The 72089-nt window shown below is 32.3% G+C and overlaps 5 protein-coding genes across 5 annotated transcripts; 2 read left to right on the top strand and 3 right to left on the bottom strand.

Annotated features, from left to right (window-relative positions):
- Positions 1-21687: 21687 nt before the first annotated feature.
- Positions 21688-31882, top strand: LOC130945385 (probable indole-3-pyruvate monooxygenase YUCCA10). The gene is made up of 5 exons (XM_057874108.1): positions 21688-21769; positions 29429-30006; positions 30978-31211; positions 31554-31679; positions 31871-31882. Exons 1-5 carry the CDS (start codon positions 21688-21690, stop codon positions 31880-31882), a joined length of 1032 nt encoding a protein of 343 aa, XP_057730091.1.
- A 1636-nt stretch (positions 31883-33518) lies between these two features.
- On the bottom strand, positions 33519-34475 carry LOC130945384 (uncharacterized). The gene has a single exon (XM_057874107.1). The coding sequence runs from the start codon at positions 34473-34475 to the stop codon at positions 33519-33521; it is 957 nt and encodes a 318-aa protein (XP_057730090.1).
- A 7530-nt stretch (positions 34476-42005) lies between these two features.
- On the top strand, positions 42006-44913 carry LOC130945383 (wall-associated receptor kinase 2-like). Its single transcript, XM_057874106.1, has 3 exons — positions 42006-42906; positions 43155-43340; positions 43745-44913. The coding sequence occupies exons 1-3, from the start codon at positions 42006-42008 to the stop codon at positions 44911-44913; spliced, it is 2256 nt and encodes a 751-aa protein (XP_057730089.1).
- Positions 44914-48656: 3743 nt separating this feature from the next.
- On the bottom strand, positions 48657-51447 carry LOC130945381 (putative wall-associated receptor kinase-like 16). The gene is made up of 2 exons (XM_057874105.1): positions 51276-51447; positions 48657-49921 (listed from the first exon to the last, which is right to left on the bottom strand). The coding sequence occupies exons 1-2, from the start codon at positions 51445-51447 to the stop codon at positions 48657-48659; spliced, it is 1437 nt and encodes a 478-aa protein (XP_057730088.1).
- A 12356-nt stretch (positions 51448-63803) lies between these two features.
- Positions 63804-65026, bottom strand: LOC130943353 (uncharacterized). The gene has a single exon (XM_057871194.1). The coding sequence runs from the start codon at positions 64983-64985 to the stop codon at positions 63972-63974; it is 1014 nt and encodes a 337-aa protein (XP_057727177.1). The 5' UTR covers positions 64986-65026; the 3' UTR covers positions 63804-63971.
- Between the last annotated feature and the right edge of the window lie 7063 nt (positions 65027-72089).

Raw genomic sequence — 72089 nt, 5'->3', positions numbered from 1 at the left:
GCCTTGCATTTGTCAAGTTTAGAAGGGGACGAAATTTCCTTCGAATATGTCTCCCCATCAACAAGAAATACTACCCTCGAATGCACAGAAGGGGTTGCCCCCTTGACTTTGTCACCTTGAGACACCTTTGGTAACTGGCGCCCATTTCTTCTACTTCCCCTTGATTCCTTCTGGCTTGGCAACAGAAATAAGGGTGACGACCTCGAGGGGGTCCACGATGGCCCCACTTTGGATTGCGCCTATACTGAGCATTCCTGTTGTGAAATTTCTGATAATTTCGAATCCACTGCACTCCCAGGGCTTGTGAACGACTCAAAGACGCAGCAACATTTCTTTGAGCGCCTCCAGACCTTTGCCCTTCTAATCTTCGAATTAGATGCTTCTGTCGAGCTTGCTCTTCTTTATGATCCAATTCCTTTTTCATTCTCTCCTTCTCAAAAATTGTTGTAGCTTCAGCATCGAAAATTGCATTACATCGAGGATACAGAGATACATCCCGATCCTTCCATTTTTGCCGCATCAAGAATTCTAGCAATCCATCTCCTACACCAGGGTAGACTGATCGAACATTAGATTGGAAGTCTCCTAAAGCCATATCAAAGTCATATGACATCCCAACCATATTCACGTCGAAATATGGTTTAGCAAAACTGGCTCCACTATCAAAGGGATCAGAATCAACTTTAATTTCTTTCTTTGCATTATCAAATTTCAACCGACCCTCCATGATTGCCTCTTGTATCAGGTCTCTGAAATGGATACAATTGATAGTCGAATGGCAAGTTGCTTGATGAAACTTACAACAAGGTTTCCCTTTTAAATCTTTTACCAAAAGCAAGATTCTACCTTCAGGTAAAATTAATTATTTATCTCTAAGCAACACATCCAATATTTGATCCGATTTTGAAATATAAAAACTGTATTTCTTTCCACTTATAGTTTTAATTACTCGATTTATCACTACTTAAGATTTTTCTGAGTAAAGAACAAACATAAGGTGGTCCTTTTTTAAGTTCAGCCAAATCGACTTCTGTTTCTAAATCATATTCTTCACCTGTAAAATCCATTGCTACAGAAGAAAATTTTTCTTTTCGAGCAAAAGATTTACTTTTCAACTTTCTCTCGTCACTCATATACTTCTCTTTTTCTTTCTTAAGAATTTCAACATGATGTAGTCTTTCAACCAAATGTGCCAAATCAGGTATGTGAACATTAAGCAACTTCCGACGCATATAAAATCCTAGCCCCACAATTGCTATTTTCACTACTTCACTTTCAGGAAGAGATACATAGCATCAACTTCTAGCATTTTTGAAACGTATCATATAATCATCAATAGTTTAACCATCTTCATGTTTCAAAGTCACTAAGTCAGTAACTGCCATGTTTAGTTCTCCCTGATAAAATTGGGCATGAAAAGTATTTTCTAACTGTGCCCATGTTGTTATCGAATTTGATCTAAGATTCGAAAACCATGTAAATGCATTCCTCATTAACAAAGAAGGAAAAAAAATTATTTTCAAATTTTTGTCATTAGCCAAGTTTTCAATCTCAACCAAATGTTGAGCAACATGCTCAGTAGTTGATTCCCTAACTTATCCAGCAAACTTTGTGATTATCTTAGAATTTTTTATTTCTCTTGGCACTTCAGCCATTTGAACAGTAGGAGGAAAAACTGACACAAAATGGGCTTGATTCATGAATCCTATGTTGAACCCAACCCTATTGAGGACATCTTCCACCATTCTCGTGACCTGATAACGTTCACCAACTTGATTAGAACATAATTGAGCTAGTACATCATCAGCATTTCGCCCCACGAGGAATTAACTGAAAACTTTCCTGCACTTAAGAGCATCATTTTCAATTTGAAACAAATTTTCAAAACTCTCATAATTTCCTCTTACATTTTGCCTTTCACCTTCATCATAATTGAAAATTTGAGCGATTCACTCTACTTGTCTTGCAAGACGATCAAACTTTCTCTTGTGATCTGCTATGATGGAATTCATGATTTTGGTCATTTGTTCGGTCAACAAATTAACCAAATAATAATGACTTTCTTCTACATGTTGTCAAAATGCTGCCACTAAATTAGAAGCATTTGATGTAAAACACACATTGAAATCTCGAGAATACTTGGGATATTGTTGTGGCATTTGAACATTATTCACTCCACCCACACCTCCAAATCGAACCAGAGGGGCAAAGCCACTTATTGGTGGCGTATAACCTGGAGGAATGCCATAAGAAGGCCAGTCAACTGTTACTTGGGGTTGCATTGGTATTGGATTACCACGTGGGTGAGTATTATGCCCACTATTTCCTATCTGGACATTGGTAACTACCACACTTTCACTTACTACCAACCTTTCGAACATGAACTAACGTCCAAAAATTGTGCAACAACTGGTGTATTATCATTTGTGGATGAACCACCATTAGCATTTGAAACCTCATCTGCCACGTGTACACTCCTTCCACCTCTCAATCGCATACACTATGACCACACAAAAATCATTTGACACATTTAATTTTAAAAATGTTCCACTGGGCGTGCCAATTTGTTCTCTTAATTTTTAGCAAATCGAAAGTGGTTTGATATCTAATGGTTTTGGAGCAAAACCTACTCCTCTTTGCGAGTACCAGTTTTTCAAAGTGCATCAAAGACCATTCAATCAGACAAAAACTTAAGAAAATTTGAAAACAGTAAATAAGACTTTGAAAATAAATTGACTGAATTTAAAATTATTTGCGTTGAAATTAAATAAAGCAATAAAATATTTTCGATTAGATCAAAGGACTTTTAAAATTGAAATTAAAGCACTAAAACATAAAATTGAACAAGGAAAATAAATGTTGCATGAATGATAAATTTGCAAGGGAAGTAAAGTTTGCAAAAAATGTAAATGAAAAGTAAAAACAAGTAGAAAGAACCCTACAAAAAATTGACTCGAAACAGACTCAAAAATTTGCTGGGATGTGAGTGTGCGTGAGTAATTTCTGAAGCAAAGTTCCAACCCCTGTGCCTTCGAGTCTTCTTCCATTTATAAAAGTCTTCAACCAATCAAATTGAAGTGTAACTTTCACATTCAGTAATCCAAAAGTAACCGTTCCAGCTTCTTTTATGGACAAAATGTAACATTCAAAAGAAACCCTCAAATTTTGGGACCTTCGATTTGGTCCGTCAATCAGCTTGTTTACTGGTCATGACAAAGTCTTGCTCGTTCTTCCTTGCCAAAGGATTCTCTTTCGATGTTGCCTTTTCTTTGAAGACATACGCTTACTGACTCTTAGAATGCTTCCCTTTTTGAAACAAATTATTTTCAACTAACAATTATAACTTCACGTGGTGTTAACTGCACCTGAATTTCCACCTTAAAATAATTGTATAGTTAACACAACATGAGTCATATCGAGAGGTATAGCTATAACGATAAATGTTAAGTTGTATTAGTGTAGCTTGTTTACTCTCATTCATAATGGTGTATAAATACCTCACATTGTCTTTTTATTAATAACAATGTATAATCACACTTTCTATATTACTATCAAATACAATTCACTCTCTTTTCTCCTGTATCATTCTTTCTTTGTCTTTCTTAGCATACAAGAAACTGGGCATTACCAAGCTCAGTTCATGACTCTTCATCACTTTTTTTATTAAGTTCACATGGTATTAAATCCTTTTAATCATCTATGGCTATCACACTTCCTTCTATCAATTTCAAAAATTTTTTAGCTCCAATCTTAAATAAATTCGATGACAAAAACTTTGTAACTTAGCAACAACATGCTTTTTTGCTATCAAAGGTCAGAATCTTAAAAAACATATACAAAAAGATAAAATACTTTCTTAATTTGATTTTAATGCAACCAAAACAAGTTACACTACTAATAAAGCTTAGCCTTTATCCTTATAGCTATATCTCTCAATACAAACCGACAATGTAAGAAAATTCTTATCACACATTTTTAAGTATATTTTTACAGAAAAATGGTATTAATCATAGACTTTTCTACCTTCATGTTAATGTTGCACGTGTAAAAAGTAATGTATGAAATTAGTCCCATGATGAGAGGATATTTTATACGCTTTTTGGCATCATTTTCATATAGATTTCATTATGTTTTGTTTAAGTTTTTTTATGTTTTCATAGGTTTTAGTGCAAAATTCACATTTTTGGATTATACTTTGAGTTTTTGTGTTTTATGCTGATTTCATAATTTTTCTGGCTGAAATTGAGGAGCTTAAACAGAAGTCTGATTCAGAGACAGAGAAAGGACTGCAGATGCTGTCAGGATCTGACCTCCATGTACTCAAAGGAGTTTTTCTGGAGATACAGAAGTCCAAATGGCGCGCTCTCAACGGCTATGGAAATATAACATTCAGGGCTTTCCAAAAATATATAATAATTTATACTTTGCTTTGGAAATAAAGGCCTAAAACTGGCGTTCAACGCCAGCCACCAGCCCTATTCCTAGCGTCTAGCGCCCACAGAGGAACAACTGGCGTCCAATGCCCAAAAGGGGGTCCCTAGCCAGTGTTCAACACCCCTAAGGGGTACTAGCTCATGGAAGACACTCAAGCTCAGCCCAAAAACTCACTAAGTAGGCTCCATAAATTGATTTTCGCACTACAATACTAGTTTATCTTATTTCTGTAATTCTTAGTTAGCAGATTATATATATATATAAGAGTTTACCCTTGTTAGAGGACTCTTGCCCACTTTTCAATCTTTGCCCATTCGAACCTTTCACTTTTATTTTCTATACAATATGAGTCACCAACCTCCTAAAGTTAAGGTTAGGAGTTCTGCTGAGTTTCATGGATCAATAATATTACTGTTTTCATTCAATATGTCTGATTCTATTCTCTTATGTAACCTCGTTCTTTATCTTATGAATTGAGGGTGACCCGTGACAATCACCCTTGTTCTACATGGGTTCCATGCAATTCCTGACCCGAATAGCATTGAACTAAAGCTAGATATTACATTGCGGATTCCGATAGAGCATCTGAGCAACTTTGGATATGTGACATGAAATTCTGTTGACTATGGGTGCGTGAGCTCTCTGTTGCGCTAAGGCTAGAGTCAAAGAAGCATCACTTTCTAATCCGGAAGATCTACCTTGTCTGTGGTACCTTGAGTAGGATCGTGAAGGGAAGTGGACTGCTTAGAGCTTCATCTTCTGCTACAGTGAGAAACCTAGAGGTAGCTTGATGAGAGGACATGAGTCATCTCAACGTGGTAGATTGCTGCAGTAGAGGATGTTAACTTGATGAGAAGACATGAGTTAATCACTTACGGCTGCCATTGAAGGAATTAGAAGGTTATTGAAAAAGACAGTAAGAAAAGTTAATCCGGAAAGACAAAGCATCTCCGAAGCCTCAACCATTCTATCACTATTGAATCATCATCTATCTAGTAATGTTTTATTTATTTATTTGTTTTATGCGTTTTTCCTGTGACAAAACAATATTTTCTATCTGCCTAACTAAGATCTGCAAGGTGTCCACTGCTTGCTCAAACCAACAATCTCTGTGGGATCGACTCTCACTCACCTGAGGTATTACTTGGATGACCTGGTATACTTGTCGGTCTATCTGTGCAAATTATGCGGAGTCAGTTTCATGCACCATCCCACATTGAAGAAAGCAGGAAGAGTGAGGAGTTTATAAGATGAGAAACCCATTAACTTATTACTTTAAGGTTTTGAGTTGGATATGATGCTTTTTCATTTTATGTTCTCTCACTTGATTCCTCCATGAAATTTCCTTAATTGTAGGGGTGGAAGTGGGGCGGGTAGGGGCGAGTTTTTGCCCTACCCGACCCTGCCCCGCCGTCCTGTTATGCGTATACTACCCGCCCCATCAGTACCCGCAGGTAGTAAATTACAAAACCCAAACCCGCCCCTGCGGGTACCCACCCCACTCCTATAAAAATTAAATATTTTAATTTTTATCTATTCATATTTAAATTAAGACAAAAATTTAAAATTCATGGACAATTTGAAATACAAACATAAAATTTATACAATGTCATTAGCTAAAATAACTTGAAATTAAAAAAAATATTGTTAGATCACTATAAATTTAACACCATAATAAAGAAATTATAATATTAGATATAAAAGGAGCTTCAACCCTTAATCTTGATCACTTTCAACATCTTCATCATCAGTAAATGTTTGCAAATCAAGATTTAAACCTGAAAATCAAAAGAGATAACAATTAACAAATTAATTGATACTATGTAAAAAATTAACATAAATGAAGATTAATCAATATATCACCTTTACTTCCCAAAGGTGCCCACAACCAACTTTGGCCACACATCAAAGCTTCAATTATGTCTTGTTTGAGCTTTACACGATGAGGAGAAATTACACGACCACTTGTACTAAAAGCAGATTCAGATGCAACAGTGGACACCGGAATAGCATATATATCCTTAGCTATTTTTGCAAGAACTTTAAATTTCATGTGATTGTTCTTCCACCATTTCAAAACATTAAAGTTAGGATCATTTGGAGGATGAATTTCCTCCTCAAGATAATGATCTAACTCAACATTCACATATGAACTCCTTGTCATTTTTCTTCTTTTAAGATACACCATATAATCATCACCCCCAAATAAACTTGTATTTCCACTTTCATTACTTTCTTTTGTACCAACACCAACACCAACACCAGCACCGACATGTGACACATCAAAACTCATTTTTTGAGTGTATTCATTAACCAACTCATTACACAACTGATGAATTCTATCAACTTGCTTGGAGCATTCTGTTGGATCTGGATACATTTTTTCAAATTGAAACTCAACCCCAACCATCTTGTACTTAGGGTCTAAAACAGCAGCAACACCCATAATACCATGAATTTCATCCCAATACTTTTCAAATTTCTTCTTTATGTTAGATGTCATATTAGCAATTAACAGATTAGTAGAAATTTCCCATTCATCCAATGACACTTTTATTTTACAAACCAGAGTAAAATAAAGATTAGCAGTAGGAAATTTAGACCCAGAAAATAGTTGAGTAACATCATAAAACAACTTCAATCTATCACATATTTCCTTCGCAAGTTCCCACTCCTCATTACTTGGCACCGTTTTATATTGGGGTTCCTTCTTCCTTAACCTAGGAAAGACAGATTTATACAACAAAGCAGTTTCTAACATCAAATAAGTTGAGTTCCATCTAGTTGGGCAATCAAGAACTAATTTTCTAGTAAATGAGATCGCTGTTTTAGCACACTGACGATTGGATTTTTGATGGTATAGAATTTCACAAATGAATTCTCGTTGCAAGTATAGTTTCTAAACCAACAATAATCCTTTCATACAAAAGATTGTTTGTCACAAGTAACAAACCCCTAAATTTATAAACCGAAGTATTCAAACCTCGGGTCGTTCTCCCTAGGAATTACAATAAAGTGTCTTGTTATTGGTTTGAGTTGTTTTGGGGTTTTGGATAAGAGGCATGAAAGTAAATGGAAAGAAAGTAAACTAATAACTATAAAAGGCTCTTGGCAAGGTATGAAAATTAGAAGTTATATCCTAGTTATCCTTCTCAATTGTGATGAGAATTGCTCATTGCTACCACTTAGTTAACCTTACTAAGAAAGGAAAGTCAAGTGGATGAATTGACTTGAGCCACAAGTCCTAGCCAACTCCCAAGGAAAGACTAGCTTTAGTGCACTCCAAACCAATTAGCAATCTCTCCAATTATCATTCAACAAAGGAATTAGATAACTCAAGTGTCACTAATTACTCTACCTAGGCCAAGAGGAACAAAAATCTATACTATATCTAGAAGAGGCATTTCAACAAACACATAAAGTGCAATAGAAGTAATCATTATTAAATGCAAGAATTAAAGGAATCTACAACTACAAAACGAGAGATCAACAATAGAAAAGCAAAGAAGACACATTTATTATGAATTACCTCTTATTGAATTGGAAGAATGTAGAAGGAACAATACTAGATCTACAACAAAATATAAGAACAACATAAAGGAAATTATAAGAAAAGAATAGAGGAAGATGAATGTAACAACAAGAAATTGAAAGGTAGAAGTAGAAGAAAGCAAAGATTAAAACCTAGATCTAAGAACTAATCCTAATCCTAATCCTAATTCTAGAGAGAAGTGAGAGCTTCTCTCTCTAGAAACTACTTCTAAAACTAAACTATGACTAATGGTTAAAAGTTCTAAAGTGTGAAAAGTATCTAAAGTATATTGATTCCCCTTCAATACTTGACTTAAATAGCATCAGAAATGAGTTGGATTGGGCCTACAAGGCTTCTAAAATCGCTAGCCACATGTTGCATTAAGTGAACCAGATGGCAGCAACGGCGCGTGCGCGTACTTTGCGCGTGCGCGCCACCATACGTGTGGCAATTATGGAAAATCTTATATCGTTTCGAAGCCCCGGATGTTAGCTTTCTAACCCAACTGGAACCGCATCATTTGGACCTCTGTAGCTCAAGTTATGGTCATTTAAGTGCGAAGAGGTCGGCTTGACAGCTTTCCGGTTCTTTCATTTCTTCATGAGTTCTCCAACTTTTCATGCTTCTTTCTTCATTCCCTTGATCCAATCTTTGCCTTCTAAATCTGAAATCACTTAGCAAACATATCAAGGCATCTAATGGAATCAAGGAGAATTAAATTTAGCTATTTTAAGACCTAAAAAGCATGTTTTCACTCTTAAACACAATTAAAGGAGAAGTTATAAAACCATGCTATTTCAATGGATAAATGTGGGTAAAAGGTTATAAAATCCCCTAAAATCAATACAAGACAAACCGTCAAAACGGGGTTTTGTTTCTTCTTGCACCAATCCAAGCCTTTCAATCCTCCAAACAGCTACCAAAACACCCTAGAACCTTATTCAACATACTATACTACTAACTAAACTCAATAAAACAATAAAAACAAGAAATTAAACTAATTCTACCAATATTTACAAAAGATAAAATTGAAAATGAGAATCTACCTATAATGGCAACTCAATTCACTTATTAACAAACCAAAAGAGTATGGAAAGAGTTTACCATGGTGGGGTGTCTCCCACCAAGCACTTTTATTTATTGTCCTTAAGTTGGACTTATGGGGAGCTTCTTATCAAGGTGGCTTGTGCTTGTATTCATCTTGGAACTCCCACCAATGCTTGGTCTCCATTGTGCCCCAAGATTTCTCATGGATTGAGCCAAGTGTTGGAGTTCTTCACAAGCTCGGGGCTCCCAAAGTTGATCCTCTTCTTGTGATCCGGGTCCCACACTTTATCTTCACACCCGTTTTGAAGTTGATCATCATTATTGTCCACCCGGTGGTGAGTAAGGTGAATTCTCTATGAAGTGCCCAATACTCAAGTGGGACAATAAAGCTATAGAAATGAATTTTACCCACTCAAGTGAGGGAGTAGATGACAACCTAGGCAAAATGAATTTTACCCACTCAAGTGAGGGAGTAGATGACAACCTAGGCAAAGATGCTTCCAACGATCTTGACAAAGCGTATTCCACTCCCATCCTTCTATTTCTAAGGACTTCCACCTCTTCACAAGATTTCTCTAATTCAATCTTTTGTTCATTAATACTATCTAAGCCTTTTCCCTTAATCAAACTATAATTGGGAGGGTGAAAAAGTTTACCTCCACAACATTTTCAAATGCACCGGGAGAAGGTTCTTCAAGTTCAAAGGATTCTCCACCACTAGACTTGATGCTTGCTCTTCATTGCCATGGAAACTCAATTTTTGCTCTATCCCATCCAAGTCTTCATATGGAATATGCCTTGGAAGGTGTGCACTTTCCTCCCTAGCATCAATTTCAATCATCTTGGAGGGATTTTCTTCAACTCTATGTTCCCATGGGGGCTCCGCATCTCCTAAGTCTTCTACCACTTCTCCTTGTCTTCAACAATTAAAAGCTTCCTCTAATTGTTCCAATACAAAGCAACTTCCCTCATTTCCACCGGTTTCCAATCTCTCCTTCATGCTATGTTCTTCATTTGATTCTCCACATGTAGCTATGGGAGTTCCTTGAGTGTTCAAGCATTGGGAGGCTAATTGATTTGTTACCGCATCCAAGGCGGCCATGAAATTTTGCACATCCCTTTGCATCTCTTCTTGCCCTTGAACAAGAACACCAAGGGTTTCATCCATTAGAGATTGGGGTGGGTGGAAGGATTCATCATTTTGAGGGAAGGGTTCATAGTAGGAAGGTGGTTCTTCTTGGTAGAGTTGTGGTGGTTCAATGTTTTCCATTCTTTCCACTTGTTGTACAACACACTCCATGGTTGCTTGAAATTGATCCAATGCTTCCTTGAGATGATCCCTTGACTCTTGTTCCTCTTGGATAATATGATTAGGATCATGTGGCTCTTGGATCAATGGATATGAGTATTCTTCCATGGGAGGTTGTGGTGGAAAGTAGTGTTCATCTTGTGGTTGAAAATTTTCGTATATTGGAGGTGGTTCATCTTGGTAATAATATGGAGGAGGTGGCTCTTGAAAATATTGATGTTGGAATGGTGGTGGCTTTATATGTGGTTCATATGGTTCATATGGTTGTTGGTAGGATGGATATGGGTTAGAAGGTGGTTGGTAAGAAGGGGCTTGTGAGTATGGTTGAGAGTTATGTTGAGGACATGGTTCATAGGCATATGGTGGTGGTTCTTGAAAATCACAAGAGGATTCACCATAGTCATTGGATTGATATGTATCATAGAATGGTTCTTCTTCATAGTGCATTGGTGGAGGTTGTTGCCAAGAGGATTGATCATAAGCATATGGCTCCTCCCACCTTTGGTTATCCCATTCTTGATACACATCTTCATTATAGTCCTCATTTCCTACAACATAATTAGAACCAAACTCATAGCCAAAGTGAGAATTCATGATGGCAAGAGAGGGCAAAAACAAAAAATAGTAACAAATAAAGAGAACAAACTAAAAACTAACAAAGAAGCAAAAAGCAAACATATTCACAATATTCACATATATACAATAACCAATAACACAACACCATTGCAATTCCCCGGCAACGGCGCCATTTTGATGATTGGATTTTTGATGGTATAGAATTTCACAAATGAATTCTCGTTGCAAGTATAGTTTCTAAACCAACAATAATCCTTTCATACAAAAGATTGTTTGTCACAAGTAACAAACCCCTAAATTTATAAACCGAAGTATTCAAACCTCGGGTCGTTCTCCCTAGGAATTACAATAAAGTGTCTTGTTATTGGTTTGAGTTGTTTTGGGGTTTTGGATAAGAGGCATGAAAGTAAATGGCAAGAAAGTAAACTAATAACTATAAAAGGCTCTTGGCAAGGTATGAAAATTAGAAGTTCTATCCTAGTTATCCTTCTCAATTGTGATGAGAATTGCTCATTGCTACCACTTAGTTAACCCTTACTAAAGAAAGGAAAGTCAAGTGGATGAATTGACTTGAGCCACAAGTCCTAGCCAACTCCCAAGGAAAGACTAGCTTTAGTGCACTCCAAACCAATTAGCAATCTCTCCAATTATCATTCAACAAAGGAATTAGATAACTCAAGTGTCACTAATTACTCTACCTAGGCCAAGAGGAACAAAAATCTATACTATATCTAGAAGAGGCATTTCAACAAACACATAAAGTGCAATAGAAGTAATCATTATTAAATGCAAGAATTAAAGGAATCTACAACTACAAAAACGAGAGATCAACAATAAAAAAGCAAAGAAGACACATTTATTATGAATTACCTCTTATTGAATTGGAAGAATGTAGAAGGAACAATACTAGATCTACAACAAAATATAAGAACAGCATAAAGGAAATTACAAGAAAAGAATAGAGGAAGATGAATGTAACAACAAGAAATTGAAAGGTAGAAGTAGAAGAAAGCAAAGATTAAAACCTAGATCTAAGAACTAATCCTAATCCTAATCCTAATTCTAGAGAGAAGTGAGAGCTTCTCTCTCTAGAAACTACTTCTAAAACTAAACTATGACTAATGGTTAAAAGTTCTAAAGTGTGAAAAGTATCTAAAGTATATTGATTCCCCTTCAATACTTGACTTAAATAGCATCAGAAATGAGTTGGATTGGGCCCACAAGGCTTCTAAAATCGCTAGCCACATGTTGCATTAAGTGAACCAGATGGCAGCAACGGCGTGTGCACGTACTTTGCGCGTGCGCGCCACCATACGTGTGGCAATTATGGAAAACCTTATATCGTTTCGAAGCTCCGGATGTTAGCTTTCTAACCCAACTGGAACCGCATCATTTGGACCTCTGTAGCTCAAGTTATGGTCATTTAAGTGCGAAGAGGTCGGCTTGACAGCTTTCCGGTTCTTTCATTTCTTCATGAGTTCTCCAACTTTTCATGCTTCTTTCTTCATTCCCTTGATCCAATCTTTGCCTTCTAAATCTGAAATCACTTAGCAAACATATCAAGGCATCTAATGGAATCAAGGAGAATTAAATTTAGCTATTTTAAGACCTAAAAGCATGTTTTCACTCTTAAACACAATTAAAGGAGAAGTTATAAAACCATGCTATTTCAATGGATAAATGTGGGTAAAAGGTTATAAAATCCCCTAAAATCAATACAAGACAAACCGTCAAAACGGGGTTTGTCACACACCAACTCACAAAAGTTTCGTTCCTTTTTTGTGTCACAGTCCAATGCAATACACTACTACGAATCTTTTCTATACTTTTCTTAATAATACTTAAGCCATCCTTCACAATCAAGTTCAATATATGAGTACAGCAACGCATATGCAACAATTTACCCCCCATCATCAAGAATGAAGAATCTAAACGCCCCAACAATCCATCTATCATAGCATCATTAGTAGAACAGTCATCCAATGTAACAGTGGATAATTTTCTATCAATGTTTCATTCTAACAATATTTTCATCAACGTTTCAATGAGAACTTCACTTGTATGGGGACAAGAAACATAACAAAAGTTGAAAAGATTAACAAACATGCATACATTTTTAGATTAACGAAGCTCAACATATGAAAATAACACAATGTATAAAAGTTTATAAAAATTTTAAAGTACCTCAATATGCGCATATGCAACTTCCACGAACTATCAATATAGTGAGCCGTGACAACCATGTATCCTTTTTCTTGGTTGGAAGTCCACATGTCACTTGTTATTGCAACTCTACTATCATTTTCATCTAGTTGAACAGTTAACTTCCGATTCTCATCCCCATACATCTTTAAGATGTCTTTTCTAACAGTGTTTTGACTAGGCATTTTAAATGTTGGTTGCATTGAAGCAAAAGCTCGCCTCAAACCATGGTGGTCCACACAACTCATAGGATACTCATGCAAAATAATCATTTCAGCGACACATTTTCTTGTAAATGAAGGATCAAACACAAAACCATCTTCATTCACTTTTTGCTTTTGTGATTGTTTTGACAATGATTCAACAATTGATGATTGCCTAGAGTTTGCCACCTTTATTCTCTTATAATATCGATCCACATGGTTCCTCAATGACTTGGTACCATTCCTCGAATTTGCACTAAGCACAGTCTTGCAAAACTTGTATTTCGCCTTCCATTCACCTTCAACTTTCAAAAGATCAAAATACTCCCAATAAGCACTCTTAACATGAGTCTTATTGTCACCTTCATTAGGAGTTGATCCTTCTGGAGTTGAGACATTATCCGTTGCTTGTGGAGTTTCTGAAGTTGGATTAGCATTACTTTGAACTTCAATTTCATTATCATTAGGAGCAACATTGTTGCTTTATGTGTCTTCTCTAGCATTACTAGCCATGAAGTAATTCGAAAACACCTATATCAATAAAATTAAAATCAAAATTACAAAGTCAGAATAAAATCAAAATTAAAACAGAACACCATGAGCATATTTTCTTAACAAAGGAAACATAACACCGTGAGCCAAAATAACTTCTGCATATAACAGCATATTTCCTTAATTAAAACAGATCACCATGAACATATTTCATTAACAAATAAAACAGAACACAACAACTTCTGCATATATGGTGGACGAAATTGTGATCACGTACTCTTTGTATTTGTATGAAATTTAATAATTGGCTCTATTTGAAGTCACAACTCCGTTCAACTAACCAGCAAGTGCACTGGGTCGTCCAAGTAATACCTTACGTGAGTAAGGGTCGATCCCACAGAGATTGTTGGTATGAAGCAAGCTATGGTCATCTTGTAAATCCCAGTCAGGAGGATAAAATTATGGAATTTAGAAAATCAAATATGATTAATAAAAATAAACAGAAAATAAAATGGATAGAGATACTTATGTAAATCAATAGTGAAAATTTCAGATAGGCGTATGGAGATTGTGCTCCTCTTGAATCTCTACTTTCTTATTACATTCATCCAATCCTTCTTACTCCTTTCCATGGCAAGCTGTATGTAGGGCATCACTGTTGTCAATGGCTACATCCCATCCTCTCAATGAAAACGTTCCTATGCTCTGTCACAGCACGGCTAATCATCTGTCGGTTCTCAATCAGGTTGGAATAGAATCCCTTGATTCTTTTGCGTTTGTCATCACGCCCAGCCTTCAGGAGTTTGAAGCTCGTCACAGTCATTCAATCCCAGAATCCTACTCGGAATACCACAGACAAGGTTTAGACTTTCCGGATTCTCATGAATGCCGCCATCTATCTAGCTTATACCACGAAGATTCTGTTGGGGAATCTAAGAGATATGCGCCCGGCCTAAGGTAGAACGGAAGTGGTTGTCAATCACGCGCGTTCATAGGTGAGAATGATGATGAGTGTCACGGATCATCACATTCATCAAGTTGAAGTGCAACGTATATCTTGGAATAAGAATAAAAGAGAATTGAATAAAAAGTAATAGTAATTGTATTGAAACTTGAGGTACAGCAGAGTTCCACACCCTTAATCTATGGTATGCAGAAACTCCACCGTTGAAAATACATAAGTGAAAGGTTCAGGCATGGCCGAATGGCCAGCCCCCAAAACGTGATCACAGGATTCAAAATACAATCCAGGATGAGATTATGATAGTAAAAAGTTCTATTTATAATAAACTAGCTACTAGGGTTTACATGAGTAAGTAATTGATGCATAAATCCACTTCCGGGACCCACTTGGTGTATGTTTGGGCTGAGCTTGATCTATCCACGAGCTGAGGCTTTTATTGGAGTTGAACTCCAAGTTATGACGTGTTTTGGGCGTTCAACTCCGGATCATGACGTTTTTCTGGCGTTTAACTCCAGACAGCAGCATGTACTTGGCGTTCAACGCCAAGTAACGTCGTCAATTTCCGAATAAAGTATGGACTATTATATATTGCTGGAAAGCTCTGGATGTCTACTTTCCAACGCCGTTGAGAGCGCGCCATTTGAAGTTCTGTAGCTCCAGAAAATCCATTTTGAGTGCAGGGAGGTCAGATTCCAACAGCATCAGCAGTCCTTTTGTCAGCCTTTTTCAGAGTTTTGCTCAAATCCCTCAATTTCAGCCAGAAATTACCTGAAATCACAGAAAAATACACAAACTCATAGTAAATTCCAGAAATATGAATTTAACATAAAAACTAATGAAAACATCCCTAAAAGTAGCTTGAACTTACTAAAAACTACCTAAAAACAATGCCAAAAAGCGTATAAATTATCCGCTCATCACAACACCAAACTTAAATTGTTGCTTGTCCCCAAGCAACTAAAAATCAAATAGGATAAAAATAAGAGAATATACTATAAATTCCAAAATATCAATGAATATTACTTATAATTAGATGAGCGGGACTTGTAGCTTTTTGCTTCTGAACAGTTTTGGCATCTCACTTTTTCCTTTGAAGTTTTGAATGATTGGCTTCTCTAGGAACTTAGAATTTTGGATAGTGTTATTGACTTTCCTAGTTAAGCATGTTGATTCTTGAACACAGCTACTTATGAGTCTTGGCCGTGGCCCTAAGCACTTTGTTTTCCAGTATCACCACCGGATACATAAATGCCACAGACACATAACTGGGTGAACCTTTTCAGATTGTGACTCAGCTTTGCTAGAGTCCCCAGTTAGAGGTGTCCAGAGCTCTTAAGCACACTCTTTTTGCTTTGGATCACGACTTTAACCACTCAGTCTCAAGCTTTTCACTTGGACCTTCATGACACAAGCACATGGTTAGGGACTGCTTGATTTAGCCGCTTAGGCCTGGATTTAATTTCCTTGGGCCCTCCTATCCATTGATGCTCAAAGCCTTGGATCCTTTTTACCCTTGCCTTTTGTTTTTAAGGGCTATTGGCTTTTTCTGCTTGCTTTTTCTTTTTCTTTCTATTTTTTTTGCCACTTTTTTTCTTCTTCTTTTTTCGCAAGCTTCTTCTTTTTCACTACTTTTTCTTGCTTCAAGAATCAATTTCATGATTTTTCAGATCATCAATAACATTTCTCTTTGTTCATCATTCTTTCAAGAGCCAACAATTTTAACATTCATAAACAACAAGATAAAAAATATGCACTGTTCAAGCATTCATTCAGAAAACAAAAGTATTGTCACCACATCAATATAATTAAAATAAATTCAAGGATAAATTCGAAATTCATGTACTTCTTGTTCTTTTGAATTAAAATATTTTTCTTTTAAGAGAGGTGAAGGATTAATGGAATTTATTCATAGCTTTAAGACATGGTTACTACATACTAATGATCATGAAATAAAGACACAAAACATAGATAAACACAACATAAAAACCGAAAAGCAGAAAGAAATAAGAACAAGGAATGAGTCCACCTTAGTGGTGTCTTCTTCTTGAAGGACCAATGATGTTCTTAAGCTCTTCTATGTCCCTTCCTTGCCTTTGTTGCTCCTCCCTCATTGCTTTTTGATCTTCTCTTATTTCATGGAGAATGATGGAGTGCTTTTGTCCTTATTCCTGTTCATATGAAAGAGAAGAAAACAAGAAAAGAAAGAGGAATCCTCTATGTCACAGTATAGAGATTCCTTTATGTTAGTAGAAGAAGAAAGGGGAGGAGAGTGAAGAAGAATGGGTTCGGATATTTAGATGAAGAGAGGTGAAGAGAAGTGTTAGTAAATAATTAAATAAATAGAAGAGGAGAAGGGATAGTGAATTTCGAAAATAATTTTTTTTTTTAAAAAGGAGTTAGTAATTTCGAAAATTGGATAAGAAATAAGATTAAATTTAAATTAAAAATAATTAAATTAATTAAAAAGAATTTTGAAAAAGGATGAGATATTTTCGAAATTAGAGAGGGAGAAGTAGTTAGTTGGTTTTGAAAAAGATAAGAAGCAAACAAAAAGTTAGTTAGTTGATTGAAAAAGATTTGAAATTTTAATTTTAAAAAGATAAGAAGATAGATAAGATATTTTTTTTTTTGAAATCAAATTTTTGAAAAAGATAAAATTTTGAAAAAGATAAGATAAAAAGATAAGATTTTTAAGAAAAAGATATTTTGAAAAAGATTTAATTTTTAAAATGACTTAACTTAACAAGAAACTACAAGATAAGATTCTAGAATTTAAAGATTGAACCTTTCTTATCAAGAAAGTAACAAACTTCAAATTTTTGAACCAATCACATTAATTGTTAGCTAATTTTCGAAAATTAGATATAAAAGATAAGAAAAAGATTTTTGAAAAATAATTTTTAAAATTTTCAAAAAATAGAAAAAAAATAAAAAAGATATGATTTTTGAAAAAGATTTTGAAAAGATAAGATTTTTAAAATTGAAAATTTGACTTGACTTGTAAGAAACAGCTAATTTTTAAAATTTTTTTGACCAAGTCAACCCAAAATTTCGAAAATTTGGAGAAAATTAAGGAAAAGATATTTTTTGAATTTTTTGAATTTTTAATGATGAGAGAGAAAAACATAAAAATGACCCAAAACATGAAAATTTTGGATCTAAACACATGATGCATGCAAGAATAATATGAATGTCAAGATGAACACCAAGAACACTTTGAAGATCATGATGAACATCAAGAACATCTTTTTGAAAAATTTTTGATGCAAAGAAAACATGCAAGACACCAAACTTAGAAATTTTTCATGTTTAGAATCTATGAATGCAAGAATGCATATGAAAAACACCATACAACACAAAACAAGAAAATATGAAGATCAAACAAGAAAGTTCATCAAGAACAACTTGAAGATCATGATGAACACTATGAATGCATGAATTTTTCGAAAATTTTATGCAAGAAAAAGATGAACATGCAATTGACACCAAACTTATGACTTGACACAAGACTCTAACAAGAAACACAAAATATTTTTTTATTTTTATGATTTTCTAATTTTTTTAGTATTTTATTTGATTTTTTTCGAAAAACATATAAGAAAAAGAAAATAAGAAATTCAAAATTTTTACTATGAATTCCAGGAATCATGCAATGTTAGTCTAAAGCTTCAGTCCAGGAATTAGACATGGCTTACTAGCCAGCCAAGCTTTTGTAAAAGTTCCGGTCCAAAATACTAGACATGGCCAATGGCCAGCCAAGCTTTAGAATACATAGTTCAAGCATGTGAAGAGGAAGCCTCAGTCCAAAAGAATTTAGACATGGCTTTACAGCCAGCCAGGCTTCAACATGTTTCATGAAGCTCCAGAATGCATAGTAAAAAAAAAAATTTGAATAATTTTCGAAAATAGGGAGAAGATTTTGAAAAGATTTTTGAAAAAAAATTTTTTTTTTAAAATAAAAATTACCTAATATGAGCAACAAGATGAACCGTCAGTTGTCCATACTCGAACAATCCCCGCCAACGGCGCCAAAAACTTGGTGTTGTTGCCGGATTAAAAACTTGGCACCATTGTGGGTTGGAAACAATTGTTTGAATTGTTGTTCGAAATTGATTGTTCTCCGGCAACGGCGCCAAAAACTTGGTGGACGAAATTGTGATCACATACTCTTTGTATTTGTATGAAATTTAATAATTGGCTCTATTTGAAGTCACAACTCCGTTCAACTAACCAGCAAGTGCACTGGGTCGTCCAAGTAATACCTTACGTGAGTAAGGGTCGATCCCACAGAGATTGTTGGTATGAAGCAAGCTATGGTCATCTTGTAAATCCCAGTCAGGAGGATAAAATTATGGAATTTAGAAAATCAAATATGATTAATAAAAATAAACAGAAAATAAAATGGATAGAGATACTTATGTAAATCAATAGTGGAAATTTCAGATAGGCGTATGGAGATGTTGTGCTCCTCTTGAATCTCTACTTTCTTATTACATTCATCCAATCCTTCTTACTCCTTTCCATGGCAAGCTGTATGTAGGGCATCACCGTTGTCAATGGCTACATCCCATCCTCTCAGTGAAAACGTTCCTATGCTCTGTCACAGCACGGCTAATCATCTGTCGGTTCTCAATCAGGTTGGAATAGAATCCCTTGATTCTTTTGCGTTTGTCATCACGCCCAGCCTTCAGGAGTTTGAAGCTCGTCACAGTCATTCAATCCCAGAATCCTACTCGGAATACCACAGACAAGGTTTAGACTTTCCGGATTCTCATGAATGCCGCCATCTATCTAGCTTATACCACGAAGATTCTGTTGGAGAATCTAAGAGATATGCGCCCGGCCTAAGGTAGAACGGAAGTGGTTGTCAATCACGCGCGTTCATAGGTGAGAATGATGATGAGTGTCACGGATCATCACATTCATCAAGTTGAAGTGCAACGTATATCTTGGAATAAGAATAAAAGAGAATTGAATAAAAAGTAATAGTAATTGTATTGAAACTTGAGGTACAGCAGAGTTCCACACCCTTAATCTATGGTATGTAGAAACTCCACCGTTGAAAATACATAAGTGAAAGGTTCAGGCATGGCCGAATGGCCAGCCCCCAAAACGTGATCACAGGATTCAAAATACAATCCAGGATGAGATTATGATAGTAAAAAGTTCTATTTATAATAAACTAGCTACTAGGGTTTACATGAGTAAGTAATTGATGCATAAATCCACTTCCGGGACCCACTTGGTGTATGTTTGGGCTGAGCTTGATCTATCCACGAGCTGAGGCTTTTATTGGAGTTGAACTCCAAGTTATGACGTGTTTTGGGCGTTCAACTCCGGATCATGACGTTTTTCTGGCGTTTAACTCCAGACAGCAGCATGTACTTGGCGTTCAACGCCAAGTAACGTCGTCAATTTCCGAATAAAGTATGGACTATTATATATTGCTGGAAAGCTCTGGATGTCTACTTTCCAACGCCGTTGAGAGCGCGCCATTTGAAGTTCTGTAGCTCCAGAAAATCCATTTTGAGTGCAGGGAGGTCAGATTCCAACAGCATCAGCAGTCCTTTTGTCAGCCTTTTTCAGAGTTTTGCTCAAATCCCTCAATTTCAGCCAGAAATTACCTGAAATCACAGAAAAATACACAAACTCATAGTAAAGTCCAGAAATGTGAATTTAACATAAAAACTAATGAAAACATCCCTAAAAGTAGCTTGAACTTACTAAAAACTACCTAAAAACAATGCCAAAAAGCGTATAAATTATCCGCTCATCAATCTAACAACATATTTCCTTAATTAAAACAGAACACCATGAGCAAATTTTCTTAACAAAAAAATAGAACACAACAACTTCTGCATATAATAGAGGTTTAGCATCATTTTAACTCTTTTGGTGCTATGTTTTATTGTGTTTCTGAATACTTACACGTGCAATTGAAATGTAGCTCAAACAATATGAAAGGTAAATGTAGAATTCAGTTATATTAGTTGCAGACCTGGCTGGGCAGCCGTTAGAGCTATTAGAGTTCAACTGATTCTTAGATTGCATAATATATATATATATATATATATATATATATATATATATTGTTTTTATGTATAGTGCAGCACTGTAAAAGAAGCGATATTAATTGGATCTTAATCTTCTCCAGTTTCTAAATCAAGAAAAGCTCTTTTACCTTCAATTTCTGTCACTCTCAATATCAAATTCTCTTTTGCTCTTAAGTCTCAACCTCCCTGACTCCCTTTCTCTGCTCTTTTTGCAATTTCAGCAGAGTTCCCTTTCCCTTAATTAAAACAAAGAAGCCAAAACAACTTCAATTTTTCAAGCTTTATTCCAACTAAGTATGAGAAATTGAACCAATAACTTTAGTGTTCCTGTTATCACCCAAAAAACAAAAGAGCTTCTTCTTTGTCTATTCTAATCATACATCCAAAATTAGCCAGATATTAAACAAATCAAATCATTCAAAAAGAAAAGAAAGGCTGGGATAGGGACAAGGACAGTACCTACTCGATGCAGGAAGAATCTGGTGGAGGTGCGCGACTTGGAGGCCGGCGGGAGCGCAGAGGCAGAGGATGTGGGAGTGAGAGGCGGCGCGGAGGAGGAGCCGGACGAGGCTCGATTCCGATGCAGAGGAGGCACGGGAGTGACTCGTCTAGTGCGCGACTTGGGGGCCGGAGGGAGCGCAGAGGATGTGGGACTGATAGGCGGCGCGGAGGAAGAGCCAGACAAGACTCAATTACAATGCAGAGGAGACACGGGGTGGCTCGCCTAGTGCACGACTTGGAGGCTGGAGGCCGGGAGCGCAGAGGATGTGGAACTGAGAGGCGGCGCGGAGGAGGAGCGACAGGTGGCTTGAAGGAGACGCGGAAGATATCGTAGAAGATGCGTTGTGGAGGAGTGTGAATGAGACGATTTTGCGATGGCGATGGTCCTTAGAGAAGCTGAAGAAGACAATGAGGGTTGGGACTGGGAGTTCAGTGAGACAGTGACGGTGGGTGAGGGTGAGAATCAGAAGTGAGATTGTGAGAACCTTAACCTACTAACCCTAATTGCTAAAAGTTATATTTATATATATGTACTCCGGGGCGGGTAGGGGCGGGTTAACCCTGAACCCGCTCCGCTCGTCAGACCCGCCCCGTTCTGGGTCGGGTTTAAACCCGCCCCGACCGGATAGAGACGGGGCGGATAACCGCGGGTACGGGTACTGCTGCCATCTCTACTTAATTGGTGGTCCAAAGCTCCACATGGTGGCCCAACACTTCATACATAGACACATTGTTGAAGTGAATCTTACTCTTTTTGCCATAGCCAAACTTCCTAAAATCTTTTAAGAAGATATTTATTTGATAAATCGTCTTCTTTCTAAGAGTTTAAAGATGAAATAATCTTATGAGTTTCTTCACAATATTAAACCTAATTACTTTTTGTTAAAAGTCTTTGGTTATTGTTATTTTTTTCATTTAAGACCTTACATTAAATCTAAACTGGATTTTAAATTTGATAAGTGCTTATCCTTAGGTTATGCTCCACAATCAAAAGACTTCAAATGTCTAGTCTCTAATGGTAAGAATTTTACTGCCCAAAATGTCATTTTTTATGAACGTCCTTATTCTTCTATGTTTAGTGATAATTTTATGAAAAATAAGTCTGGTTTAAGTTCTCAATCTGTTTGAGGATCAAATCAACAAACTTTTATATCCTTTTCTCAACCTCAGAACTATAATTTCTTCTACCTTTCTTTTCACTTCTGATAGTAATTTCTCTTCAAATAGTCATTCTCACTCTCATCATACCACACCTCCTCTTCTATCTCCTTCCACTGTCTTCACCAACCCCTCCTCCCGATTTTTATACTGCACCTGATATATTTTATCACACATTTTTATTTGAACAAATTCTCATCCCTGGTATTGAAATTCATCTCCCTATAACCTCTTTCACACCTCATAACACTCATTCTATGATAACTAAGATCAAACTTGACTTCACTAAACCAAAAAGCCTTAGCTACCTCTATTTCTAACATTGATCTTGTTAATCATCATCCTAAAATTATCTCTCAAACTTTAGGCTGCCAACACTAGTTTCAAACAATGAGAGAAGAACAAAATATTCTTTTAACTAACAAGACTTAGCACTTAGTTTCATCACCACCAAATTTCACCATTGTGGAATATAAGTAGGTATATGCGGTTAAAAAAGGTTCAGATAATGTGATCAAGAAATATAAGTGTTAGTTTATATTGATTTTTTTGGGCAAAGAAAGTATTTTTTTTTGTTAAAATAAAGTATTTTTATTTAATTTAAAAATTATTTGGATATATTTTTTATTTTAAAAGTATTTTTATTAAAAAAAATAAATTATTTACTTTTTTAAAAGTTAATAATATCTTACTTTTAAAAAAAATTGAAATAAAAGATGTTTTTAAAATTTAAAAAAAATTTAAAAATATATTCAAATATAAAATATTTTTTGTCTATTAAAAAAAATATCTATTTTAAAAAATAAGTCAATCCAAACAAACTCTAAGACTGGTCTAATGACCAAGGAATGCCATTATGCCACCAAATTAAAGGGATAGAGTGATAGACTATTCACAAATTTACTCTCCTGTAATACGCCCTACTACTATTAGAATTGTTTTCTCTTTACCCCTCTTCCAAGGATAGCGTTAGCACCAATAATTTTAATAACACCTTTTTAAATGGCGCATTGAATGAAACTATATACATACAACAACCTCTTGGTTTTATCTCTTCTGATCCTACTCTTGTTTATAAATTAGACAAGACTATTTATGGCCTTAAATAAGTAGTACTACGTGCTTGGTTCATAATTCTCAATCTGACACACTTTAAAAATTTAGATTTCACAGCACCAAATCTGATCCATCATTATTTATTAAAATTAATAAATTATATATATATATATATATATTCTTGCTTATGTCGTAGACGATATTGTTATTATCGAAAATAACAATGATCATATTGAATTCTTATTGTAGTTAAATTTTTTGTTTCCGTTAAAAGACCTTGAAGTATTATATTACTTTTTTAGATTAGAATTTTTTTTTTCTTCCGGTGATTTACATGTATATTTCACAATCCAAGTATGTTAGTAATTTATTAGCATGTGCTGCCATAGTGCCATGCATAATTTAAATGTTGTCCCTACCCTCATGTTGTACATTACCAAACTGATACAACAAGGTTCAAAATTCTTAAAAGATGTCACATTATTAGGTAAGTGCGACTTACATAAATATAATAATATTATATTATTAATAGTTATAATAAAATAAAAAACATGTAAGACTCTCATCAAATATTTTTCTTTCTTTCTTTCCTTTTCTCCCTGATAGGAGTATTAGTGTAGCTGCTGTCTTAAGTTTTAAACAATTACTGCTGAGTCAGTTAAAAGAGATTAGAAAATTAGTTGCTGTTTAGAGAAATCAGTTAGAAGTCAGTTAATAATTTAGTTTGCAATTCAATTTCTAAAGGTTAGTTACAAGTCTAAGTGATGCAGCTTTTACAACCTTCTGGATATAGGTTCTCATTTATAAATATAAAGCTTTACTTACTCACTATATACTTACTTTACTAATACACACACTGAAGCAATGAAATCAGATCCAATTTTTTCTCCTTTCTCTCTCTCTCTCTCAATCCCTGATTCTCAACTCAATCCCCTCTTCAGATCTTAGAGCTTATGGTGCCATAGTTTCCATAAAATTCAAGAAATCAAACTTGTTCAGCTGCAAGGTTCAACCACGATGCATCAAAGGTTCAAAGCAACACCAATTTCAATGAAATTAGATGAAGATAACTATCTACAATGAAAAAATTAGATAGAGTCAACAATTGAAGGTAATAACATGCTAAATCACATCACAGGAGAAGAAATACCTTTGCAGTTTTTGGTGTCGAAGAATGGTGGAGCCGGCATATATAGTAAATCCTGAATTTCAGAAATGGAAAAGTCAAGATGCACTTCTCAAATTATGACTATTAGTTTTAATGAGCAAATCGTTCACAACAAGAATAGTTGGATGTGTGTATACATGTCAAGTTTGGAAGAGATTGGAAGAACATTTCTCTTCTTAAATCAAAGCCAAGGTAATGTAGTTAAAGAATAAGTTGAGCACCATTTAAATTGGTGCCTTTGTTACTGAATATATCTTGTCAATAAAAGGAACAATAGATGCGTTGGCCTCTGTAGGTGAATCTGTGAAGGAAAGTGACCATGTAAATGCGATGCTAAATGGATTGACTGAAGAATACTCGTTATTGATAATTTTACTTTTGACAACATCAAAATCTCAAAGTATAATTGTAGGCGAATTAGAAGCATTACTCCTATCACATGAAAGTATGTTAGTAAGATTTCGAAGATCAAAAGCACTTATTCAGACTAATTTAGCTCAGCACTACCAATTTAGACAAAATTAGCAAATGAGAGGTCGATTCAAAGGTGACTTTTGAGGCCGAAGTGGTAGAATATATAGAGGAGACAGAAATTCATACACTAGTGACAGAATGATGCAAGAATCATACAGTGGTGGTAGAAAAATGCCAGAACAGTACAATGGAGGAAGAGGAATGCAAGAACATGCCTATTATAGATATAGAAGGGGATAGTATGGAAGAAGTAGAATGAATGATGTAAGAAACTTTGTGAATGAAAGATCAGAATATGAAAAGTCACAATGTCAAGTATGCAATAAAATAGGTCACACAACCAAGACATGCTGGTACAGCCGTACAGGTACAATGAAGACTACTATGAAGAAGACTACAAAAACACCAATTGGATTAGCCAGCCTAAAGTCAACTTCGGTAATGTGCTAGCTGCACCAGCGACCATTGGAAATGGATTAGGTTTGCAAATCAATTTAGTTAGTAATTTGTGCTTTAAATCTGATTTGAGTTCTAAGCTGTTTTGGTTGAGAAAAATTCTGTTTGTGCCTGAAATTACAAAGAACTTTATGAATGTCCACCAATTTTGTTGTGATAACAAAGTACTTTTCGAATTTCATGCTGATAGATATTGTGTTAAATCACAAGAAACCAAAGAAATTGTGCTTTAAGAGAAGGTCGATAAAAGTCTTTATAAATTTATCAATTTTGCTGCAATACACACACCATCAGTAGCTCATGTGACTACTCTAAACAACAAGAACAATCTCCTAATATGGCATGCTAGATTAGGACAACCTAGCCAAAGTGTTTTATCAAAAGCCCTAAGTACTTGTTGTAATCTTTCTTTTCTAGCTAGTAATAAAATAGATTGCTGAGCCTGTTGTATTGGGAAGTCCCATCATTTACCTTTTCCAACCTTACAAATAGTGTATACACAATCCTTATAACGTGTATATTCAGAAATTTGGAGTTCAGCAACTATATTTGATAATAATAAAAATTGGTACTTTATAAATTTCATTGATGCATTCTCAAAGTTGGGTATGTTAGCTTATCTAAGATCTTGCAGGAAAGAGGAATCATACACAAGTTTCCTTTCCTCATGTACATCAATAAAATTATTTTGTAATTTTTTAAAAGTATTATTAATTTTTAATAAAAAAATTATAAAAAATATATATTTAATGAAAAATCACCAATTTTTATGTATAATAATATATTATTTTTATAATCATGTTTATAAAATATTACATCAAAATTCAATCTCTAAGATATTTTTTAAAAATATATATTTATTGTTGGGTATTGTTGTCATGTGTTTAAATTATTTGAACGCATTTTTGTTGATAGTAAAATTCGAATATATTTTTGTCAGCATTTAAATAATTCAGAGACATTTTTTGTGGTTAACCCTTCTATAAAACACATGAAGATAAATTGACTTTCTATCTTCTAAATTCTAATCCTAATTTTTTTTTTGAAAAATGCTATTATTTTTTAAAATATTTCTTTAAATAATTATTAATTTTTAAATTTTTAAAAAAATTATATTTATTAAGATTTAGTTTAATTTTTTTATTTATATTTTTCTTTTATTTTTGAATTTTTTACGTTATTAAATTTCTGTTAGTTATTTTATTTTGAAACATTAAAAGCACAGTCTTTTTTAAAAAAAATACTCCAAACTAATTAAACACAAATTATTATCTTTTTATATGCACTTGACTTTATAGAATTATTTATTTATTCATTTATTTTTGTTAAGTATTGTTAGGTTTACTAACATTAATTCTAATAGTCAACCAAGTGTCCAAGTTTAAAAGACAAAGATAAGAAAATAAAATAAAAATATATAAGAAAACAAACAATTAATTCTACCAATGCTATATTTATTCTTCAATAATATGTATTTTAAAAAAAATAATTATTTGTAGTTTTTTAGTAGTATCTTTTAAAAAAGTAATTTAATTTACGATATAACTTTTTAATTATATTCAAGACATATTTAAAATAATAAATAAAATATTTTTAAAATATATCCAAAAATATATATAATATATTTTTTTTGGTAAAATTAAGTAAACACATCTAAAATAACAAATAACAAATTAAATATTTTATAAACACATCTAGAATTATCAAAAATCATAAAAAGATGGATACTATCAAGCATAAAAATAGCACTTACTCTGTTTATTTAGCTATGATAACTTTAAAATTATTTTTATAAGAACGAAGTTTTCTCCCTCAAATACAAACAAAAACATAAATTTAAAAAGACAATTTTTTATCACAAGAGGTCAAAAAATGTTGTTTATAATTTTTTAGTGGCGTCTTTTAAAAAAACGTAATTTGATTTATGGTATAATTTTTAATTATATTCAAGACACATTTAAAATAATAAATAATAAATAAAATATCTAAAATACACTCGAAAATACATATAATATAAATCTCTTTAATAAAATCATGTAAACACATCTAAAATAACAAATAATAAACTAAATATTTTGTAAACACATCTAGAATTATTAAAAATTATAAAAAGATAGATGTGATGATAACATTTACTATATTTATTTAGTTATGATAGCTTTAAAGTCATTCTTACAAGAATGAAATTTTTTCTTTCAAATACACACAAAAACATATATTAAAATGATAGAATCTTTTATTAGAGAAGGTGGAGAAGATTAATAGCACATTATACATCTAAATTCTAACAAAAATAGACGATTGAAAAATACATGATGAAGATAGGAGAAGCATAGGATAGAAAAAGAGCGCGGCGCAAAGGAAGAGCGCAGCTCAAGGGAAAAGCGCAATGAGAGAAGAGCACGGAAAAGATGAAGAACATAGGGCGGGGAAGGAGCGCCACGCAGTAAGGGAGGAGCACAGTAACGGAGAATGGATATGAGATGTTGCGGATCTAAATTTTATGAGTGAGTGAAAGGTGTATTTTGAAATATTTAAAGAGTGTTTTGGAGTGTGCTAGGGTTTAAAAAGTATAAAATTGAATTGTTAAATTTTAGTTTTACTTAAATTATATTTTAAATTTGTATTTTAAATTAAAAAATATTAAATCTATTTGAATGTGTTGATTTTAATTTTTTTAAATTAATATAATAAAAAGTTGTTTGTTTAAAAGATAAATTTAAAGAAATTTAAATTAAATCAAAATTCCATGTAGGATGGCCCCGTTTGTCACGTAATTAAGACATTAACGTGCCACCTAGAAAAGATTACCAACGGAGTTAATGCTAGTTTAATAGTTGAGTAATTTCGACACATAAATATCATCATTTATGAATAGAAAATTCATTTTCATCTTCTATAAATAAATTATTATTGCTAAATAATAATATTTTTAATATGCCTATGTTAAGATGTCTAAAGTAGTTATAATATTTTTAAAAATGTTATTAAAATTAAAATAATATTTTTTATTATTCAATAGTATTTTTTTTAAATATTATTAAAATATAAAAATATAACTTTAATTTTAATAATACTTGATAATTATCATAGTCATTGTAAACATAGGTAGACTAGAATAAAAAATGTTATTTGTACACTAAAATTAGTCACTAAAATCAGCCACTAATATATTTATGTATAAATATATGTGTGGTTTAATTTATTTTCAATGTGTATTTATATTCTAACATATATTTTATATTAATAACTGATTTTAGTGATTAATTTTAGTATACACATAGCATAGTGCGACTAGAATTCAATATATATATAAAACAACTTTCCAACAAGAAATTTCCACACCACCCATCCACATACCCTAAAAATTGTAACCATAAACAAATTGCTAGAGCTCAAAAAAGAAAAAGTAAGATATCTTTCTAAACAAATTGACAATATTTAGTAAATAGATCTATTTATGTTTAAAAAAATTTCTAAATTATATTCATTTGCTGAAAATTGCTAAACAACTTACTTAAACCAAACAAAAAAATAACTGGTTGTCCCGATTTTATTTATTTATTTTATTAAAAAAAGGCTATTTCACTCTGGATTACAACTCAGCTACCTATTAGTGACAATTAAAGCTACAATATAAATTCAACTAGAGAACCCGGTCAAAACTAGGTGCCCAGCACCCTAGGAAATCAAGCCCAGAAACAAAAACAACAAGCATTACCAATTAAATAACTCCAAAAAATATAATTAATATTAATTAATGATGGAGATGATTGAAGTGCCTGTTGTGATTGTGGGTGCAGGTCCTGCTGGAATAGCAACCGCTGGGTGCCTCAACAGACTCAACATCGCTAACATTGTTCTTGAAAGAGATGATTGCAATGCATCTTTCTTTAGGAAAAGAGCCCATGATAATTTGAAACTCCACTTCGACAAAAAGTTTTGTAGCCTACCCCATTATCCAATTCCCGCTAGCTTACCAAACTTTATTACTAGGGTTCAGTTCTTGCGTTACATAGAGTCCTATGTTGCATATTTCAATGTCAATATCAAATATAACCGCACCGTGGACTCTGCTATTCTTTATGAACGGAGTGACAAATGGAGGGTCGTTGCAAAGGACACATCTTCCGGCACCTACGAGACATATGTTTCGGATTTCTTGGTGGTCGCGACCGGTGAAAATAGTGAAGGGTATATCCCTGAGATTGAGGGGCTTGAGAAGTATGAAGGGGTTTACATTCATTCTAGCAAGTATTTGAATGGAAGAGACACTTATGGAAAGAATGTTTTAGTTGTTGGATCTGGTAATTCTGGAATGGATATCGCTAATGATCTCTCAAATTGTGGTGCATATACATCTATTGTTGTCAGAAGCCCTGTAAGTTTTTTTTTTTTTTTCATTCCAACTTTATTTACATGTGTGTTAAGGATCTTTTTGTTAGTTTTATAAGGTTGGGTTAGATTAACCTTAAAGTTAAAATGATTGGGTCAAAATGGTTAAGATGAAAATCTTATTCTATTTTATTTACCAGTTGATATAGTGATGATTATTATTCCTTTTAAAGTTAATTGAAAATTGGGAAAAAATAATAATAACAAGAATTAGTTTTTAATTAGTTAATATTAGTCAATTTTTTATTGTAAAATTATGTTTTTAACTCTTATTTTTTGGAATGTTTAGCATCAAGATTTAGTTAGAATTTAGAATTTAAAATAAAAAATAATTTTAAAAAAATTAATTGATATATTTTTTGTTTTTAAGATTTGTAATATTTTTTAAAAATATTTTTAATATTTAATTTAATTTAATTTTATCTCTAATAACATTTTGGATTCATTCAATTTTATTCTTAACATTTTCGATTTGTTTCGAAACCATTACTAAATGTTTTTAATTTTGTCCCCAATATTTTAGATAAAATTAATGTTTACGGATAATTTTGATACAAATAAAAGATGTTAGAGATAAAATTAAATACAATTAAATATTAAAAATATTTAAAAAATTATAAATATTAAAAATAAAAAATATGCTTTACCTTAATATATGTTAAATGGCTAAAAGATAGTTGGTTCTCTAATTAAATTCTTTAAATAGATGAAGAATGAATGAAGTAATTTTGTGTTATTCATTCATGGGTACGGTGGTGTATTCTAATTAAATAATATAATCATTTTGAAAAATACAAATAAAAAAGAAAAATTAGTTCTCCGTTTTTACACTGATTTGGTATCAACCTTTTTATATAACACAAAGAAATAGCGTTTCTCTTCCATCGATTGTAGTTACATGGTTCGAGATTTTAACTCTAAAATTAACTTGATGGAAAATTTGGCATTATTTGTTAGATGCATTTCTTTAGTAAGGAAACGATGTACGCGGGAATGTCGATGCTGAAACACTTTGAGGTAAAAACGGTGGACAAGTTCATGGTGCTCATGAGCAAACTAATGTATGGAAATATGTCTAAGTATGGTTTGATTAGACCAAAGGAGGGACCTTTTGCAATGAAAATCAAGAATGGAACTACTCCTATCATTGACATGGGTTGCGTCAAAAAGATTAAGAATCGCCAAGTGAAGGTAATTAATAATTATATTGATTTAGTGGTCAAGAGTTGTGGAATAATTTTTAATACATTGAATGTTTTGACTTTTGAGAAGTTTTTACTTTAAAAATTTCAAACCAAATTTTTTAAAAGATGTTGATTAACAAAGCTTGTGTATTAAGTCAATTCATACATCATGTCCATTATTGTAAAGAAAACTAAGTTGGCTTAATATATTTAAGCACAAGAGATTTCAGCTGGTTGCATCATATTTGGTATTAATTAGCGACATAGATAAGTTAATTTGTTTCATAAATTAATTTCTCGAATAACAATGGATGCTGTGGAATTTATAATGATCTTCCTCTTCGATCAGGTCGTCCCTGCTATTTTAAACATTGAGGAAGCTAAAACAGTTCAATTTACCAATGGACAACGTGCTCAATTTGATATGATCATCTTTGCTACTGGATACAGAACTAATGTGCTGACGTGGCTTAAGGTGAATATTTATAATTTAAAAATATTTAGTATCAAAAAAATATTAATAAAAAACTACTGTCAACACTTATTATTTTTTATTTTATTTAATTTACTCTATTATAAATAAATGCATAATAAAATAAATTTAGATTATTTGAACGGATTATTTGTTGTCTTCTTAATAATACTGTTTTAATTTTTTTCATGTAGAGATTAAATTAAATTGGTTGTTATAAATGTTATTAGAGCAAGCATTAACTAACCGTGTTCTAAAAATATTAACTATTTTAAGTATATATTCAAATTAATTATTAAAATTATTCTTTAATATAGAATATATATATTAAAATATAAAATAAAAAATTCAAGGGTTATAAATTTTTATTTATATTGGCTAATAATTTTAGTCAATATACACACATTCTACTAGTGTATTTAAACTTTTTTGTAACATTAGTTTATAAAATTATGTTGATGGTTAAGTGCTAGTTAAAAAGAGTGAATTGTGTTAGCTTTTTAATATTATTTATATAAAATAAATATTAAAAATAAATTAAACTATATATATATATATTTATATATAAATATATGTTAGATTAATTTTAATATGCACGTATAGTAAAAATGTTTTTCTAATCCAAAAGTTGAATTTAGATTAATGTGCCTAATGAGTAATGACCCTAAGACCACTTAGTTATTGTTCGAGTAATTGTATCAAAAAAATTTTTGCATGCAGGATTATGAGATTCTGTTCAATGAGGATGGAATGCCTAAACCAAGCTACCCTAATCATTGGGGAGGAGAACAAGGAATCTACTGTGCTGGTTTTTCAAAAATGGGATTAGAAGGAATTTCTTATGATGCCAAGAATATAGCAAACCATATCCAATATTCTATCAATTTAAAGGTGTCTTTTAATCATTCATATTTATCCAATGAAAGTTGATCGATCGAAATGTATATTGCTTTCCCCTGTAGACTTTGTTTGTATGTATGATTAAGTTATTTTGCAATGTATATAAAATATATAATAAAGTCTACATGGTTCTATTGATTCGATCTTTTTAATTATGTTATTTATTTACTTATCTACTATACTTAAAAGGTTAAGTAATTTAGTAAATTCCTAAGGTCTATACAGCTTTTAAATATAAAATTTAGTAACTAAATATATATCTTACACTCTAAAATTTTAAGCCTATCCTTAAATTATATACCTTAAATTTTTAATAAATAAATAATTCTATAATATTATAAATATAATTACAAAAATAATAATGATTTAATTAAAGTAAATCAGAATAATATTTGCTTAATAGTACGTGGTAGGGATTTAGTTATTTGGTTTTTCCAATCTAAACCGTAGTGGGTCATAAAAAATTTTAGCAGGAAGGCAAAACCCAATATTCCAAAAAGATCTAGTAGTATATAATTTTAGGAGATTAAACAAGTCAGTTCGTTTATTTTAAAAATATACAATTTTTAATTAAAAATAAAAAAAATTAATTTTTGGATTATTGAAATAATAATTTTGGGTCAAATATTAATTATTTGTTTTTTAATATGTTATTGGATTAGAAATTAATATATTTTAGTTAGAATTTGAAATATTTGAATTGAGTTATTAAAAGTTATTAAATTAAAAAAAAAGAATAAAATTTAAAAGTTTAAATGCGTCAATCTAAAAGAATAAAAGTGGTTTGGATTGATTTTTTATTGTCTTTCTAGTATTATCGATTTTTAAATTTGATTATATTAATTAGTTTTATGTTGTTGTTCTATTTTTCTTATTTCTATGAAAAGATGAATTTGATTAAGTGAGCAGTAATTATAAGTATATAGAACATATATAGATCTATCAAAATGGAATCATAACATTATTATGAACATGTTCGTCAATTTGATCCAATATAACAACCGTTTCAACATAATTCTCACAAGACTTATTGCAAACTAAACAGAGCAGTGTTAGAAGTACAACCTCAAACACCACATGACATGACACCAGCAAACACAAAATCCCAAACGCTGCTTTCTCCAAAAACAAAAAAAGTATCACAAAGAAGGGAACGTTTACGCTAAGAAAAATGGATATGGAAAATCCCATATTACCCTTCACTAGTTCCTTGCTTTTCTTCATTGCTTCAAATCCACACGCTTTTCCATCCAACAAGGTAACAACACTGGCAATCTTCCACACCATGATCAGATACACGAACCCAGATAGATATAAGAGCACCATAATAATGGAACCCGCAACACCGAAGTAATTTCGAACCGGTTTTGCAAGTTCCCAAGTAACTAACATTGCCAAAAAGTTGTACGTTAGAAAATCTAAGATGGCGCATAGAAAAGTTACCATAAGCCTCTTCCATGTCTTTGGGACAATGCCTGTGATGACCTCAGTGAAACTTATCATAGTTTCTTTTCCGGCGGTGTAGATGGAAGTGGCGACGGTGTAAACCACCGCAGTGGTGGAGAGGATGGAGAAGATGAGGATGAGAGTGAAGGAGATGAAGTTGAAGAACAAGAAAGTGTCCCATTTAGAAGAGATTTTTCGAATGAGGTGCTGGTATTGTGGTGTGTCATGGTTGTTGATATTGGTTAATTCATGCGAGTCATGTAGAATTTCGTTGAAGAGGAGACTAGATTGTTGTTTGAAAATGAAGAAGATGAATGAGAGGAGAGGGAGAATGAGAATAAAGGTGATTTGAGTGAAGATCTTTGTGTGGGATTGGACGATCTTGAAGGATTCTTGGTAAACACCAAAGAACCCAACAACTTCCATCTTTTGTTGTTCTTGTTCTGTGTTCATTATTATTATATTGTTGGTGTTTTAATTTCTTCTCCAAGGATTAGGACTTTGGAAATGAAACCTCGGAAGTACAAGGTTATAGGTGTGACAGAGGAGAGAGGAAGGTGACTATGTTTAATAATGGACGAATCAATGTCTTTTAATTTTGGGAACGCTAATCATGGTTGAGTAAAGTAATTTACAGATGTATTAATACGTACGTAGTAGTCCAGATTAATTATTATACCATATTAAGGGATTTAATTGTGAATGAATATACACTAAAAAGTCTAGGTCAAAAAACACATCCTACCTTAATGAATTGATAATTAAAATAGCATAATCTTTCTACACTCATCTAGATTGTGGGTTCGAATCTTTTTATTTTTAATTTAAAAAAAAACACATTTTACTATTAATATTTTTTTTAAGACTAGAACTAGATAATTATTTGTTATTAATTTGTTAATTTCTTTTAATAACCTTATTAGTCGATATATCCGTATGATGTACAGAAAAAAATATATCTATTTTATACTAATAATATCAACTAATCTATAAAATAAAGAAATTCACAAAGTACTTATATTTAATAAGAAAACAAATAACTTAATGTCTATAAAAAAATAAACTAAAATATTTTAAAGTAAAATTTATATGTATTTACTAAATATTATCAAATTAACAACAACAACAACAACAACAACAACAACAACAACAACAATAATAATAATAATAAAATTAAAACATTAATTTGAGTAGTAGTAAAAATAATAATATATTGTTAAAAAATATTAACAAATAATTTTTTAACTATTTAGATAAGTTTAATAGACAAAAATAAAACAAATATACTATATTCAAAATGTTATATAAAAAATTAAATATTATTTAAAAGATATATATATAATATTATAATTATTGATAAATTTCACCTTAATTAATTATTAAATTTAAATAAATTTAATTATTTAATATATAATTTTTTAAAAATAGTATCAATATATAAATTGACACTACAATGCACCACACAGCATACTTGACTCTAACACTTACGCTCATAAATAATAACATAAAATATTATATATATCAGTCTTAGAAATATAAGAAATAATTGTGATAATTATTAAAAGAATATAAAATAAAATAATAGAATTATTAATTCATAAAAATATAAGAAAAGAATTATAATAATTATTAAAAAGATATGAAATGAAGTATTAAAATTATTAACAAATCTCAAGATAATTAATCATTTAATGTTAACTTATGTATGATTGATTACATAACATATACTTTCTTAAAAAATAGTTGAGACTAAAGAGGTATCCAAACTGCCACCGGCCAAAATGTATGTACTACGTCAACATACTTGGTGTTAGAATATAATCTGTTATAAAATTAGAAATATTGATTATTAATAATTGACTCACTAAAATATAAAGAAGAACCATAATATATAATAATTACTAAAAAAATATAAAATAAAATATTAGAATTATTAATAAATTTCAATACAAATAATCATTAAATGTTAATTTGTGTTAGATTGATTGCATAATATTTTTTTAAAAAATAATTTAAAAAAAAAGTATGCAAACTATCAGCAGAATCCACCACGATAACATGTTTGGTATCATAATATAATCCATTGTAAAATAATATAATGATTTGCTAACTTAATCTTTAAAAGAAATTATTATTTTTGCTAATAATATTTAAAATGTAAATTAAAAATATATTATTAAAATATTAGACTAAAAAATTAGATTAATAATTAAAAATATTGGCTAAAAATAAAAAATTCTTTTAGTCTTTGAATCCTTTTTATCTTTGAATACTGTTTTTTTAGATAATTTTACTGTTTAACTAAGAAATTATTAAAAATATAAAGAGTTGGTTAATATTAACTCAAATATAAGATGAATATAAAATAATATATATTGATCAACCAGTATTTCTCTAATACAAATTATTAGTAATTTTTTTAAAAATATTTTTTTTACTAATAATCAATTAATCACTCAAAAAGATAGTAGATAATAAGCAATTGTTAAAAGTTTGATTTATTATTATAATGAAGAAAAGTATTTAAAATAAAATATTAACAAAAAATATTAATCAATTATTATTATAATGAAGAAAAGTATTTAAAAAAAATCTCGCAATTTGCTTTAATTTTTTTGTGATCAGTAAACTCTATAAAATTTTATAAAATTAAAGAGAAATCCTAGGAGCCAGAAATCTTTTTTCTTGTAAGGATCTAGAATGACAAAAAGTATGCAAAGATTAACGCATGAAAGGAAATAGAATTATCAATGGACTCACCTAATTATAATCGACGACAATTCAATATATGATTTTATGATGACAAAATACAAAATTGTCACAAAAGCAGTTAAGGACACATACAGCTAGCGAGCCTAAGACGAAATTGTCTCATTATCTCGTCGTTATTAACGTTAGGCACCTGCGAAGACTCCGAGAAATTAAAATAACAGTTTTAATCTGAGGTGAAAACCGTGACAATTTAGTTAAATTAATTAAATTATTTAATAAATTTCAACTATTAACTTCACATAAAAATAACTATATTTGAATTTTAACCTTAATTTGATCATCACCGTTGATGTCATCTTTTGTTCATGTACTTAATCGTGGGCTCGTGGCTTGCATCAAATCAAACTAGCCGCTACACACACCATATCCATGGACATACAGCAATGAGACATTCTTACGTGCTGAACTTTTTTTGGTTGAATAATTGTAACCTTATTTTAAAAATAAAGCACTTAATTTTGGTTAAAAAGATTTGATGTAGTTTTAATTTTGGTGTAATACTACAAAATGTGCTCTGTTGGTGAAGTATGAGAATATGTACTTAGAATTTCTCGCAAATTGCAAGATATTTTTTTTTTTACAACCTGTGAGAAGTTCTTTTATGTTTCTGTAGAGTTTTGTTGTGTCGTAATTTTAAGATATACAACCATTATTCTTCTTGACTATTTTTTGAATTTTAAGTTGTATTATGTAATAATATGTAACATAATGCTACTGAATGTAACCTTTTTTGAATTTTAAATTGTATTTTATATGTCCTGTTATTGTTTATAAATTAAAATAATTATTTCAGTGGTATTAATTTTAATTTAATTGTAATAATGAATAAGTACTAATTATTGTTTCAATTGTAACAACCATCTTTCTTCTAAATATATTATGGTAGTTAGAACAACTGCCTAGAAGAATAGAAGATATTGGAAAGGATATTATATAGTGACTTTGAGGCTACGTTATGCATAACCAACCCTCTCCTATACATTGGAAATGGAAGGTTAATAATGATGTAGAAAGTTAGCCCACATCATCTGTATATAAAACACAAAATAATGTTACATAACAACTTTTATATATATTTATTTATCAAAAAGGTTAGGCAGCCAATTGATTTTTAGGCCAAATTCAATCAAATTATGCTTATCGTATATACGCTTTTTTTTTTTTTTTTTTTTTTACATGGTCGTGGTCGTCTTTTTTTCGTTTGATTTTTTTTGTCGTTATTTCATTATCATTATTATTATTATTATTATTATCATTTCTCTCTCTCTCTCTCAGAATCTAAAACAATAAAAATAAAAATAATTTGAATTGTGCATACAAAACTATCGAGTAATAAAAATTTTGATGTACAATTAGAATCCAAAATAACAATCATAAAAATAATTTTTAATTATGTAATAAATTTTTTGTGTTATTTACAAAACTTGTAGTGCTATATTAATAAATTTATGTATTTTTAATAAAATTTTTTATAGAGTAAAGGATAAATAGGTCCCTGGCCTTCTTTTTCGCGGACATTTTCGTCCCTAAGAATTGAAAAATACATTCATGTCCCTGACCCTCCCAAAACGCGAACAAATTTACCCCTCCGTTGAAGTGACTCCGTTGGACTCAACGGAAAACACTGATGTGGCTCCCGTAGCGCTGATCTGACCGTTACGAGAGCATACATGGCATGTAACTTTTTAAAAGATAACATATTAGTTCTCTCACACCAAAACGTGTAACTTTTTAAAACAGGACATATTAGTCCTCTCACCCCAAAACGACGTCATTTTATCCAAATTTTCAATCTTTCACATTTATGAGCCAGCTTTGTTTTTGCCTCATTAGCTTCTTTCTCCAATCGAACAAGCCGAGTCCTATAATCCTCAACCTTCTCTGCTTCAACTTTGGCAATTTGCATCTCTTTTTTTTTTGCAGTTTTGCTCTTCTCCGCTTCTACTGCCTTCAAAACTTCAGCTGTTTTCTTTCTCTCCTTCTCCGAGTTTTTCTTCTCCTTATCTGCCTTTTTCTTTTCTGCCTCCAGGAGCTCCTTCAACCTACTTATTTCCTTTTCCTTATCAGCTATACAAGCTTGAAAATCCTCTATGCTTTCTTTTTCATTCTTAGTATCACCACCAGATTTCTGCCGAATCGCATCAATTTCAGACCTCAAGCTACATACTTCATTCTCTAAAGATACTCTAACATTACATTCTTTAAGCTTCTCCTCAGCGTCTGGTTTGGCTCGCACCCGTTCTTCTTCACATTTTGCAGAAAATACAACATTGCAATGTTCACTAATTACAACTTAATCCAATCTGTTCAGTGAATCCACTCGCAGAAATTTCACTACATATGCATAAAATTCTTATTCAGATTCACTACTCACATCCCAAGAAAAAGGCACAAAAATAAAAAATTGAAAATAAATAAATAAATAATCTTGGTTGAGCTTCACATTTTGAGCCTGAACTTCATTGATTTTGATTTGTAGAAGCTTCACAGCTTGGCGAAGAGCGTTTTGTGATTCTTGAAGCTTCGAACACTTCTTCTTCCACTGCCACAGAGAAGGAAAATAACTAAATAAATAAAGAACTCAGCTTTGAATAAAAATAAAGCGAAAAAGAGAAAAAGAGAGGGTTTTACCGCTTCACAATGGGAGTAAGCAGTGGCGAAAACAGGTTTGAATGGGTGATCTGCAGAGAGAGCCATTGGCGGCAAAGAAGGAATAGAGAAATGTGAGATTCTTCAATCACTGGCATCAGAATTGAACAGTAATTAGAGATACACAGTAGCAGTGCAATCAAGTAATCATTTTTATGCCATTAAAACCCTAAACCCCTATAGCAGAGATTCTACACCACCGTTCTCTTCATCTTTGGGGTAAGCGAGGGAGTGGAGAGGGAGGGGAGTAGAGTGTGTTAGGGTAAGCGAGGAAGTGGAGGGGGAGGGGGATGGAGCAAGGAGAGGAGGGGTAGCTTAGGTGATGGTGGAAGAGGGAGTCAGGAGGCAGGAGGTGGTTGGGGTTACGTTGGAGGTGGCTGAGGAAAGCGTAGGGCTCATAAATGTGAAAGATTAGGAATTTGGATAAAACGACGTCGTTTTGGGGGTGGGAGGACTAATATGTCCTGTTTTGAAAAACTACACGTTTTGGTGTGAGAGGACTAATATATCCTGTTTTAAAAAGTTACAAGCCACGTGTGCTCCCGTAACGGCCAGGTCAGCGCCATGGGAGCCACGTCAGCATTTTCCGTTGAGTCCAACAGAGTCACTTCAACGGAGGGATAAATTTGTCCGCGTTTTGAAAGGGTCAGGGACATAAATGTATTTTCTAATCTTTGGTGACGAAAATGTCCGCGAAAAAAAAGGTTAGGGACCTATTTGTCGTTTACTCATTTTTATATTATATCAATAAAAAAAGTGCATATAAAAAATATGTGAAACATGCATATATTAGTTTTCGAAAAGTATAGATAGACAATGTGAACAATAGAAGATATGTCGCATGTTCAATTTAATAGGTATGTAAATGATTATGTTCATTATTTTTAATTGGATGATTATTTCTTTTGATTCGATTTACTCATGCATAGTTAACAATGGCTCAATATTTAATTCACTAGGTGTACAAATAATTATCTTAATGTTAAGATTTAGGAGATAATTTAAAAGTGAAATATTTTTTAACTTTATTAGAATTCTAAAACCTATTATTCAAATTATTTACAAAAGTTAATTATTATCTATCTAACAAAATTCATTAGTTTTTTCTAAACCTCTCACAAGTTAATCAAAGTTAATTATACAAAAGGCTTGTAGCATCATCACTATATTTGATATGTCAAATTTGAGATATCAACTTTTTTAAGGCTCAATTTTTTAGTTAGGAACCTGTTAGTGTGTTTTTTCCGGATATGAAAATAGAGTGATAAACGAGAAGGTGGGATAATTTTATGTCAATTTTTAGGTGAAAAAACTCGAAGCGTCCGAATTTTTTGTTAAGCAAAAATAAATAAACAAATTGAAGGGCACGACTTGTTGACGGCTGTAATTTAAATTTTAACAATACAAACCGGACCGAGCTGAAAATGAAATCGTAGGGTCCGAGTTTCCTTTTTTTAATATTAATTTGAATCTGCCAATGGTAAATAGTGGGTCCGATTTAGGGTTATTGAAAATATAAAAGTGTGCAATTCGTTTAACAGTCTTAGATTTCGTGTCTCGTCTTTTTCCTTTGGTTCTGCATTTGTATTTTTCTCCTTCATGGTATGTAATCTAAAAATTTGTTAGTGTGGTTTCTGTTATTATTTAGTAGAGTGAGAGAAATAGATGATAAAGTACTTTTAAAAGTATATTATTTTAGATGATAGAGTACAAGTATAATACACATCTCTATTCAGCTCCTAACAATAACAACAACAATAATAAACTTCCTAACAATAATAATTTTAATTATAAAATATTAAAAAAATTAAAAAAAACCTACATCTGGTAAAAATGATAATAATTTCTAAATTCAATTTCTAACCACAACAATAATAATTAACCACCTAACAATAATAATTATAATTACGAAATATAAAAAAATTTAAAAAAATTTACATATTTTGGATGACTGAGATAATGTATAACATGAAATTCAGAACGACCAACATCTCTAAATTTTTTTTTCTTTGGCATCTTCAGCATGCTATCACCATGCAAGCTTGGAGGGTGAAAAAAGGAAGAAGACGAACTGGTAATCGTTGTTGTTTGGTGAAAAGAATAAAGTGAAAACGGATGGTAAGTGTAGGGATTTAATGTTGGGTAGGGCACTATTGAGGGGAGCCAACTGAGCGCGACAAGTGGCAGGAAAAACACAAGTCGGAGAGTTCGTTTTCTCACCTATAACACAAACCGTCCGAGTAGCATCATACAAGACACAGTCCAATTTATGATTTACCTGACACCACACTCAGGTAAAGCACCTCCTTTTCCATAAGTAAGTCCAACACATACTATACTTCCATATAAAAATTAAAAAGCGACTTTTTAACACATAATAATAATAATTAATTTTAAATCATTTTAAATATTGAATATATTATTTCGTATTATGAGTTAATTTTTGTTTTTTTATACACTTTTACTACGGAAATGTCCAGACCGACGCATTGATGCAAGCATTGCTACTAACTAGTACCTATACTTCTTTTTTGCAGCATATGCTGAACATTCAACAAAGCCATGGCTGAGCATTTATCAAAGAACCTCCTCTTCCTCATTTTCTTTATAGCAGGTCATGCTAATGATGCAGCAACTCAACCCGCCAAACACTGCCTAACCAAATGCGGCCACGTCAGCATTCCCTTCCCGTTTGGCACCACAACGGATTGCTCCCTTGACACCAATTTTCTCATAAATTGCACCAACAATGTCCCATACTTATTGCCCTTATCAAACGACACCGCCCTAATTCTCCTAAGCATATCCCTCGTCGATTCCGATCTCCGCGTTTCGTCGCCGGTAGCTAGCGATTGCTATAGCATCGACGACCAGGGCAAAATCAGCAACATTCAAACCGATCAGTTTCTTTTCTCCGGAAACTTTAGCATCTCGTGGACCCGAAACACCTTCACCGCAATTGGTTGTAACACACTTGGAGTAGTTGTGGCGTTTACACTGGAAGATCCGAGACGTTATCCCGCAACATGCTTTTCCTACTGCGAGAAACTTGAACATGCGAGTAATGGCTCCTGCACCGGCAGCGGTTGTTGCCGTATTAGTATTCCCCGCGCCGCAGAAGGGCGGTTATTAACGTTGATCGGTTATTATTTTGAGAACAATGACTTTAACAACAGCCAAGTGAGGGACTTCAACCCATGCAGTTATGCGTTCTTGGTGGAAGAAGGTGGCTATGAATTTCAGACGACACACCTGAAGAAGCTGGAGAGTACTGAGTTTCCGGTGGTTCTGGATTGGAGTATAGGGGACCAAACGTGTATTGAAGCTATGAAGAATCCTTCCAGCTTTGCGTGTAAGGCAGAGAACAGCACGTGTCACGATTCTGATAAGCGTCCTGGTTATGTTTGCAAATGCCCCTCTGGTTTTCAGGGTAACCCTTATCTCCTTCATGGTTGTCAACAAGGTACTATTATTCACCCTAACCAAAACTAATTTTTTATGGTTAATTTCTCATAGGTTTTTAATTTAATATTTTTATACTATAAAAAATAATTTTATACTGTAAAAAATTAGTTAATATTAACTAATCTAAAAATTAGTTTTTTTTTTATATACATTTTCATTATTATTATTTTTCTGATTCAAATATATATACCGCATGTTGTTTCTTCTCCCCTAAGTGAAGATGATGACAAGTTTTCAATTCCTTAGATATTGATGAATGCGCTGGACCCAATGATTGCTTCCATGAAGCAAAATGCGAGAACACACCTGGCAGCTACAACTGTTTGTGTCCGGAAGGATTTGAAGGAGACGGGAAAAACAATGGAACTCGATGTAATAGTCCCAAGTCCAGTTATAGGACAAACAACACTTTGATTTATTCATTATGTTTGGGTAAGTGTACATTTAAACATCATTTTGATATATATATTTTGAACTTTTTTTCCTAAGTTGCTAGACAGTAACATAAAAATATTTGATAGTAGTTAGCATCAACTAATAGACTTGAAAAAAAAATATTATTCAATATAGTCCAAAGGTAATTGATTAGATGAATCATCATCATTATCTTAACTTTATTTAGTTATTATTAATCGTCAATGTCTAAGATAATAGCTTATCCCAAACACACACATATCCTCATAAAACAAAAATGTTATCTGCACATAACGTATCAATCTTCAAATTAGTAATCATATATATATATATATATATATATATATATATAGATTTTCGTGACTGATTCTTCCGAAAATCAATGATACTTGCACTCATTTTGGTGCGTTTGCATTGACCAGGCATCAGCATAGGCATCTTAGCGTTAGTTGTGGCAAGCTTTTATGTGCATTGGAAAGTGAACAAAAGAAAGCTCATCAAACTTAAAGAACAGTATTTTCAACAAAATGGCGGTTTCTTGTTGCAAGAACATATATCCAAACATAGAAACTCAAGCCAAATAGCCAAAGTCTTCACTATTGAGGAACTAAGAAAAGCAACCAACAACTTTGATGCATGCAAAATCCTAGGCCAAGGGGGCCAAGGAACAGTTTACAAAGGAGTATTATCAGACAATAAAGCCGTAGCAATAAAGAAGTCCAAAATTAGTAGCCCAAGCCAAATTAATAAGGACTTCATCAATGAATTAGTTGTACTCTCACAAATCAACCATAGAAATGTTGTTAAGCTCTTGGGTTGTTGTTTAGAAACAGAAATTCCCTTGCTTGTTTACGAATTCATTCCCAATGGTACTGTTTTTGAGCATCTTCATGGTCATGGAACATTTCTAAGACTTACATGGAAAACAAGATTGAGAATAGCTGCTGAAACTGCTGGGGCTTTAGCTTACTTGCATTTGGATACTTGTATCCCCATAATTCATAGAGATGTGAAAACTAGCAATATTCTACTTGATCATGATCTCACTGCAAAGGTTTCTGATTTCGGAGCTTCAAGGATTGTTCCTCAAGATAAAATTGAGTTAGCTACTTTGGTGCAAGGAACATGTGGGTATCTTGATCCAGAAACCTTCCTCACAAGCCAATTAACGGATAAGAGTGATGTTTATAGTTTCGGAGTTGTTCTTGCGGAATTATTTACAGGAAGAAAAGCTCTCTCTTTCGACATGCCGGATGCTGAGAAAAACCTTGCAATGTTCTTTGTAACTTCAATGGAAGAGAATCGTTTGCTTGATATTGTAGACAAGAGCATAATAAATGAAGCAAAGGTTGAGCATGTATATGAATTTGCCAAGATTGCAAAACAATGTTTAAGCTCGAAAGGAGAAGAAAGGCCTACAATGAAAGCAGTGGCAATGGAACTTGAGGGGCTTAGAGCTGAGGAAAAACATATATGGTGCCGGGAGAAGGAGGAATTTCCATCTGAAGAAACTGAAATCCTTCTCAAAACATCACCTTCTATTAGCAATAATCTTGAAGAAGAATACTTTATGCTTTTGGACCGAATTTAGTATCATTTTTAGGCAATATTTAATTCATTCTACTCCCACTAATTCTATTTTGTAAAGAAGTGCTATACATATGTTAGCTATACACTTATGTTAACAAATCTTTCTTAATTCTCTAAGTCTAATATAAATATACATTTAATTAATATGTGTCTTACCAGTTTAAAATTATTATTTAAAAAAACATATAAAATTTAATTTTAATGTATTTATTATAAATTTTAAAAAATTTAATAACTTTACTAATGATACCTTTAGCATATTTTTTAGAATATATATTAGTTAAACACTATATATAAAAATATATTTTAGTTAATTCTTAATTCGCTACAATACTTTTGGTAGTTAGTGGCGGTTTTGGAGTAATATTGTGGTGGTTTTGAACCGCCACTAAACATTTTGCGACGATTAAATTTACCGCCGAAAGATAGGTCGTGGGCAAACGGTTAGCGACAGTTTATGCTAATTGTTGGAATAACCGCTGCAAAATATAAATTGATTTTGCAACAATAGAGAATGAGAGAAAAGAGAAAGAAAGATAAAGATGAAGAATGATAATGATAGTGAGAGTGAGAGTTTGTTAATTTTAGAAAAAAAAATTATTTAAATTGTAAAAAAATATCGGATGACATATTTTGATTTATCAAATTATTTATATAAAATATAAATTATATATAGAGTAAAAATAGTAGAGAGAAGTAGAAAATTGGAGAGAAGTAGATGAGAGAATTTAGGAAAGAAGTTTATTAATTTTGAAAAAAAATATTTTCTCTCAATTTTAATAAGAGAGTGTCATGTGACACATTTGATTATTAAATTAGATAGTAATATATGATACATAATATATGTATATTTCAATTTCAATTTTAATTTTAATGTAATAAAAGAATGTTAGGTTGCACATTTTGATTGTCAAATTAGTAATTAGTCATTGATATTGATAATGATATATAAAATAGATAGAGTGGTTAAAAGAATGAAAGAAATAGAGAAAGGAAGAGGGAGGAGGGGAGAACTCTTTAATTTTGAAGGGAAATATTTGATTTCAATTGCAATGAGGGAGTGACATATGACACATTTTGGTTGTAAAATTAGTAAGGAGGAGAAAAGAATTCTTTAATTTTGGAAGAAAAGATTTAATTTCAATTATAATGAGAGAGTGACATGTGTCACATTTTGGTTGTAAAATTAGTGAGGGGGAGGAAAAATTCTTTAATTTTGGAGAAAAAAATTTGATTCCAATTGCAATGAGAAAGTGACATGTAGCATATTTTAGTTGTAAAATTAGAGATATATAATAGATATAAAAAAATAAATCTTTATTTAAATTAAATTTAATTAAATTATGTATAAATTATAATATGATCCATGCCTTTATATATATATGTAATATATAAGGTACCTATAATAACTATGATCAGATATAAAGTATATAACAAAAAATTGTGTGGCAATCAAATGTGTTGATATGATATATATAATTATTAGCGCTATATACATTAAAGAGTCATTTGGCTTGGGGGCAACATGACATTGTTAAAACTTTTTCTTCGATTTAATTGTTTTAAAAAAGTTAATTTTGAGTTAATTTTATAATTATCAGTATAATTTTTTATGCTAATATCTAAATATATTTTTATATACATAGAAAAAAATATTATTTTTAAATAACAAGTATAAAAATTAATTATTTTTATTTGTGTAATGGACTTAATAGTTAACACTTAATTAAATGTAAAAGTATGCACGTTAAATTTTTTTAAATTCTAGATAACGAATGTTAAAATTAATTATTAATAAAAAATTAGAATTTTTCATATGAAAATAATAACTAAAAATCTTATTATTTGATTTTTTAATCTACAGATACCTTGGTCTTTTTATGTAGAGACTTTTGTCAACTTACAATTTTTTTTTATAAAAGTAGTTTGATTTTATAAATCTTTTGTGTTATGCATAATCTATATTGTCAAAACAAAGTGAACCGTAATTTTAAAAAATTTATATTCCCGTAATATTATTACGGGTAAAAATACTAGTTCATATTTAATTATGACCGGATCAATCGATTCAACCTGTGACTCATCGGTTGAACCAGTGACCGGTAATCCAATTATATGACTGGGTCGATTACTGATTCGATTCTAATAACTATGTTCCTGTTACTTTTTCATTATTTTGCCTATTTTATTTTGTCTGTTTTTCAACTTAATTTATTAGAAATTAATTAAAATAAAAAATTTAATGGTTGATTGAACTTTGTTTGCCTCTTTTATTTTAACACTTAGGTTGATTGTCTTAATTTAATGGTTTTGGGTCGCAATATTACATATTTGTCTACTCTAAGTATTTTAATTTTTATGCTCGATTGAACTTTATTTTAATATTAAAATTCAGACGTTGACTTTTTTTTTCTTTTACAGTTACACTTGAAGGTAAACTTAAAAGATCTTATAGTAAACGAAAAAATTCAATTTGTAAATTTTTTTACATGATTAATCGAAATATATTTTTGTAAGTGGTTAATTTTTTTTCGTAAAACAAATACAAAAATAATGTAACGATTTAAGTAACAGTGATTCAAAAATATTTCTCAAATAAAGTAATGAGAACGTAAGTAAATCATACCCGGTTATTTAAAAAAAATGAGTTAGACGTATTTTGCGGCGGTTATAACAAAATCGCCGAAAAATGCCAATCAATTAGCAAGCTTCCTCTTATTCGTCGCATCAACAGCCGCAATATCTCATTTGGCCGTCAATAGCTTATCTAGCACCACAATAGTTCATTTTGCGGCAATTACATCAAAACCGCCAAAAAATGCCAATCAATTGGCAAACTTCCGTTTATTTGTCGCATCAACAGTCGCAATATCTCATTTGGCGACGGTTTTCAGTAATCACCGCTAAAAATTCGCCGTAATCTGCCGTTTTTGGTGTAGTGATACACTAATAATTAAAAATTACTAAATTATTATGAATTAGTCCATCCTTTGTCTTTCACATTTTTCTTTTATAATGAACTCCTATAAAATTAGCTAATTCATTTATTATCCACTATCTTAAAAGAAGTTTAAAGAATTCAGTTTTGCATTATTCAGTTTTGAATTCATTTATTTTGATACTTTTAATTAGTTATATCACATACACTATCCAGATACTCACCTAATGGAGAAGCAACAAAGGAAAATATGTTATTTGGCTAAGCAACATTATCAACGATAAAATGATAATTGATTATGCAACTTATTCAATGGCTCACACCAGTTTAATGTCTCCAGTACTCTCCACCTCATTTGAACTGTGACAAAGCTCTTGAATTAGTATGAACTATTGGAAAGAAAAGAGAGAGATCACTGAGTTTCTTGGAATGTAAGCTATATTGATCTGACATCAGAAATTGGTCCATACAAGTGCAGTTTGCTGACCTTAGCTTATATATGAGCCTATTACATATAATACACACATGCTAAATATAGAAAGAAACTAACTACCAATAACCTATCCCAATAAATTTTTTGTATAGATTTTTTTTTATTCTTTATTTGTCTTATGCTTAATTTTTTTTTAAGATTAAAAAAATCAAGTTCTAAATCTTTTAATTATATAAACTCTGATATAATATTAAAATATTATTTTTTTCAAAAATTTAAATTAATAAAAAAATAGATAAATCGTTATATGTCTGAAAATTAGAATTTTTTTATTGCAGAACAAATGAATTATTGCCTAATATTAATATTAAATTCAGTCCAAAAGCATAAAGGATTCTTCAGCATTATTATTGCTAGTAAAAGGTGCTTTGACCAGGATTTCAGTTTCTTCAGAGGACAATTTCTCCTTCTCCCACAACCATCTATGTTTTTCCTCAGCTCTAATCCTCTCAAGTTCCATTGCCACTTCTTTCATTGTAGGTCTTTCTTCTCCTTTCAAGCTTAAACACTGTTTTGCAATCTTAGCAAATTCATACACATGCTCAACCTTTGCTTCATTTATTATGCTCTTGTCTACAATATCAAGCAAACGATTCTCTTCCATTGAAGTTACAAAGAACATTGCAAGGTACTTTTCAGCATCCGGCACGTCAAAAGAAAACGCTTCTCTTCCTGTAAGTAATTCTGCAAGAACAACTCCAAAACCATAGACATCACTCTTATCTGTAAATTGCTTTGTGAGAAACGATTCTGGGTCAACATACCCCCAAGTTCCTTGCAACAAAGTGAGTACCTCAGTTTTACCTTGAGGAACAATTCTTGAAGCACCGAAATCAGAAACATTTGCAGTGAGATCATGATCAAGTAGAATATTGCTAGTTTTCACTTCTTTGTGGATTACGGGGATACAAGTATCCAAATGCAAGTGAGCTAAAGCCCCAGCAGTTTCAGCAGCTATTCTCAATCTTGTTTTCCATGTAAGTCTTAAAAATGGTTCATGACCATGAAGATGCTCATAAACAGTACCATTGGGAATGAATTCGTAAACAAGCAAGGGACTTTCTGTTTCTAAACAACAACCCAAGAGCTTAACCACATGCCTGTGGTTGATTTGTGAGAGTACAACTAACTCATTGATGAAGTCCTTATTAATTAATTCAATTAGGCTTGTGTCATTAGTGTTGGACTTTTTTATTGCTACAGTTATATCATCTGATAATACTCCTTTGTAAACTGTTCCTTGGTTCCCTTGGCCAAGGATTTTGCCTGCATCAAAGTTGTTGGTTGCCTTCCTTAGTTCCTCAAGAGTGAAGACTTTGGTTATTTGGCTTGAGCAGTTATGTAGGGGGCCAAGGATTTTGCCTGCATCAAAGTTGTTGGTTGCATTCCTTAGTTCCTCAATAGTGAAGACTTTGTCTATTTGGCTTGAGCAGCTATGTTTGGCTATATGTTCTTGCAACAATGAACCCACATTTTGTTGAAAATTATGTTCTTGAAGTTTGATGACCTTTGTTTTGTCCACTGTCCAATGCACATAAAAGCTTGCCACAACTAATGCTAAGATGGCTATGGTGATGCCTGGTCAATGCAAACCCAGCAAAGTGAGTGGAATTTTTAATAAAATTGTGAAAGAATAGAAAAAAAAATGAAGAAATTTTATAAATTGTTAATTGATTGAATTGAATTAAATTGTAAATTATAAAAGTAAAACTAAATATATATAGAGTATTAACTTATGAAAAATAAAAAGAAATAAAAAAAAGATGAGAACAAATAACTATAAGATAAAATAAAATAATAGAGTAAAATTATAACTGAATTTATGTATTTTATTGGATTGAATTTATGGATTTTGAGACTTTTTTATTGTTGTTATGGATTAAGATAGAAGAGTAGTTTAATAATTTTTCAGAAAAATAAAAAATGTCTTTTGGCTAAAGATTCAAGATTGAGCAACAAATGTTTTCATGTTAAGTTAATAATTAAAAGTTTTGAGGGTACAAAGATTATGTTTAAATGTACACTTACCCAAACATAATGAATAAATCAAAGTGATCTTTGTCCTAGTACATCGAGCTCCGTTGTTTCTCCTGTCTCCTTCAAATCCCTGCGGACACAAACAATTGTAGCCGCCAGTTATGTTCTGGCATTTTGCTTCATGGAAGCAATCATTGGGTCCCCCGCATTCATCAACATCTAAAATATGAAAACTTGTCATCATCATCACTTATTCACTTAAGGGAGAAGAAACAACATACGCACGGTATTTATATTTGAACCAGAGAAATAATAATAATAAAAATTGTATAAAAAAACCTTTGGATTAATTAATATTAACTAATATTTTTCTTTAGTTATTAAAAATTTTTTTTTGATTCTCTGAGGTTTTAGAGTTTAGTCTGTTCGACGGCTGCTGCAGATGGGGTAGGATGTTGCCATCCAAAGGTAAATTTTTTGGGGCGTTAAAAATAGTGTTGAAACTTGAAAGAAAAAAAAGTGTGATTTTCCACTATTTATTTTATAAGTGGAACTAAGAATAAATATGAGAGAAAAACCATTCAATAATAAAAAATTATATTTTATCCTATAAAGTAAAAAATTCAAAATTTAAAAGGTACAGATTCGTGAATAATAATAATACCTTTTTGACAACCATGAAGGAGGTAAGGGTTACCTGAAATTAGGGGTGAAAATTACCGAACCGGACCGAAAATTACCACAGAACCGAACCGAACTTTACAACAACCGATCAGAAAACCGAAAAAACCGGTTTTTTTTGGTTTTTTTTGAAGTAAACCGATCGGTTCGGTTCGGTTTTCGGTTGACTCGGAAAAAACCGAACCGAACCGAAAAATGAGGGTTCAATGGTGTGTTTTTACTAAGTTGCCCTTTAACCTAGGTATAAAAGGGCAACTTCACACACAACCCTAGCCTTCTTCCTCTCTTTTACGCGAAATTACAATCCGGAGCCTAGCTTTCTTCCTCTGTTGCTGTTCTTCTCTTCCACGGTTCCACACTTCCACCTTCGATTCCACCATGCTCGAGAGAAGGAGACCCTGAAGGAGAACCCTAGCTTCTCTTTCTCTCTTCTTCTCTTCAGTCATCGCCGTCGCAGGGTCGCCGTCGCTGGGTCGCCGTCACTGCCTCGCTGGGTCGCCGTCGCCGAGGAGCAATCCATTCACCGAGAAGCAGTCCTGTCACCGAGCAGCAGTCCAGTCGCCAAAAAAGACTCCAGTGGCCGTCGCAGTCCAACTCGAGCGCCGAGCAGCACTCCTGTCACCAAGCCATCTCCTGCAGAAAGCAACTCCACAATGTCTTCTTCGGAGGTTAGAAATTCTGAACAATTATTTTTAGAGATTCTGTTTAGTGATATTGTGCTTGATTTAACCTGAACAATTGTTTTTACAAATTCTGTTTGTTGTAGCTGCTATAAGTTGTTGTTGCTTCTAATTTAGCTATTTATTGTTGCTGCTGCTGATAATTTTATTTATACCAATTCCTATGAATCTGAACTTGTTCTAAAGGTTAAACTATGTATGCTTGTTAAAGAAAATTGGATTATGCATTGATAATAGAGCCAAGAAGTAGTATTTTGGAACATTAGGCAAGAAAAGAAACAAAAATCATTGGATTATTTTGCACTAGCTAGTGTCAGCATAAGTTTTTGTATTGTTGATTATCGTTGAAGCACGTTTTCTGGTGTAAAGCCAAAAGTTGTACAAAATTTTGATTCATTCTATAGATGGTGTTGGCAATTGGTATGATCAAGTTTTGCTGTTTAGATTGCTTAATTAGAACTAATACTACATACCAGAATATCTTTAACTTGCAGTGTGCAATTTGATATTTATTTCTTCTTGCCATGTTTGATGTCTAGTGTCTAGTCCAGTTTTTGGAAGCTTGGTTTCCTAACCAGCTACTCTTAATACCTGGTGATTTGTGTGTGTCTAGTCCAGTTTTTGTAGTTCCTTTCATGGTTTATGTTTATAATCTATAATCTATATTATATTTATAATCTATATTGATTTTCTTGTTTTATTTTTGTAGAAATTGTACCAATCGGAGAAGATGAGGATGAGTCTGGTGTGGATTCAGATTAAGCATGCGATTTTCTTGTTTTATTTTTGTAGAAATTGTACCAATCGGAGAAGATGAGGATGAGTCTGGTGTGGATTCAGATTAAGCATGCTGGTTGATTGGCTGTTTGGTTTTTATTTGTTTTAAAGTGACTGTTGTGGTTTAAAGTGTGTTTATTTTTGTTGTTTTGCTGGACATTTTTAATTGCCTTTGTTTTATATTTAATTAAGTTAAATTTGTACTGGATTTGGATGTGATATACTCCTGTTATTCTGGTTTATTGAAGATTTTAAATTTTATTTTATGATATTTTAAATTCTATTTATTAGGTATAAAAAAACCGAAAAAACCGACCGAACCAAACCGCTATTGGATCGGTTCGGTTCGGTTCGGTTGTCCAAAGAGTTACCAATCGAATGGTTGATATCAGCATTCAACCGATCAAGTCGGTTCGATTTGTTTTCGATCCAAAACCGAACCAAACCGAACCGATTACACCCCTACCTGAAATCCAGAGGGGCATTTGCAAAGATAACCAGAACGTTTATCAGAATCGTGAGACGTGCTGCTCTCTGCCTTACACGCAAAGCTGGAAGGATTCTTCATAGCTTCAATACACGTTTGGTTCCCTACACTCGAATCCAGAACCACCGAAACTCAGTACTCTCCACCTTCTTCCACTAAGAACGCATAACAGCATGGGTTGAAGTCACTCACTTCACTGTTGTTAATATTAATCCATTCTCTCATTCAATCAACAATTAATCAAAAAATACAAAATATATTTTTTAAAAAATAAAAAAATAAAAAATGTATTTTATATTTTTTTATTGATTAAATGATTATTAATTAATTGAATTATAAATTATAAAAATAAAACTAAATATATATAAAATATTAACTTATGAAAGATAAAAATAAATAAAAATAAAATAAAAATAAATAAAAATAAAATAAAATAAAATAATAAAAATTAAAATTGTAATTGAATTTATATATTTTATTAGATTGAATTTATGGATTGTGAGATTTATTTATTATTATTGTAATGACCTAAAGTGAAAGAGCTAATGTAACAGTCATTGTTCTCAAAAGAATAACCGATCACCGTTAACCACCCATGTGCGGGGCGGGGAATACTAATACGGCAACAACCACTGCCGGTGCAGGACCCATTACTCGCATATTGGAATTTGTTGCAGAAGGAGAAGCATGTTGTGGGATAAGGTCTCAGTTCTTCCGCTGAAAAATTGTTATACCCCACAACTAATCCAAGTGTGTTACAACCGATTGTGGTGAACGTGTTTCTGTTTCATGAGATGCTAAAGCTTCCCGATATAAAAAAGTAATCGGTTTCAGTGTGGCTGAGTTTTCCCTGGTCGATGCTATAGCAATCGCTTGCTACCGGCGACGGAACGCGGAGTTCGGCATCGTCCAGGGATATGCTTAGGAGAGTTAGGGCTCTGTTGTTTGTTGGTAAGGGCAAGTATGGGAGATTGTTGGTGCAATTTATGAGAAAATTGGTGTCGAGGGAGCAATCCGTTGTGGTGCCAAACGGGAAGGGAATGCTGACGTGGCCGCATTTGGTAAGGCAGTGTTTGGCGGATTGAGTTGCTGAATCATTAGCATGACCTGCTAAAAAGAAAATGAGGAAAAGGAGTTTCTTCTTTGATAAATGTCAGCCATGCGCGGTTTAGTTGAGTGCTTAGCATATGCGGCAAAAAAGTTAGTATAACTACTGGTTGTACTACCATTGCTTGCATTGGTCTGGAGTCTCTACATATCCATCAAAGTGTATCAAAAACAGAGATTATTAACTCATTCATAATAATTTAGTAAAACAAAACTTTTTGGTACTTATGATTTCTTTTGTTTAAATTGTCTAAAAATAGAAATTAAAAAAAATAGAATTTATCTTTTTATTTCTAAAATTTATATAAAAAATTTAGGCATCATAAAAAGGAGAATAATTTACTGTATTAAACCAAAAGCATTCTAATATTAGGCAAATTTTCTAAAATGCAAAAGGCTACTGTACGTTCTAATTTTCATTTTTATATAAATTGAATTTAATAAATTCCTTTTAGTCAAACACATATTAAATAAAAATAATTGAATTTAAATTGCATGCATTTGAATATCACGTATAAATCAATTTAAAATTCTTACTAAATCGGTACAAATGAATTTATATATATATATATATAATCCATTCAATTCAATCTGTACACGTGAAGACAGGCATATGATAAATCGAAGCCAATGATAAAAATAATTGAATTCAAATTGCATGCATTTAAATATTACGTATAAATCAATTTAAAATCCTTACTAAATCGGTACAAATGGATTTGATATATATATATATATATATATATATATATATATATATATATATATATATTGAATCCATTCGATTCGATCTGCACACGTGACGTGAAGACAGGCATACTATAAATCGAAGCCAATGATTTTGATTGAGTGGCTTTATCAAATCGAGGCCCATTGATTAGATTTGTATGTGAAAACTCTCTCAAGCAATTCCAAGCTCATTTATTTTTGATAATTTAAACTTTTTAAATAAACTTTTTAAGTATTTTTTAAATTGTTTTAGATGGAATAAAATATTTTTTGTGGTAAAATATAAACAAATTTATTAAAAAATATATCTATTCAAATTTCAAGTACAATACTCTTCTACATAATTAATAATTTAAAAATTATTTTATTTAATGCGAACAATTAAAAAAATTAAATTTAAATATAAAATATTTATGTATGTATTCAAATTTTAAATAAAATATTCTATATAATCAATAATAATTTAAAAATTAAAAAAATATTTTATTCCATAAATTAAAAAAATAAGCTAACAAAATATTTAATAATGAGACTTCTTTAAAATTAATATTTATTTATTAAATTAAATATAATATATAAAATAACATATTTTAATATTTTTTTAATATTCTTAATAATAAGATTATTATGTATAAATTGTTAGACTTTTTTTTAACAGAACAAATAATAATAATAATAATAATAATAATAATAATAATAATAATAATAATAATAATAATAATAAGATTATTGAAAATACTTAAAAAGAGTACTAAAAAAGTATGTTGAGTGATTAAGTCTATAATAAAGTGGGTATAATATATTTATATTTTTCTTTTTTATAAAAATATTTCTGCAAGTTATTAATTTATTCTTATTAAAATTAAAAAATTTAATATAACTTTATATATTAATATGAGATATTATGGTTTTGGGTTTATTGATCCATTGGTACTCAAAATAAGAGATATTATGCATTGGAATTGGCGTGTTGACTTTTGTTTGATTATGAGAGATGCAAACACGGTGGCAGATACTATGGCAAAGATGGCGATGAAGTTACAACTTTCGCATGTGGAGTTTCTTTCACCTTGGGAGGAGTTTAAGAGTAGTCTTAAACGGGACTGCCCCTCTATTTAAGCAGTTCCTTGTTTTGTTTGTTTTGTTTTTCTTTGTTTAATTTATTTCAGTCACAAAAAAAAATGAACTGATTATTTTTAAATTTCTTAACAAACTAGAATAAAATCGATTTTTTTTATAACAATAACAATAAACCCAATTGTTATAAGATCCGATCAAACCAACCAATTTACATAACCTACTGGATCGTGATTTTTTTTGTTTTTTTTTTAAATAAAAATTAGGGATATATTTGTCTTTTTATAAAAAATTTAAATATGATTCGGTTTAGATTGTGTAAATTGATCAGATCAAATCGGATTTAATAATTATAGTGTGGATAATTGAATTTATTATTATTGTTATAATAAACCCATTTTGTTCTTGTTTATTAAAAAATAAATTATTAATATTAACTGAAACATTTTTAGTAGATTTTATATTAGATTTATTTGACAATCAGTTATAATATTGACTGAAATTGATTATTATAGTATTGATTTTTTGGTATTAATTAAATTTTATATACTTTTTATAAAAATCTTTTTAATTAGTAATTTAATATATATTTTTAATGTATGCATTAGTTAAGTCTATATTTATATTAGCGTTAGAGAATCATTAAAAGAGTTTAGTTAAGATATGTTTTTAATATATATAATAAAATTATTAATTGAAAATTTATAAAAGAAATACAGAGTTTAAATTTTTAATTTGTTATATATTTTTTAAAGTAAAATATTTTAAAACTTTACTAATAATAATATTTTGGATTTAGCGTTAAAATTATTAATTTTAAGTTTCTATAAAAAGATACAAAGCTTTGTTTTCAATATGATTCTTACTTATTTATTAAAATGAAAAAGTTAAAAACTTCTAATGATAATAATTTTAAAAATATATATTAAAAGTTTTTAACCTTTATTAAGGAGAATGAGAGAAGGAAAGAGCGGGGCGAGCGGTTGAGGGTGAAACACAGTCAGGAAGATGGTCATGCCATCGGAAGAGATAAGGGAATGTCTCTTTTAGAGATAAAGTCATTGGTGCAGAAAAGTCTAAGGCCTTTGCATTAGTAGGGTCTTTATCTGGGGATGGTATCGCGACGGTGACAGATAAGTAGGGTGATTTTCGTCCACCAAGTATCAGTTTTACCAAGGAGGCAAAAACCTGTCTAGCTGAACCTTATAAGGAAGCCATCGTGATCAAGGTGCTGGATAAGCATTATGGCTACACGGCTCTCATGCATAAGCTTCGGATAGTATGGCGCATCAAAGGAGGGTTTGATTTGCTGGATGTGGGGTTTGGATATTTTTTGGTTAAATTTGTTATTGCTGCGGATCGTGAGAAAGTCATTCTTGGTGGCCCGTGATTGATAGACGGTCACTATATTGCAGTAAAGCCATGGGATGTGGATTTTAGGCCATGCGAAAAATCCTTTGGATCAACACTGGTATGGATTCGAGTCTCGAGACTTCCGATTTGGTGCTACTAGGAACAAGCAATGCTGCGAATTGCTTCTGTAATAGGGATTCCGGTGAAAGTAGATTTGGCCACTAAGCTTGCAGAAAGAGGAAAATATGCCGGAGCTTGTGTTCAAATTAATCTTGAGTTTTCTGTAATCAAACATATTATAGTGGAGGGTGTGACTTATAAAGTGGAGTACGAGAGTTTACAGTTGATTTGTGCTACTTGTGCACGGTATGGACATGGTAAATCGTTGTGCATAGAGAATGAGACCTTGGAAGGAAACGGAAATTCTTCTGGTAATGGAAAAAATAATGAAGTCCCGACACTAGTGCCACACAACAATCATGAGATTCAAAAATAGGCTGAATCAGAAGCTCATGATTTGGGTGAGAATCCTCGTAATTTGGGTGAGAAATTAGGAGTTGTTAAAGGAAAAAATGTGGTTACGGAATTATTGGCTCCTCAGTGCCTGATGGTCATGTTAATGAGGCATGCATGGATGATGAAGTCAAATTTTCTCATGAATCTAAGGGCTGTCAATTTTCTCATCAAAGAGCAGACATGTTTGCTACTTCATTAGGGGATAGTGGTTTGTTTTATCTGAAGACTATTGGGAGGCGGTTTTCTTGGTACAAGAAGGTGAAAAATTATGTTGACGTGGCAAAAAAGCTTAATCGAGTCTGTATAAATAGTAGTTGGTTATCTATCTTTCCAGAGGCTTATGCAGAAGTTTTAAATAGGCTTCAGTCTTATCATTGCCCTATTCTGGTGCATTGTAAAGGTCGTCCTCAGCCTAAAGGAAATCGACCTTTCCGATTTGTTGCTGCTTGGGCTACTCATCTTGGGTATAGGGATATTGTGAACATGGCCGAGCGGTAAGGCAGGGGACTGCAAATCCTTTTTCCCCAGTTCAAATCCGGGTGTCGCCTGATCGACAAGAGAATTGAATTTTGACCTTTTAATTAAAAAAATGAGAGGAAAAACGAATTTATCTGTAATGTTTTCCGACTCTACTAGAAATCTGATCAAAACTTGTTTGATGTTCTAATAGAATTTATTGAATTGTTTCGTGTTAATATAATAGTTTTAGTGCAGAATCGAATCCCCCTTTGACTCTGTACCAGCGATTTAAATAAATATATATAGTTATTATAGTTTCTAGTATTCTCAGTGATTAGATTAATACCAAAAAAAAACAACAAGAATTAGTGACCAGTCATGGTGTTCTGGTAATAGAGGGATTCATGGCAAGCTTTTGGAAGTACAGAAGAATTCACTAGAGTTTAACTCGAAAGTATCTGGTAACATTTTTGTTAAGAAATGTGAATTAGAGCGGCAGATTAATTATTTACAAAAGCGTTTGGAAGTGGGGGATAGTATTTATTTGCGTCAGAAAGAGCAACAGTTGCTTGATGATTATAATAATACTTTAGTGCAAGAAGAGCTCCTACGGTTCCAAAAGTCCAGAGAGTAGTGGGTAAGGTTCGGGAATAGGAATACAAGATTATTTCATATTCAAACTCTTGCGTGAAGGAAGTATAATAAGATTCATGGCCTTTTTCTCAAGGATAGAGTGTGGAAAACTGATCCAGAGGTTCTGAGTCAAGAAGCATAGTCTTTCTATAAAAGCTTATTCTGTCATTTGGATGATGTTGATTTGGGTTGTCTTGGTGATGTGCCTCTTCCTTCTCTGAATGAGGAAGCTTGTAATAATCTTACGGCACCAGTTACTATGGAGGAGGTCAGAACAGCTGTTTTTCACATGAACTCTTTTAAAGCTCCGGGTCCTAATGGGTTTTAAGCTTTCTTCTTCATAGAATATTGGGAGATCATTGGTCTTGATGTTTAGAAGATGGTTAAGCAGGCATTCTTCGGTGTTACTCTTGATCTGAGAATGTTGGAGACTTTACTGGTTCTCATTCCAAAGGTTGAATCACCGGTATCTATGAAAGATTTCAGGCCAATTAGTCTCTGCAATGTTGTTTACAAGATCATCACGAATGTCCTTGTTAATAGGCTTCGTCCTCATCTTGCGGAGATTGTTGGCCCGCTTCAAGGAGGATTTATTCCGGGACGAGAAACTCCTGAAAACATCATTATTGTTCAAGAAGTCCTCCATTTTATGAAGAAGACTACATCAAAGAAAGGCACACTGGCCTTTAAGATTGATCTGGAGAAAGCTTATGACAGAGTTGACTGGAATTTTTTAACTCATACCCTTAAGAGCTTTGGTTTTCCTATTCCTACACTTAATTTGATTATGAATTGTGTCACTGCTTTTTCTTTATCTATTCTTTGGAATGGGAGTCGTCTGAATGGCTTTACTCCTAGCCGAGGTCTTAGACAAGGAGACCCTATGTCACCCTATCTTTTTGTGTTGTGTATGGAGCGATTGGCATGCTTTATTAGTCATTAGGTTGATTTGGGCTTCTGGGAGCCGGTTGCTATTTCTAGAGGGGGACCAAGAATATTCCATTTAATGTTTGCGGATGACTTACTTCTATTTTGTAAAGCTACAAAGAGACAAGTGCAAAATGTGATGTTAGTTTTAGAGACTTTTTGCAAAGCATCTGGGATGAAGATTAATGTGGAGAAGTCTAAAGCGCTTTGCTCCAAGAATGTCTCTGCAACAAGGAAAGAGGTTTTCACTGGGGTATCCTCTATCAGATTTGTCCAGGACTTGGGCAAGTATCTTGGAATTACCCTTAGCCATTCTAGAGTGACTCGTTCAGCTTTCAATGGTGTCCTGGATAAGATTCGGAGTAGGCTAGCAAGCTGGAAAGGGAGTTTACTCAATCGGACTGGTAGACTCTGCTTGGTTAATTCTGTTGCCGTCGCTATTCCCACGTACCAGATGCAGGTCTCTATTTTTCCCAAAGGAATCATTAGTAAATTGGAGTCTATGATGAGGATTTTTTTTTGGAAAGGACAAGTTAATGAAAGAGGATTGAATCTTGTTAGTTGGAAGGTACTGGTTACTCCAAAAAAAAATATGGAGGTTTGGGGATTAGAGATCCTTATTGTGTAAATATTGTTCTTCTTGGGAAGTTAGTTTGGACTTTTTTCCAACAGGCAAACAAGCTATGGGTCCAATTGTTGGATGTCAAATACCGATCATCTCTAGATGTCTGTTTTAGTTATCCTAAGAACAAGGACTCTCCCATTTGGAGGTGTCTTTGCAAGGCTTGGGAAGTGTTGAAAGATGGGTTTGCTTGGTGTATTGGAGATTTGAACAAGAATTTTTTATTTTCTAGCTGGAAGAGAGAAGGACGGTTATCTAATGAGATCGATTATGTTCACATTTTTTATTTGAATCTCCGGATACATGATATTTGGTCGGTTGGTAGGTGGCATTTGGATACTCTTTATTATCCTTTATCTCAAAATTTGAAAGGTAATATTCTCTCTTACAATCCAGATGAACAAGCAGGTCCGAAAGTGGGTTGGTATTAGAGTGAGTCTGCTACCAAAGTCTATAACTCACACAATGGTTACTTGTGGTTGTGTAAGCAGTTGTTTGGTTGGGAGGAGTGGGAGAATTGGCTTTGGCTTTGGCGTCAGCTTGTTCCGGAAAAGCATAAGTTTTTGGCTTGGTTGTGTCTTAAGGAGGCTCTTTCTACTGCAAGTTTTCACTTTAGAAGAGGGATGTTGTCATCGGATAGGTGTTCAAGATGCCTTTCTAGCCAGGAATCGATTTTACATTGTATTCGGGATTGTTCAAAAGCTCAGCTTGTCTGGCATAGGTTGGATATTTCTTGTCATCCTCTGAATTTGAAGAACTGGTTCTTGTATCATAGCAGAGAGCATCCGTTCAAGTTCTTTTCAGGACTTAGGTGGATATGGCGAGTAAGGAATAATGACATCTTTAATCCCCATGAAACTTGGCCTCTGGAAAAAGTGATTTGTCTGGCATTAACTTCAGAAAAAGAGTTTAGGAATATTTTTGAATTACAACGTATGTCCCTTCCCTCTACTCTAAATGGTTTTTGGAATCCCACATCCATTGGTACTTTTAAGATTAATTGTGATGCTAGTTATTTTGGTTCGGGTGATAATGTTGGTTTTGCTTGTGTTATTAGAAATTGTAATGGGAGTTGGCAAAGGGGGTGTTTGGGAATGATTGAGAGTAATAATATTCTTTAAGGAGAATTGTTTGTTATTTGGAGAGGATATCTCTTAGCTTGGGATGTGGGTTAACGAGATGTTATTTGTGAGACGGATTGTATGGAAGCATTTAATCTTGTTACTCAAGATGGTTTTGGGTTTATTGATCCATTAGTGCTCAAAATAAGAGATATCATGCATTGGAATTGGCGTGTTGACTTTCGTTTGATTATGAGAGATACAAATACGGTGACAGATACTATGGCAAAGATGGCGATGAAGTTACAACTTTCGCATGTGGAGCTTCTTTCACCTTGGGAGGAGTTTAAGAATAGTCTTAAATGGGATTGTCTATCTATTTAAGCAGTTCCTTGTTTTGTTTGTTTTGTTTTTCTTTATTTAATTTATTTCAGTTACAAAAAAAATTTAAAAATATATAGTAGTTAATTTCTAATAATTTTAATATGTGTCATTAAATGTTATTTTAGCTAAATTTTTAGTATAGTTACAAATTAAAAATAGTTTATCTATTAATGCCGGCATATCAAACAATTGGGAAGGCAATAATGACAAATTAAAACTCATTTGGTCCCAGTTTTTTTTTTTTTTTTTTCGCTCTTTTTTAAACTTTTCTTTTTAGTGTCTAGTCAGTTGATTTAGTCTAGTATTGCCTGCAAACAAAGCATTCATTAATTTTCTCCGTCCATAAATCACATTTTTATTTGAGAAAAAGAAAATAATAACAATGAGCTTTTGAAAAAAAAAATTACAAGAATATGATAAAGTAAATTGCACTTAACACACCAAATACATATTTCTGTTATACAGTAATTGATTAATAGCTGATTTTTTTATATATGTAACGTAATTATTTAACTAAAATGTATTCTAATGATATTAGTTAAAAAATAATAATGCTTTTTAAAATTTAAATATATTTAATATATTAAAAATATAAATATCTTATATTTCAATATAATTTTTCTCGTATGGTATTCTTAACCTAAAAATTAAGATATTTATTAAATGTTGATAAAAAAAAAAAAAAGAAATAACTGAGTCTCAACTGATCGAATGCATTTTAAGAAGGAGCATTTCATTGATCTTGACATCTTCTCGTCATTTGGTCAACGGCGAAACTTTCCACACGGCTTTAGCCCTTCTTCGAAACTTCCCTTTATTAAATAAAAAATTATAAGTAAACAATAAAAATATTAAATAATATAAATAATTAATATATTAGATATTCATTTTATTAGGTGTGAAAATAATTATTTTAATATTAAAATTTAAGTATTTTGATTTGATTTAATTGATAATTATTTTTGTTGTTGAAGATAGTTATTGATTATTTAATATTATTTAAAAATAAATTAAAATTAAAATTTAATATTTCTGCATATTCGTTTCTTCTACGAAAAGAAATAAATAGATTTGTAACAGAGATGAGACGAGAACATAAATATTTATTAAACAAGAATTCAGTAAAATTTTATTGTCATTTTCTGTATTATGCAAATTTTTAATAAATATAAATTAATTTAATATCTAATAATTTGAGAACAAAATTTATTTCTTTTCTAAATAAATATCAATTTTTAAATGTGCTAAAAATCCTTTTTTAAATGGAACAAATAGAAAAGAAAAAGAACTAAAATTTAAAAAGTTGAATTAAAAGAAAAACAAATGCAAGAAAATAAAAACTGAGAAATGAAAGCAAACAAACAAAAACAAACAAAGACTTTCGACCAAATGGAAGGGTATGGAAAGAATTTTATAGAAAAAAAAATTTTTTTGGTAGACTCCAAAAGTCATTAAAAATGTAAGTTTGCGAGAATATTTTTTAAAAAGATTTCAAACTTTGTTTTTTTAAATCTTGTACATTTATAGACTTATTTAACCAATCATATTTTGTTTCATGCTTTCATAAAGAACGCAAAAAATAACTGTTTCTGTCAAATACAAAATTTATGTAATCGTCCTCAATTTTCTGAACCATCAAACTTAACACTGTTTAACAGTTATGTTTCACTTTAACTCAAACAAATTTCATCGAATCAATTACCTTTTTCTTGTTGACAACTTTTTTCGACAAAAAATTCATCACGCTCGATGGAATTTGTCACACACAACCTTCTACACCGATTACAACATCTTCAACTTATAAGTTATAATTTATTTTATTTGACTAACACCTTGATAATTAATTAATATGAATTTGATGGCTTTAGCCATTACAAATAAATAACATGAATAATTTAATTAGGAGTAATATTTAGATTTTGCATGAGCCCATGAGCGAGAAACAGTTAAATTCTTTCAGAAGCTTTATTTTTATAGAATAATAGAGATATTGTGACACAAATACATAGCATATCAATCAATTTAGAAAGTAGAAATACTCATGATCTTTTTGTTAATAAAACATGTAAAGTTGTAAACATGCGGGCACAACCCTTTATTTTAGTTACACACATTAAAACCATAAAACCATAATCAAACATGGTACTACTGTCCCACCTCAACATACATCTTTATTCTTCAATGGCTGATATTCCAAGTAAATAGACAAATCAGACTTGTCAATATTTTGCTTGTGGTAACACTTGCAAACAAAATAGAGCACCGTCTGGGTAACTTGTCCTAGCAAGATTTGATGAGACAAAAGCAACAAACAGAGTATACTATATGCTATTCTCACCACCGAGTTCATGTTCCATCCTTGAACAACAACCATCATGAATAAAAAGTGTATCAAACCATAGGAAACGATTATTGTGAAAACTAAGAGTAAGGACAACCCCATCTTCCCCTTTATTAATTCCTTGCTCTTCTTCATTGCTTCAAACCCGTATGAGTCTTCCAACACCGTTACACTATTGGATAGTAGCCAAATCAATGAGAGGTAGAATAAACCAACCACATACGTCAAGACCAATATGATTGAAAATACTGATGCAACCCCAAGAACAGCATAATTTTCTGTCCCAGCATAAGCGTTTATTGTCAAAGCCAATATGATAAAAACAAGAACCGCCACAAAGTTGTAGACCAAAAGCGCCATGAATACGCACAAGAAAGTTGTCATAAGCCTAGCACATATCTTTGGAACTATGCTTATAGCCTTTCTGAGATTCACCACCTCATCATCATAGGTTGAAGCATAAAACAACGAGATGGTGTAGGATATTGCTGAGGTTGTAAGGAGGGAGAATATGATCGACAAAGCCAAGTAAAAGACCTTGAAGACCAAGAAAGTTACCCATTCGGAAGAAACTGTCTGGGAGAGTCTTTTGAATTGGGGTGTGTCTTGTGGGGTTGAGATGATTTGTTGGGAGTGGTTGATGATCTTGGTGAAGAGTGAATTGGAAACTTGTATTTGGATTAAGAACATGAAGGAGAGAGGGAGGATTAGGGATAAGGTGATCTTAGTGAAGATCTTCCTCCATGAGAGTATGATCTTGTAGGACTCTTTGTAGATCCCAAAGAGACCAAGAAACTGCATGTCTTGTTGTTCTTTGTTCATGATCATCATGGTTAAGTTTTTGGTCGACAAGACTGAGGATATAGAAATAGAAATAGTAGAATATATATATATAGGTAAATGCTATCCAACCCCCTCTAAAATAACATGTAAATTACCCTTCATTATGTGTCACATTGTAATTGGTCCTTATCTTAACCATAGTTGAGTTATTTTATAATTTATTATTCTTAAAATATCAAAGCTCCACTCCCGTTAATTGAAGCACATTCCACTCCTCCATTTTTTGTTCATCACTTCATCACCTAGATTCGGTCCTTCCAAGCACCGTTGCGTTCGTGACAAGAAGCACCAACGTCATCGCCATCTACTGTCTTCCCACACAACCTCTAATTAATGGTTAATTTTAGTTATTAATTTTTTTATTAAAAAAATATATCTTTATTTAATTACGTGACGGAACATATTTATAAAAATATAATATAATAAAATAAATCTATTCAAAGTATTTAAAAGTTTAATTAAAATTACGAAATACAAATATATAATAAAAATTTGTACTCCAAACAAATAAACATATTTTTTATCATACATATATTTTTTTAAAATAAATATATTATTAAAATTAATAACAGAAATTTAAAATAATAAAATTTAACTTTCTTACCGTATTTTTTATAGTATTTTATTTTTTAATTTATAATTTATTAGTACTTTATTATTTAATTAAAATTAAACAAATTATTTTTATGAAAAATTATTTTTTGTATTATATTAGAGAAGAGACCAATATAGCAGTTTAAAAAATAAATTATATAAATATTTAAGAGATAAATATGAAATACATACCTAAAATAAATAAAACAGACAAAATGGGAGTACTATTGAAAAATGGAGAATTATTTTTGTCTGTTTTATTTATTTTAGGCATGTATTTCATTTTTTCTCTTAAATATCTATTTATATAATTTACTTTTGTATTTAAAAATTTTAATATTATCTATTTTTTTTAAATTATTTTTACATTATTTTTTAGACTGTTATATTGGTCTCTTCTTTAAGATAATACAAAAATAATTTATCATGAAGATAATTTATTTAATTATTAATTAAATAATAAAGTACGAATTAAAAATTAAAAGAATAAAAATATTATAAAAAATACTTGTAAGAAAGTTAGATTTTATCATTTTAAATTTGTGTTATTAATTTTAACCATTTATTATTTTTTAAATAATTTATGTACAATAAAAAATATATTTTTTCTGATTTTAATTATACTTTTAAGTACTCTAAATAGAGTTATATTATATTTACATATGAATATATGTTCTATCGTGTAATTAAATAAAGATTTATTTTATTAAAAAAATTAATAACCAAACTAAACATTACTTAGGTATGTATTTCATATTTATCTCTTAAATATTTATACAATTTATTTTTTAAACTGTTATATTGGTCTCTTCTCTAATATAATATAAAAAATAATTTTTCATAAAAATAATTTGTTTAATTATTAATTAAATAATAAAGTACTAATAAATTAAAAATTAAAAAATAAAAATACTATAAAAAATACGGTAAAAAATTTGAATTTTATCATTTTAAATTTCTGTTATTAATTTTAATAATATATTTATTTTTAAATAATATATGTATGATAAAAAATATATTATTTTTTTTTGGAGTACAAATTTTATTATTATATTTGTATGTTCATGATTTTAATTATACTTTTAAATATTTTGAATAACTTTATTTTATTATATTATATTTTACATATAATATATGTTCCATCACGTAATTAAATAAAGATATTTTTTTAATAAAAAAATTTAATAACCAAATTAACCATTAATTACGTGGGTAAGCAGTGATTCACGCCAAAAAGAGGTACTGGCTATACTATACTGGGAAGAGAGGTTGTGTGGGAGGGCATGGCGATAACGTTAGCGCTTTTTGTCACGAACGCGACGGTGCTTGGAAGGATCAAATCCAGGTGATGAAGTGATAAACAAAGAATGGAGGAGTGGAATGTGCTTCAATTAACGGGAGTGGAGCTTTGATATTTTAAGAATAATAAATTATAAAATAACCCAACTATGGTTAAGATAAGAACCAATTACAATGTGACACGTAATGAAGGGTAACTTACATGTTATTTTAGAGGGGGTTGGGTAGCATTCACCATATATATATATATATGCACTCTGTTTATTAAAGTTTAGTTTGTATCCGTGTTTTGGTGAAAAATATTATAATATTTTATGGTGTGAATTCAATTCCATGTGATTTTACATACTCAACAAAAAAAAGGTCGCTGGTGGTCGAAAATAATTACTTTTGAAGAAGAGAGCTATTCGACGATTAAGCGGGTCTTTAAAAAAAAGTTTAGATAAAAAAGAATTTGTGACTAGAAATATTGAGTGAGAGCTCGATTTGTATAACAGATCGATAAATTGATTGATGAAGTAAATAGAAAAATTTAAAATTTGAGGATCGATTTTTAGACGTTACATGATTAAACAAAAGAAGTGAAGTTTTCAGGTACGTAGAGGGTATACTTTAATTTGATTGGTTAGGTGATGGCTATAAATAGAAAAAGGTTCAAAAGTGCATGGTTGGAACTTTGTTTCAAAAATTTCTCATGTACATTTATATTTTAGAGACTTTTTGAGTCTGCTTTGAATTAAATTTCTGTAGGATTCCTTTTACTTGTTTTTACCTTTTATTTATGTTTTTTACAAAAAATTTTACTTTTCTTACAAATTTATCTTTTAAGTAACATTTAACATTCTTGTCCAATTTATATTCTTGTACTTTTATTTTTGAATTTAAAGTCTTTTGATCTAATGGAAGGCATTTTATTACCTTATTTAACTTTAATGCAAATCATTTTAAATTCAGTCAAAGTTATTTTCAAAGTCTTTATTTATATTTTTTAAGATTTTTTTAAATCTTAGTTTAATTAAAAGGTTTTTGATACACTTTTAGAAAACTAATACTCACAAAGAGGAATAAGTTTTGCTCCTAGATCATTAGATATCGAATCACCATCGATTTGCTAAAAATCGACAAAATAATTTCATATGATCATCGATTGTTTATGAAATGCTATAGAAAAAAGTTTAAGAGCAAGCACTTTGATTAAAATTTAGTCAATACTTAATCAATAAAAAAATAAATAATCTTACACATTAAATATAATCTCACACTATTAACAATATTAATAATGATTAATTGATAATTACAAATTACAAAATCTAACGCTCCTCGTATATATATATATATATATATATATTGAAATCAACTTTTTCTTATTTAACAATATGTCAACACGTATCTTTTCTTTTTACTTTTATTTTTCTTACAAGTTACAATACTAATTCAAATATTTAATTTTTATTTACCTATTACTTTATTAATTAATAAAATTAGTTGCTTAACAAAATTATTATTAAATATAAAAGTAGTAATAACGAGTATTGACGGAAATGGTAAATGGGGAAGGGGGCTTTCGGGGAAAACAAAGAATTGGGCGTTGCATTGAAAAGGACGGCGAAGAGAAAGTCATGACTCATATATGATCATCGGCGTTAGACTACAAACAACGAATAACATAGTTTAATGAAATGAATCGATTGAGATTTGTTCTGGACGGCGGATCCCCCATTGGAGCAGTTACTATCTGATTATCTGGGTCAGGTCATTATTGCAGTCCAAATTCATCCACTAACCATAAATTTTTAACGAATATTTAAATTCGAATATATTTTTTATTTTAGCCAATAAAATAAGATAACAATCTCAAACTATATAAAGAGAGTCAAGGATTCTCTTAGATACGTTACACATTTTTAATTCTCACCCATACTTTTTAGATTCATTTTAATGCATTGGAGTGTTTTTGCAGGTATCATCTTCCAGCCGCTCCAAGAAGATTCGATTCAAGTTATCACCCAAGGCCGGCGAATTCCTAATCCATCTTACAACATGTACCAGCAAAGTCTAGTACATTGGCGCTGTTTGTGGGGACTTGTGATGTTTTGGCGACATGATGGAAGAATTCAAGGAGCGATCCTCAAACCTTCACCATGAGTCAGACTCACCGAACCCGACGGACGAACCACGGGACGACGTCCCACCGATCCACGGGAAGATAACCAATACTGTGCTCTGCCAGCCGACCCCTAACAATCAGTGACCAAAAGATGACGATCACCAACTCAATAAGGCCATAGCAACCGACGGCCTAGAAAAGAAAGTGATCCAAATAATCCAACAGTTCTATCAAAGAGTACAAATCCTTAAAGGCTGAGTAGCTTTCAAGGAATGATACCAGCCAGAACAGGCAAGGTAAGCGACCTCTAAAAGTCGATCACTGTAAAAAATCATGAACGAAAGGTCACCTAAACGGCAATACGAAAAACGATGAGACCGCAACATTTTTCGAGAGCCAGAGCGCCGACCTGACGATGACGATAGAAGGCATCGGCAGGACTCCAAACGGATAAGGAGCGAGCACGTGATAATGGGAGCCACCCTATTCACCAAGAGAATTCTAAAGGCCAAGCTACCGGAGGGTTTCGACAAGCCAACCGAAACAAAATACGATGGGGCGGAGGACCCACAGGAACGTCTCACGACCTTTGAGGCTAGGATGAACTTAGAAGGGGCCGCCGATGCAGTTTGGTGTAGGGCCTTCCCAGTAACCCTAATCGGTCCCGCAATCAAGTGGTTCAACGCTCTCCCCAATGGCTCAATAGCCAATTTTGACGACGTCTCCAGAAAGTTTATAGCATAGTTTACTACCAGGATCACAAAAGCGAAGCACCCGATCAGCCTGCTTAGAGTCATGCAAAAGCAAGACGAACCCACAAGAAAATACCTTGACAGGTTCAATGACGAGTGCTTGATGATCGAGGGCTCACAGACTCCGTAGCCAACCTCTGTCTGACCAACGGGCTCATGAATGAAGATTTTCGAAAGCACATCACCACTAGACTAGTCTAGACTATGCATGAAATTCAGAACGTTGTAAGGGAATACATAAAGGACGAAGAGGTAAGCCAAGTCGTGGTAACCAATAAACGGTAGCACGACAATACAACACGTCGAAATAATCCACTGCCCAAAGACAACCCAAAGGAGCACTACAAATCCACCGCCCCCAACCGACCACCTAAGGTGGGGAAGTTCACGAACTACACCTCCCTATTGGCCTCAATCATAGAGATCTACCATTAGATAGTGGAATGAGGCATCCTCCCAAAGGCCTGACAAGTGAAAGAGCGGACAAGCAGTAATAAAATCATGTACTGCAACTATCACAGAGGATATAGACACAAGACTTAAGATTGCTTTGACTTAAAAGACGCTTCTGAACAAGCCATCTGAGACGACAAATTCCCAGAGTTCGTCAAATCATTCGAGAACCAATCAAAACCAAAAGGGAGAAATCACATGAATAGGAAGGACGCAATCCCAAGATGATAAGGTAGGCCCCCTGGAAATCGATTCGACGATCATAGTGAACGTCATCACCGGAAAAGATGTACCAGAAAAATCCAAGTCAGCGCTAATAAGGACCTCTGGGTACTGCGATAAAAGAGGAAAAAATAACCCCTACCCTTCTGACAACGATAACATTCTCCCCTGATGACTATCAGAATGGCACCTCGGAGGAAGACGCCCCATTCAACATATCAGCCAAGGTTGGAATCGGTCTAGTTATGCGAATAGTCATGGACACCAGAGTTGACTCCAAGATCCTTTTCCGAGGAGCTTTTGACAAGCTAGGACTCTGAAACAAAAACTTACAAAGCCACTGTAACAGAGTAACTGGACTCGGGGACAATTTTCTCAAATCGGACGGTTCCATAGTACTACTAGTCATCATTGGATCCAGTAACTAGAAGAAGACCATACTCTCCGAGTTCATGGTCTTAAAGGATTACATGACATATAACATTATCCTAGGGAGGAAAACCATCAACGATCTCTCCGCCTCCATATTTTCCAAGTTCCTCATCATGAAGTTCCAAGCCAATAATGGAACCATCAGAATGATTCATGGCGACCGAGAAATCACAGTGGAATGCGACAACGCCAGCCTGGCCCTGCGAAAACGATCTCGAGCCACAGCAGGAATCTTTCTCACCGACTTGGACGCACGCCAAGACGATCAACCCAAACCAAAACCAAAGGGAGACATGGAAAAGCTACAGATAGGGCAAACCAAAGACGAATTCATGTTCATCAACAAGAATCTGTCCTTCAACCTAAAAGGCAACCTCGTGGAACTCCTAAAACAAAACAGGGACTTATTCGCATTCACCCCGGCCGACATGCCAGAAATCGACCCAGATCTGATATCCCACTGGCTAGTCATGAATCCCAAAGCCAAGCCAGTAGCGCAAAGAAGAAGAAAAATATCTACAAACCGAGCATCCAAGGTTAGGAAGTAAGTCAAAATCCTGCTTAAAGCAGGCTTCATCTGATAACTCTCCTACACAACCTAGCTGGCCAATGTCGTGTTGGTCAAAAACTCAAATGACAAATGGCGAATGTGCGTCGACTACACGAACTTAAAGAAAGCCTGTCCAAAGAACGCTTTTCTCCTACCAAATATCGATGGACCAGTAGACGCCGCATCGGGATACCAGTACCTCAGTTTCATGGACACCTACTTCGAGTATAATCAGATACCTGTTCCGAGGGTCACCTGAAACTGTAGGTCGATCTCGGACGAGACCTTCTGTGTTGGTCGGAGCCGACGTGTCCGGCAGGTGTACAGCGGCCGGAGCTGGTGTGTCCGACTTGTTGGACTTGGTGGTGGTGCTGATCCTTCGTCCCCGGAGGGTGGGGGGTACCTGCAAGGGACTCCGATGCTTAAGTTAGCAAGGGTATTAAGCAGGTATTAAGTAGAATCAGAGTATGAGTTATACCTGGGTGCTCCAGTGTATTTATAATGGTGAGATGTGGCCTTCTGTGGATAAGATAAGTTAGTTATCTTATCTTATCTTATCTTTAAGTGAGGTCATCTTATCTTTAAGGGAATCGCCCTTCTCTCTGTAGGCTTGGGCTGCCTTAGGATTTGGGGCGTGTTCCTCTATTTGGGCCCTTTGTTTGGGCTTTCCTGTGACTTAGTCG

This window comes from Arachis stenosperma, chromosome 8 (assembly GCF_014773155.1).
Source record: "Arachis stenosperma cultivar V10309 chromosome 8, arast.V10309.gnm1.PFL2, whole genome shotgun sequence".
Taxonomy (NCBI): domain Eukaryota; kingdom Viridiplantae; phylum Streptophyta; class Magnoliopsida; order Fabales; family Fabaceae; genus Arachis; species Arachis stenosperma.
This window is presented reverse-complemented; position numbering and strand designations above follow the sequence as displayed.

Coding starts and splice junctions, on each gene's coding strand:
- LOC130945383 (XM_057874106.1), top strand. CDS start 42,006: ATGGCTGAGCATTTATCAAAGAACCTCCTCTTCCTCATTTTCTTTATA. Junction 42,907..43,154: donor CCTTCATGGTTGTCAACAAG/GTACTATTATTC, acceptor TCAATTCCTTAG/ATATTGATGAATGCGCTGGA. Junction 43,341..43,744: donor GATTTATTCATTATGTTTGG/GTAAGTGTACAT, acceptor TGCATTGACCAG/GCATCAGCATAGGCATCTTA.
- LOC130945381 (XM_057874105.1), bottom strand. CDS start 51,447: ATGACTGAAGAGAAGAAGAGAGAAAGAGAAGCTAGGGTTCTCCTTCAG. Junction 49,922..51,275: donor GCGTAAAAGAGAGGAAGAAG/GCTAGGGTTGTG, acceptor TGCATTGACCAG/GCATCACCATAGCCATCTTA.
- LOC130945384 (XM_057874107.1), bottom strand. CDS start 34,475: ATGAACACAGAACAAGAACAACAAAAGATGGAAGTTGTTGGGTTCTTT.
- LOC130945385 (XM_057874108.1), top strand. CDS start 21,688: ATGGCGATGGTCCTTAGAGAAGCTGAAGAAGACAATGAGGGTTGGGAC. Junction 21,770..29,428: donor GACAGTGACGGTGGGTGAGG/GTGAGAATCAGA, acceptor TTGTGGGTGCAG/GTCCTGCTGGAATAGCAACC. Junction 30,007..30,977: donor CTATTGTTGTCAGAAGCCCT/GTAAGTTTTTTT, acceptor ATTATTTGTTAG/ATGCATTTCTTTAGTAAGGA.
- LOC130943353 (XM_057871194.1), bottom strand. CDS start 64,985: ATGATGATCATGAACAAAGAACAACAAGACATGCAGTTTCTTGGTCTC.